The sequence below is a fragment of the Aethalodelphis obliquidens genome, unplaced genomic scaffold (genome assembly GCF_003676395.1).
Source record: "Aethalodelphis obliquidens isolate GAN/ISIS:26980383/991018 unplaced genomic scaffold, ASM367639v1 scaffold69, whole genome shotgun sequence".
Classification (NCBI taxonomy): domain Eukaryota; kingdom Metazoa; phylum Chordata; class Mammalia; order Artiodactyla; family Delphinidae; genus Aethalodelphis; species Aethalodelphis obliquidens.
In genome coordinates this window covers 6203684-6272585 of record NW_020838013.1, presented here as the reverse complement: position 1 = coordinate 6272585, position 68902 = coordinate 6203684, and the positions used below count along the sequence as shown (strand labels likewise).

General features: G+C 53.6%; 3 protein-coding genes across 5 annotated transcripts in view; 2 read left to right on the top strand and 1 right to left on the bottom strand.

Annotated features, from left to right (window-relative positions):
- The window catches only part of FGF19 (fibroblast growth factor 19), a 4306-nt gene extending 2511 nt beyond the window's left edge, over positions 1-1795 (top strand). Inside the window, exon 3 of the mRNA XM_027089888.1 lies at positions 1307-1795. Coding sequence (XP_026945689.1) covers positions 1307-1621 — 315 coding nt within the window. The 3' untranslated portion in view covers positions 1622-1795. The remainder of the gene's footprint in view (positions 1-1306) is intronic.
- Positions 1796-20525: 18730 nt separating this feature from the next.
- On the top strand, positions 20526-29103 carry LTO1 (LTO1 maturation factor of ABCE1). Of its 2 annotated transcripts, XM_027090277.1 has the most exons (6): positions 20526-20654; positions 22032-22137; positions 23223-23293; positions 26249-26366; positions 26647-26755; positions 28297-29103. In XM_027090277.1, exons 1-5 carry the CDS (start codon positions 20605-20607, stop codon positions 26713-26715), a joined length of 414 nt encoding a protein of 137 aa, XP_026946078.1. In that variant the 5' UTR covers positions 20526-20604; the 3' UTR covers positions 26716-26755; positions 28297-29103. The 2 variants fall into 2 exon arrangements, with proteins under 2 accessions (XP_026946078.1, XP_026946077.1); XM_027090276.1 differs by lacking the exon at positions 28297-29103 and having other exon boundaries at positions 26647-26802.
- Positions 29104-38655: 9552 nt separating this feature from the next.
- CCND1 (cyclin D1) lies at positions 38656-49904 on the bottom strand. Of its 2 annotated transcripts, none has more exons than XM_027090274.1 (5): positions 49474-49904; positions 47701-48009; positions 47014-47173; positions 42984-43132; positions 38656-40386 (listed from the first exon to the last, which is right to left on the bottom strand). In XM_027090274.1, the coding sequence occupies exons 1-5, from the start codon at positions 49669-49671 to the stop codon at positions 40222-40224; spliced, it is 981 nt and encodes a 326-aa protein (XP_026946075.1). In that variant the 5' UTR covers positions 49672-49904; the 3' UTR covers positions 38656-40221. The 2 variants fall into 2 exon arrangements, with proteins under 2 accessions (XP_026946075.1, XP_026946076.1); XM_027090275.1 differs by having other exon boundaries at positions 40064-40386; positions 47701-47916; positions 49474-49804.
- Between the last annotated feature and the right edge of the window lie 18998 nt (positions 49905-68902).

The window sequence follows — 68902 nt, the reverse complement described above, 5'->3', positions numbered from 1 at the left end:
CCTGGAGGGCCCCAGCTACTGAATAAAGGAGCCAGAGGGGCTGAGGTTTCTCTTACCAGGGCACCAGACAAAAAGGCTCAGAACCGCAGTCATTTGGGCCTAAATGGGGAATAGGTTCTTTCATCTGGGCCCCGGATTGGATTACTCCTGATTCTTAATTAAAAGACTGATCCAAAAAGGATAACCTAGCTTAGCAATGTCTCCCAACGTGCCAGTGGAATACAAGGGACTTTTTCATGGCAATAATTATATAGTCAACGTAAGGGGAAGGGAAGCATGTGTGCCTATCGTGGCTGTGATTTTATGGGTGTTGCTCAGAACAAGACTAAGTTTAAACAGTGACATGAGTTAGTGAAAAATATAAAGGATCTATGTAAGGTATATATAGATATTGAGAATATACATAAAACACATGAAGTGTGTGTGGAGAGTTGAAGGTTACAAAGTATAAAGGTATATAAGGTACATATATATGTATAATATATGTTTAGTATATAGGTTTAATGTTATATTTAACATGTATTTAATATGATATAATTTATTAAATATTTACCTATTGGGCTTCCCTGGTGGCGCAGTGGTTGAGAGTCCGCCTGCCGATGCAGGGGACGTGGGTTCATGCCCTGGTCCGGGAGGATCCCACATGCCGCAGAGCGGCTGGCCCCGTGAGTCATGGCCACTGAGCCTGCGCGTCCGGAGCCTGTGCTCCACAACGGGAGAGGCCACAACAGTGAGAGGCCCGCGTACAGCAAAAAAAACAAAAACAAACAAAAAAAAGTTTACCTATTAATACAATGTGATGTATGTTTAATGAGTATATTAATATAACAAAAAGGTTTCTACTTCGTATATGTTATATAACATTATACTGAATATACATAAGTACCTATATATTTATATATAAAGTATATGTTTAGTATATATGTTTAGTGTTATATTAACATGCGCTTAATATTATATAATTATATTTATATATTAATAAAAGTAATATGGTTAATGAGTATATTAATATAACACATGCTCTATACTTTATATAAGTATATATACATTATACTAAATACATATAAGCATATATATATATAAATATGTGCTTTATACACCTTCATAGTTTATAACCTTTATATAACCTTTAACTCTGTACACACACACACACACACACGCGCGCGCACGCGCGGCTCATGGTGTGGACCCAAGTGGCGGTATGTAGCACACACGCTCACCTGGCTCTGGTCTCTCTACTGCTTCTGCCGGTGTCGCACCTGGTGGGCACCCACTGACGCTCACAAGCTGCCTCTTTGCTCTGCAGAGTCAGTACTCGGCTGAGGACTGTGCCTTTGAGGAGGAAATCCGTCCGGACGGCTACAACGTGTACTGGTCCAAGAAACACCACCTCCCGGTGTCCCTGAGCAGCGCCAGGCAGAGGCAGCTGTTCAAAGGCAGGGGTTTCCTGCCGCTGTCTCACTTCCTTCCCATGCTGTCCACCATCCCCACAGAGCCCGATGAAATCCAGGACCACTTGAAGCCCGATTTGTTTGCTTTGCCCCTGAAAACAGATAGCATGGACCCATTTGGGCTCGCCACCAAACTGGGAGTGGTGAAGAGTCCCAGCTTCTATAAGTAACTAGAGGCTCTGTCCTCTTCCCACCCCCAGCTCCTGGAGACCAGGACCCAGGCCTGTGGTGCTGGCGGACTGGGTTTTCTACAAGTAGGATCCTGAGTCCAGGTTCTATTTAGCTTTAGGAAGAAACATTTAGAACTTGTACATAGACAAAAGTTTTACATTGGCTGTGCCAGTTTCTAGTGGATAGACTTGTATGATCATAAAATTGTAAGCCTTCCATCCTACCCGTCCAGCCGCTACCTACCCCAGCCCCCCAACCCTGCTGAACAAGTCACTGTGCTGCCCTGGTTCTGCTTGAATACCTCCTCTGGTGGGGAGCTCACTACCTTCGGCAGCGTTCTTATGCCAAGCTGGCATTCTCTGCAGTTCTCTCCCATCCTTTCTAGCAGGGGCAGCCAGAGGAAAAGCAGTCATTTTTAACTCATGTACAGGTGATCACCTTGGTGAAACCTCAGGTAAATTTGACTCTACTGCATGTGAAAATTGTTCCAGATCCCAACTCCAAGGAGGCCCACTGGCCCTCCTCAAGCCCCTCCGGCTGAGAAGTAACTGGATGCAGGCCCTGCCCACCAGGCTTCAAGAGCAGGGAGAGCGCAGAGGCCCCCTCCAGCCTGGGTGTAAATCTTGAGAACTCCCTGCTATGGCTGGTTCTGGGATGGGTAATCTCCACGGGACCCCTTTGCAACCTGCCCAGGGCAGATAAGGCAGTCTACCCACCTCCTTCCCTACCCCCTGAGGTGCCAGTCCGCCCGTCCCTGTCACAGCCGCTGGGGTTTCCAGGGAATGGGATCTCTGGTTGTGTGGATTTCACTTGAGGCCCCCTAGAGATGGAACCCCACTGCCCCCCGCCACTCCTCGCTCTCACCTCACTTTGGGGGCTGACTCCCTCCTTACGCGCTGGGATGTTGGCCTGAAAAGGGCAAAACGCTGTCTTCTGGCAGCCGCTTCCCTTTTTCCAGCCCGTGGTCCCTGGTGTGGGGTCATTCTGTGAATTGGGACTTGGCGGCCTCCCACCTTAGGTAAACCCAAACATTTCATCTCAAAGCCAGAAAAAGGAAGATCTGAAAGCCCCCCGCTCTCTCCAGTAACTTGTAAAAGCCACGTGGAGATCAGGTCCTTTCCCCAGCACTTGGTTTCCACTGTGATATTTATGAGTAATTTATTTTGTTTGATATGTACATCTCTTTATTTTCTTACTTTATTTATACCCCCAAATGGTATTTATGTATGTACACGAGGGTTTTTTTCTACATTAAAGCAGACTTTGTATCAAACATTGTTCGGAATATTTGTGGAACTGGGATATTTGGGCGGAAGCCGGGGAGGCGAGGAGGTACTTGCTGTGTGTTTGCTGTGTCTGGGACTCTGATATTTGGGGGCACGTGTTCCTGAATGTTCTAGGGTGATGAGCAGTATCCCCATCCTCTACTCAAAAACACATCAGGGGCTTCCCTGGTGGAGCAGTGGTTGAGAGTCCGCCTGCCGATGCAGGGGACGCGGGTTCGTGCCCCGGTCCGGGAAGATCCCACATGCCGCAGAGCAGCTGGGCCCGTGAGCCATGGCCGCTGGGCCTGCGCGTCCGGAGCCTGTGCTCCGCAACGGGAGAGGCCCGCGTACCGCAAAAAAACAAAACAAAACAAAACAAAACACATCAGTAACCTCCCCTACCCCCCATCGTGACAACCAGAAATGTCCAAAGGTTGCTGCGTGTCCTTGGGGGACAAAATCACCCCTTGATTGGGAACCACTGGCCTACACATACAGGGTTTCTTTTGTCCAGTAACAAAGCAGGTGGTGATGTCTATTCACGGCCCAGCAATAACCCAGGCTGTTTTCTGTGACCCTCATGGTGTCTCTGTCATGTGGCTTTGTGGTCTCAGCATGGCGGTGTGCCTTCAGCTGAAACTTTTGTCTGTTCTCCAGCCTGGGACAAGGACTCATGGCTGCCTTGGCCTCTCATCTGCAAAGCCAAAGCTGTCTTAGAAATTTCCAGCAGACTCCACTTACATCCCAGGGCCACCCCCAGCTGCAGGGCAGGCTGGGAAAGCAGGTGTTAGGTGGGGCACACTGCCATTCTGATCAAACGGGGTGGGGGGGGTCTGTTAGCAAGGAAGAAGGGGGGTGGGGGACGGTCTCCATGGGGCGGCTAATTCAGGACCTACCCCCTAAATGCAAGTACAGATACATGGATTCGGCAGCTGAAAGGTGCGTTAAAGGTCAAGACTGACGGGCTGCCAGGGGTTAGGGGTGGTGTGAACGTGAAGGTGGTGCTGGGACAGCTCTGCATCTCCCTGTCTCCCTGATGGTGTGGCCTCAAATCTACACGTGTGATAAAATGCCAGAAGGACGCTCACCTTTGACTGACCTCAATTCCCTGCTTTTGACGTAGCACCAAGGTTACTTAAGATGCAACCGTTGGGGGAAGCTGGGCAATGGGGACACGGGACCTCTTTGTACCGACTTTGCAGCTTATGGTGAATCTATAATTATTTCAAAAGAAAAAATAAAGCCCCGTCCTGCCAAGCAAAAACAACCTGTTCTCTGACAACATAAAAACCACACACGTTTGCTCTTCAAGCTGTCCGGGTCACAGATGCAGCATGGGTAAGTTTGAAGGCTGGGCAATGTTTGCTCTTCAAGCTGTCCGGGTCACAGATGCAGCATGGGTAAGTTTGAAGGCTGGGCCACAGACTGCTGGGGGACAGACGCTGGCTGTCCGTTCTTAGCTGAGCCTCAATTTCCTCATCTGTAAAATGGGCCGAGGGTGGGATGAGACTGGAGCTGCAGCACACTGCCTGGAGTGGGCAAGTGTCTTCTTCACTCGCTCAGCAGGGGATTACTGGGTGCTTAGGTGGGGCCCTTACGATGATTGAGATCATTGTTAAAGTCTATGAAAACCATTTCACCGGGCACCTCCCACCCCACCAGCAAGGGGGCCCCACCCTCTAAACCACCTTTCACACAGATGACACGCCCAAGGCGCTCAGAATTGACCCCTGCCTTTTGCACATCAAGAGGCCCCCTCACTGTTTAACGCCCCAGCCGTCCTGGGCAGGCAGAACTGCATGATGCTTGCTGACACAGCATCCTCTAGCCCTGTTTTACAGATGAGGAAGTGCAGGACCAGAGAGGGCAAGGCACTCATCCAAAGTTGCACAGCCCAGAGGCAGCCTGGCGGAAGGGCTATGGGGTCAGGCCAACGGAATCCTCAGGCCGTTAGTCTGCTGCGTGACCTTGAGTCAGTCCTGTAGCCTCTCTGAGTCTGCACCCTGGTGCGGACGGTGAGATGAACAATGTCTGCCTTGCAGAACTGTTGGGGAAATCCGATAAAATTTTGTCTGCAAGATCCCGTTACGTGGTGGGCTGCCAGCGACATCAGCCCTCACAAGGACTAGAATTCTCCACCCTGAACCATCATTTCCACTGGTTCTCAGATTTGGCTGTGCATGAAAAATGTCGTCTGCCATATCAGTAAACAAAGGATGTTGTGGCCATCAAGCCCTCAGACACTGCAGCCACCTCCGCTGGACTGTGCACCCTAAGGGGATTCAGGATAGAGGAAAGCGGGATGCTGGCCCTAGATAGCTAAGGTGCGTATCAAAGGAATGATTTCAATCAGCCCAGACTCTTCCATCTCCCCGTACAGAGAAATGGCGCACTAAATTCATTAACTTGAGATGTCTGGTTTTTCTTTAAGTAACAGTAATATTTTGATGTCTAAGGCTTTGATGTGACTACCTGTTTTTTGTTTTTTGGGGTTTTTTTTGGGGGGGGGTGTTGGGAGCAGTCCCTCAAAGCTATCTGAGAGTCTCAAGTCCTCAGAAAGGCCGCGGAATAAAACATAATTCTCAACTTTAAGGTAGTGCATTTTTCAGTTGACGGGATGCCTATTGGAATCCCCTGGGGTATAACTAGACCCCCCCCCCCCCCCCCCGGGGATCTTCGTTTTATTGGAATGAGTGTGGCCTGGACATAGGGGTTTTTTTTTTTTTAATTGAAGTATAGTTGATTTACCATGTTGTGTTAATTTCTGCTGTACAGCAAAGTGGAATTTTTAAAATATTCTTTTCCGTTATGGTTTACCGTAGGATACTGAACATAGTTCCCTGTGCTATACAGTAGGACCTTGTTGTTTATCCATCCTGTATATAATAGCTTACATCTGCTAACCCCAAACTCCCACCCCACCCCTCCCCCAAGCCCCTCCCCCTTGGCAACCACCAGACTGTTCTCATGGACAGAGGGATTTTTTAAAGCTCCCCTGTGGTTCTCCCCTGCAGCCCAGGTTGAGGACCACAGGGAAACAGGGAAAATGAAAAGCCTCCCTCCCTGGAACCTCCTCCCTACAGCATAGCTGGCAATGAGTAAATGCACAACATTGTGAACTAATTCGCACTGGAGTGTTGATGGTTGATAGGTTTTCCCTCCAGGTCCCATTGTCACTTGACCTGGTGGCCAAAGAGTCATGATGACTGTGTCTATGGCTGATGTGGGCACGCTGGCAGGAGATAGGGAAGAATATTTTTTTGAGTCGGTCTCTTAGCATCCACCCACCTGTCCTACCTCCTAGGAAGGTAGCCTTGCCCTCTTGCTGTCTTTCCCTTCCTGCCTTAGATAGTTTGTCAAATGTAGCAAATAAAATTCAGCGTGCCCAGATACATTTGAATCTCAGATAAGCAACGCTTTGGTTTTTTTAGTATAAGGATGTCCCGTGCAATATTTGAGACATACTAAAAAATTATTCATTGTTCATCTGAAATTCACATATGACTGGTGTCCTGTTTTTTATCTGGCAGCCCTTGCTTTCGCTCCACACCATTGACATGGGGGTCAAATAAGGAGACAGGACCAGGGGCAGAAAATGGCTCATTTGGACAAGTCTGTCCAGTGGTCAGAGCCCAGAAGCAGAATTCGAAAGACCCCAGGGGCAGGGAAGCCTTGGGAGAATCCCATTCTTTCTTTGGGTTGGTTCCTGTCTGTAAAGTGAGAATCCTTACACCCCCTCAAGGGCTGTGGCACGCTAAGTGTGGGCCCAGACACAGCTCAGCGTCTCTGTGAGTCTCTGTCTCTGTTTCCAGGCGCGTCTCTGTACGTCTCTGTCTCAGTTTCCAGGCACTTTCCTGTTCGTGATGACAAGACGGTCCCCAGCAGCTTCAGGTTCTCTTCTGTCCTCCTGCAGCCTCGGCAGGGGTGACACACAATTCTCTCCTACCAACAGCTCCAGCAGGAGTCCCAGAATCAGGTCTGGCGGACCCTTATCATGTCCCATCTTCATCCCGCACCAGGTCTCCACAGCCGGGGCCAGGATGCTCTGACTGGTCAGCTCCATGTCACTTCCTCCAGCACCTGGAAGAGTCAGCCCCGAAAAGCTCTGGGATGGAGGGGGGTTGGTTCCCTAGGGGAAAACCCAGGGGGAGAAGAATTCCCTCTAAATGCCTACATTCACCATTTAGGGCTAGATTGGGTGAGCTTCCCTCTTCTGGATCAGGACATGCCACCTAGAAAGGATCCAAAAGACAGGGAGGTCTAAGGGGTGGGTGAGTACAGGGCCACCCAGGATGCAGAAACCGCTCACCCAGTTCGTTACAGATACAGAGGACGGGACAACCTACCTGCGCTATCAGACTGCCCTCCCCCACTATCAAGGCACCAGAAAGGAGGCTCAACTCCGGGAATGGGGAGGGGAGGTGTATCTTTTGCAAGTGGGGGGAGAGACAAAGACAGAGAAAGGTGGAGAGAAACCGAGAAGGGGAGGGAGAGGTGGGGGAGGGGAGAGAGAGAGGGGAGGGAGGGGGACTGGGGGACAGAGAGTTTTCTTAGCGGCTGTGCTCTGGGTGTCCCAACACACACACACAGGTCCTCACTGCCTACTGATACCAGACCCTTAACACTCTGAGTGGAGGGGAGGAACCTTCCTTTGACTTCCATCTTTTGCTCCCCCACCCACTTTCCAAGTAACATCGTCTTAAGTCTTCCCTCTGCAAACGTTGAGTCCCACGTCAGATGTTACTGTTTTTGATTCACCAAACAGGATCTTAAAAAACGCATGATAAAGTTAATCTCCTGTATTTAGCCCTGGTGTGACCAGTCCGACGCGCTTTCCTCTCTGAAGTTCCAAGCCTTCTTCTAATTTCTTTCTCTTCCTTCAGCCATTCTTCATTGGCAGGGCTGCTGTCAACAAATTCTCTTAGTTTTCCTTCCTCTGAGAATGTCTATTTCTCCCTCATTCTAGAGCCACCTGGTCTGTGAAATTCTGTTATAGGGCAGCCCTGCTAGACTAAGGCAGAACTCAATCTTTCCTCTTCCTTCCTTCCTTCCTTCCATCTGTCCATCCATCCATCCAAACTTCCTTCCCTCCTTCCTTCCATCCCCCCTCTTAACTTCCTTAATAACTTTAAGTTTCTTGTTTGCTTTCTCTTCCTCCCATCTAGAGTTTAAGGCAAATGTCACCAACTGCCATCCTTCCCAGAGGCTTATGTGTGCAGGGACACCTCTGAAAGGAAGTGCAGGGAGCACATAACTGTAGGATATGTATATCCTGTACATATATCTGTGTGTGTTACGGACTGAATTGCATTCCCCCAAATCAGATGTTGACACCCTAACCCCCAGTATATCTCAGAATGTGACTGTATTTGGGCATAGCGTCTTTCAAGAGGTGAATCCAGTTAAAATGAGGTCATTAGGGTGGGTCCTTCATCCAACATGACTGGTGTCCTTAAAAGAAGAGGAAGAGACATGAAGGACGTTTGTGCACACAGAGAAAATGCCACACGCGGAAATGGGAGACGCCGCCTGCCAGCCACGGAGAGAGCCCTCAGGAGGAACCAAACCTCGGACCTGAAGCCTCCAGAACCGAGACAACTGGTTTCTGTTGTTTAAGCCTCCCAACTGGGGCTTTTAAAATTTTTATTGAAACATAGTTGATTTACAATGTTGTGCTAGTTCCAGGCGTACAGCAAAGTGATTCAGTTATACATACGTATATAGCTATCTGTTCATTTTTAGATTCTTTTCCATTATAGGTTATTACAAGACGTTGAGTATAGTTCCCTGTGCTACACAGTAGGTCCTTGTTGTTCACCTGTTTTATATATAATAGTCTGTGTATGTTAATCCTGAACTCCTAATTAATCCTCCCTTTCCCCTCTGGTAATCATAAGTTTGTTTTCTATGTCCGTGAGACTATTTCTGGTTTGTAAAGTTCATTTGTATCATATTTTAGATTCCAGATATAAGTGATATCATATGGTATTTGGCTTTTTCTTTCTGACTTACTTTGCTTAGTATGAAAATCTCTAGGTCCACCCATGTTGCTGCAAATGGCATGGTTTCATTTTTTTATGGCCAAATATAAAATATTCCATCATTATATATATATCACATCTTTATCCACTCATCTGTCGATGGACACTTAGATTGCGTCCATGTCCTGGCTATTGTGAGTAGCGCTGCTGTGAACATTGGGGTGCATGGATCTTTTCAAATTAGAGTTTTCTCCAGTTATATGCCCAGGAGGGGGATCGCTGGGATCATTTTATTACGGCATACTTAGCAAACTAATAAATATCTCCACATATGTTGCTGAGAATGAAGTCCAGATGAGAGAAGTTAACCTGGACTCAGCCCATTTTCTTAGTACCTAAGCCCCATGAGGCAGGTTTTAATGTTCATTTCCCGCTGTACCCACAGCCCCAGGACACCCACAGACTCACTGATATGATGTCAGCCTGCATCACTCACAGAACCACAGGCTATGGACCAGGAGCTCCTGGGGAGGCAGGATCCGGGTCTCACCCAGCATCTTGCGTCCTGGAGGCACTTGTTCGTGGGTGATGGAGGGAAAACCTAGGTGAGGAGGGGTCCTTTTGGCCAAAGGAAGAAGTATAACTTGGAGGGTGAGTCACGGGGGGGGGGGCGCGATTCAGAGCCCTGGGGTCCTGCAGGTCCCTGGGAAGCTCCATCTGCCTTGGGGTGCAGAAGAGAATGCGGGGGACATCATTGCAGGAGTGCTGTCCATCAAACACGCACCCCCTCCAGGCCAGGTGGGTGGGGGGCTGATGGACAACTGGGGGAGTGGGGAGCCTGGAGAGGAGTCCTCACTGGCCGCAGCTATGACACCAGCAGCAGAGCTTGGTCCTTTCTGGGCCTCCACCTTCCCATCTGTAAAATGGGGGATCAGACTTGGGTCCCTGGATTCCACATGAGATTCCTTTTAAAAAGGTGTGTATTTAACTACACTAATAAAGATGCATGAGTTATTCTTGTGAAAAAGCAAATTCTATGGGCAAAGAAGAAGTCTATCTTCCTCCCCAGTCCCCCCACCCTGGCTCACTCTCCCACCCATCCAGGGCTGTGTGCATTGCTACATCCGTTGTTGGTACCACCGCGGTCCCAAGCCCTGTAATCCCCTGCAGCACTGCTCTCCTCTCCCTGCCCTCACCTCCCCCCTCTCTCCATCCCACTCCATCCCTCTACCAGCCTCTCTGGCCTCCTGACGGCTCCTCCAACCTGACCACTCACCCTTAAGCTCTGCCTGGAGTGACTGCGCCCTGTCACTTTACTGCAGACCTTCCTGACCATGACAACTAAACTAGCCTGCTTCGTCCTACACAGGATTCCGTCCTACGCGTGGACCGCTCTCAGCACCGTGGGCTGTGGAGGCACACGGATGCTGAGATGCTTTCCTATTACCAGCAGTGCTCTAGAAACATCCTTGAACATGTCTCTCCGTGCTCATCAGCAAGCCTTTTCCAGGGTGCTGTTCATGTCCTAGAGCTGCCGTAACAAATGACCACAAGCCGGGAGATTAAAACAATACAGATTTGTCCTCTCCCGGTTCTGGAGGCCAGAGGTCTGAGATCAAGGTGCCGGCAGGGCCCCCCTTCCTCCTGAGCTCTGGGGGAGGATCCTTCTTGCTTCTTCCAGCTTCTGGGGGCTTCAGGTGTCCCTGGGCTTGTGGTCGCATCCCTCCAGCCTCTGCCTCATCTTCTCCTCTGTGTGTCTCCTCTTCTGTGTCACAGTATAACACTTGTCATTGCATTTAGGGCCATGTGGGTAATCCAGGGTGTTCTCACCTCAAGATTCTTATACCTGCAATGACACTTTTTCCAACTAAGGTCACATTCACAAGTTCTGGGGTTCGCACTTAAACATATCTTCTTGGGGCCATCATTCAACCCACGACAGATGGACAGACACACGTGGAATTGCATGAAAGGGCATGCACGTTACAAACGTTTCCAGAGGCTGCCGGACTGCATTCTCAATGTATCTACCCAGGGGCAATTTTAACACACACTTGGGCACAGACTCATCAGCACCTCCGACCTCAATTTACTTCAGGGGAGACTGAGAACGGGTGGTGACGGTGCCACGCCCACAGCGGGGCGGACACCAGCCAGCCTGGGCTTCCCCAAACACGAGGGCTGGAGGGGGTCACCTCTTTGTCAGCTGTTCTGCCCACAGCCCCTGGGCCCCAGGTGGAGTGACTGATGTTGAAGCCTGGACCCCAACACCAGCCCCCCATGAGGAGTCGGAGACCTCGGCGGGTAGCTGGGCCCAGACTCAAGCCGCCTGTAGGGGCAAAGCTCCGGGACATGGGTGCTCCCCTGGGGGACCTGGAAGGCGGGGCTCCGTAACCCCACTCCTCCCATCAGAACTGGGTAACCTGTCACTTGGCCCACATTTTCTCCCATATGTGATCTGAGGGCTCCGAGCCGACAGGGGCGGTGGACCCAGGGTCCCTGATCAGTCCCTGGTGGGGGATGCGTAGGCAGGGGCTGAGTCGGGGTGTAACAGAGGTGTCTACCCGGGGAACAGGCTGTGACATTTGCCTCTTAGAAGCCGCGTACCCTTCCAGAGCCTCTGTGAGTTATGCTGATAAAGTCCATCTCCAAGGCTGCTTTTAAGAATGACAGTGATGGGCTTCCCTGGTGGCACAGTGGTTGAGAGTCCGCCTGCCGATGCAGGGGACACGGGTTCGTGCCCCGGTCCGGGAGGATCCCACGTGCCGCGGAGCGGCTGGGCCCGTGAGCCATGGCTGCTGAGCCTGCGCGTCCGGAGCCTGTGCTCCGCAACGGGAGAGGCCACGACAGTGAGAGGCCCGCGTACAGCAAAAAAAAAAAAAAAAAAAGAAAGAATGACGGTGATGACCTACGAAGAGGCTCTGACACACAGTGGGTCCTTATCGTCGTTATGGTGTCCCGCCTGGGGAAATGTAAGCTCCGGAGAAGAATGTTCCAGAACTCGTAGGAGGGCAGAGAGGAGGGGGTGCCTGAGCCCTGGCTGCGGGGCGGCGGCGGCCCGAGTGGGGCGGGAGCTGGTCCGAAGCGCAATGGCGCCCCCCGGTGGCGGGTGTGCTAATTGCCCCGCGCGAGCTTGAGACCTGGAGGAGCGCGTTCGGGGCTCCCGTGCGCCCATCCTCTGTCTCACCCTGTGGTTGGTTGATCAGCAGCCGCCCGCCCATCTCTTTCGCAGACAACCCCCGTGGGAGGCGGGAGAACCTCGGATCGTGGACCCGGGGAGAGTGCGAAAGGAGAGGAAGGCTCCATCCCTTCTGCAGCCCGACATTTTAAAAGTATTATAGTTATAATATTTATGAATTTATTCTATTGCCCGTCTGCCAGATACTCATCTTCTTATCAACACTGCGAGGTGGGTATCAGTATTCCTCCCATTTTACAGATGGGCAAACTGAGGCATGGCCAGGGGAATTCCACTAATGCCCAGTGGGTGAGACCGCATTTCAGATGCCGCAAAAGCTGGTTTCCTGGACCAGAACCAGCCACCAAGCAAAGGAGGGAAGGGAAGGCTGTTGAGGGGACTGCCCACCTTTTGTTGCCCAAGACCGCACTCTGGGCCTGACTGGGGTTCTTCCGGATGCCGCCCTCCAGCTGGGGAGGAATGGGGGGCGGTGCGTGGAGGGGGAAGGGCTGCTGGCACAGTAGAGGAAAAGTCCAGAGAGGGGTCCCCAGCCAGGGGGGACCACAGCCCTTGGAGGCAGACACTGGAGGCTCAGAGCTGAGGCCCCTTTGAAGAAAGGAAGGGGTGTCAGCCCTGTGGAGACCTTCGAGAGCCTCCACAGGGGTGTCATGTATCTTTTTCTTTGTTTTTGAATTTTATTTATTTTTTATACAGCAGGTTCTTATTAGTTATCCATTTTATACATATTAGTGTATATATGTCAATCCCAATCTCCCAATTCATCACACCACTACCACACTCGCCGCTTTCCCACCTTGGTGTCCATACGTTTGTTCTCTACATCTGTGTCTCTATTTCTGCCCTGCAAACCGGTTCATCTGTACCATTTTTCTAGGTTCCACATATATGCATTAATATACGATATTTGTTTTTCTCTTTCTGACTTACTTCACTCTGTATGACAACCTCTAGATCCATCCACGTCTCTACAAATGAGGGGGTGGTCATGAGTCTTACACACCCCCTACGCTAGGGGACGGAGCAGAGCTGGCTTGTGCCTTCGCCCATCACGTGGCCTCGGCAGGACCTCCCCCTCTCTGGAAGACCATGCCAGGCCTGGACCAGTCATGGCTTGGTCTGGGGCTCTACTTCCTCAGCCACAGGTGTAGTATAGCTCTGAAGGGCTGGCTCCCATCCTGTTAAAAGATCTTTGAGCTCTGATAAAGAAAACCCTTTCTCTCTTTCGGGATGACCCTGCAGGCCATGGACAAACACAGCCATGGTGGCCTCTGGCCCCTCCTCCCTCCAAAGCTGGAGGGGGGGGTTACCTCTCAGCCGCCCGCGTCCTCTCACTTACTTATTCAACAGCCATCTGTTGGGCATCTACTCTGTACTAGACCCTGTGCAAAGTAAGCTCGCAGTTTTGGTATCTGCTAACACCCAAGCGTTCATATTGTCTTTTCAAACTTTACTTACTTTGAACATCCCGGTTTCGGAGAAACCGCTGCCTGGCCCATACTGGAGTCTGCGTAAGTGGGAAATAACCCCTCCCAGGTTAAGCCACAGCAACCGCAGGGTTTCTTTGTTTGCGCAGCCCAGCCTAGCCCAGCCTGACTAACGCAAGGGTTAAGAGTGGAAAGTAAGTCTCCTCTTAGACTTCCGCGCCCCCCTCGCTGGAGGGCTTGTTGCCGCATCTTTGTGCTACTTGCCTCAAATCTCTCTGCTTCTCTATCAGCATGTGACTCCCCGGAGACTGGCCCGGGGTTTAAGGAGGCAGGGAGTCTGGCCCTGCCTGCTCGGAGGACTCTCCTTTCAAGAAAGGAAGTGGCGGCCACCACTGTTTCTCCTTCTTGCGTTGGGAAGCGATGGCTCTGTCCCTGTGGATCCCAGAGCCGAGCCAGAAAGATGGGTGATTAGGAGCTGGGGGGCTGGGGTCACACAGTATGGCCCGCATCTCAGAGCTTGTCGTGCACAGCACTGGCCTATGCCATTCAGCCACCCAGGGGTCCCTGCTCCCTGCCTTGCGCAGAGGCTCACCCCTGCTGGCCAGGGCCCTTCTGTAGCAAGAGGGTGTTCAGGGGACCCCTGCTCATGGTCACTGGTCACAGCTCAGGCCCCCACCCCTACCCCAGGTCTTCTGCTTTGTGGCTGCTGAGGGTTCCTGGGGAGGCAGGTGGAAAATGGCCCTTGCAGGCAGGCTCCAGAGTGCCTCCTGCAGGGAAGGAGCAGAAGAGAATCCAACAGAAAGCCTGCAAGGGACTCAACCCTTGGATTCTCTGCTCCCTGCCCCAGGGGGTCAAACTTGAACGAAAGCCTGAAGCACTCCTCTTTTTCCAACTGCGTTTTCACTTACGTATGATGAATAGAGAACAAGACGCAGGTTTGTTTCCTGGAAGTGAGTTGTCATTTAATGACTTCCTTTTAAGAAACTGAAATCCTTTTTTTCCCTTGATTATGAAAAGCGATATTACTCTGTGATAAAAAAAAACCTCATAAAAACATATAAAGGAGAAAATAAAGATTACTTATAATCTCATCAATCCTATCCCCCAGAGAGGGGCTCTGTAACTCTAGGACTTGGATAGAGTTAATCTACACTAGGAAAGGGACCCTGTTCCTGCAGATTATTATTATTTTTTAAAGTAGTTCTTAATTTATTTTCCTTACTTATTTTTTGCCCCGGCGAGGCATGCAGGATCTTAGTTCTCCGATCAGGGATCCAACCTGTGCCCCCTGCAGTGGACGTACAGAGTCCTAACCACTGGACCACCAGGGAAGTCCCTCCTGCAGATTAGTTTTGAACATATAATAAAACCAGTCAGTATGCTTGCAGGGGACTTCCCTGGTGGCGCAGTGGTTAAGAATCCGTCTGCCAATGCAGGGGACATGGGTTTGAGTCCTGGTCCGGGAAGATCCCACATGCTAGGGAGCAACTAAGCCCATGCGCCACAACTACTGAGCCTGTGTGCCTAGAACCCGTGCTCTGCAACAAGAGAAGCCATCGCAATGAGCCCGCACACCGCAACGAAGAGCAACCTCCACTCGCCGAAAGTAGAGAAAGCCCGCGCACAGCAACGAAGACCCAACACAGCCAAAAAAAAATAAATAAATTTATATTAAAAAAATATGCTTGCAGGTTTCTTCTTCAACCAACATAGGAGCAAATGACGCATTTTGTTTTCAACTTGCTTTTTTTGTCCTAATAAAATGGATGTGTTTCCAGGTTAACCACTGTACAGCTATAAATCAATTTTTCTTTGGTTAGTTTTGAGGCTGCCTAGTATTTCATGTGAATATAAAATTAAAAAAAAAATCAATTCCAGTAAGTCAGCACTTTCCAATAAGCTTTGATGAAGTTTGTTTTTCATTTTAGTTTTATATCCACCTGGTTCTCTTTTTTTTTAATTAATTAATCTATTTTTGGCTGTGTTGGGTCTTCGTTTCTGTGCGAGGGCTTTCTCTAGTTGCGGCGAGCGGGGGCCACTCTTCATCCCGGTGCACGGGCCTCTCACTAACGCGGCCTCTCTTGTTGTGGAGCACAGGCTCCAGACGCGCAGGCTCAGTAGTTGTGGCTCACGGGCCTAGCTGCTCCGCGGCATGTGGGATCTTCCCAGACCAGGGCTCGAACCCGTGTCCCCTGCATTGGCAGACGGATTCTCAACCACTGTGCCACCAGGGAAGCCTCACCGTCCCACCCGGTTCTCTTTGAACTTGAACAAGAATATGCAAATATTTCTATTTTTAAAAAAAATTTATTGAAGTATAGTTGATTTACAATATTGTGTTAATTTCTTCTGTACAGCAAAGTGACTCAGTTATACATATGTATGTATTTTTCATATTTTTCTCCATTAAAAACATTTCTATTTTTTAAAAATTAATTAATTAATTTTGGGCTGTGTTGGGTCCAAATTAACACAATATTATAAATCAACTATACTTCAATAAATTTTTTTTAAAAAAGAAATGTTTGCATATTCTTGTTCAAGTTCAAAGAGAACCAGGTGGATATAACTAAAATGAAAAACAAACTTCATCAAAGCTTATTGGAAAGTGCTGACTTACTGGAATTGATTTTTTTAAAAATTTTATATTCACATGAAATACTGGGCAGCCTCCAAAACTAACCAAACAAAAATTGATTTATAGCTGTACAGTGGTTAACCTGGAAACACATCCATTTTATTAGGACGAAAAAAGCAAGTTTAAAAAAAAATGCGTCATTTGCTCCTATGTTGGTTGAAGAAGAAACCTGCAAGCATATTTTTTTAATATAAATTTATTTATTTATTTTTGGCTGTGTTGGGTCTTCATTGCTGTGCACGGGCTTTCTCTAGTTTCGGTGAGCGGGGGCTACTCTTCGTTGCGGTGTGCGGGCTTCTCATTGCGATGGCTTCTCTTGTTGCAGAGCACGGGCTCTAGGCGCACAGGCTTCAGTAGCTGTGGTGCGTGGGCTCAGTAGTTGTGGCTCGTGGGATCTAGAGCTCAGACTCAGTAGTTGTGGCGCACGGGCTTAGTTGCTCCGCGGCATGTGGGATCTTCCGGGACCAGGGCTCGAACCCGTGCCCCCTGCATTGGCAGGCGGATTCTTAACCACTGTGCCACCAGGGAAGCCCAAAACATTTGTATGTTTTAAAGTGTGTTTTATTTGTTAATATGGTAGATCCCTGGGAGTTGGTTATACCATCTCCTTTATACCTTTTGTTATAAATTAAGTATTTAATATTAGTGTTTTGAAACCACTAGAATAAGTGCAATCCAGGCAGCTTTTGGAGGGAACTAAAAATGGAAGTTTAGAAAGCTCTATACCTTTGAAAACCTTTTTAGATAGTCTTCATTGAACCCATCCAAATCATTTCTTATTCCATTCAATTAGGTGGAGAAATTTCAGTTCCTAAGATAAACACAAGGAAATATCACAACGTTTTCTCAAAAACTAACATAACAAGGAGAGAGTTTAATTCAGATTTTTCCTGCCTACTTTTTATTTATTATTATTATTATTATTTTTGCGGTACGCAGGCCTCTCACGGCTGTGGCCTCTCCCTTTGCGGAGCACAGGCTCCAGACGCGGACGCCCAGGCTCAGCGGCCGTGGCTGACGGACCCAGCCACTCTGTGGCATGTGGGATCTTCGCGGACCGGGGCACGAACCCGCGTCCCCTGCATCGGCAGGCGGACTCTCAACCACTGCGCCACCAGGGAAGCCCTGTTTGCTTTCTTGTTTTGCTCTTTTTCCTACATCCCAAATGTCTTGTGATTTCATTTGCTCACGGGAAAAAAAAAAAAAAGCTAAAAATGAAAAGACATTTAAAGGACAAATAATACAAAGTCTATTTCATTTCATCTTCCCAAAATATAGTTTTTGAACGTTTTTATTCTTATAGAAGTCACTCGTGTTCACTGTGCGAACATGGAGTACTTAGAAAAGAATAAAAGGAAATTTAAAAATTACTGTAATTCCAAAATCTAGATATAATCACCGTTAACATTTTGGTGTGCTTACTTTAGTCTTTTTAAAAGCATAATTGTTTAATGTCGATGGAATTGGAGTATATGTAGAGTTTTTTCTTTTTTTCCCCTTTTGTTTCTATTTTTTAAGTTTAATTTTTTTATTGAAGTATCGTTGATTTACAGTATCGTGTTAGTTTCAGGTGTACTAGAGCTTTTTTCTCTTTCCTTAAACATCACGCGCATTCTCTGTGACATTACTCTTGTTTCAAATATTATTTTTGGTGGTTGGTTAAGAGTCTTCCGTATGAATATCCTACCATATACGTATCATCATCCTCCCTTTTGTCATCATAAGCTGGTTTCTCTTTCTGGCTTTTACAGATCATGCTATCATGCTGCAATGGACAGCGCTGTACAAAAAAGTTTCACTTTTCTCTGTGTATTTCCTTGAGCTGAAGTTCTAGAAGTGAAATTAGTAGGTGGAAGGGTAAAAAACATTTTAAATGCCCTTCCTATCTTTTCAAACTGCTGGACCAAAAGGTAGCTTTAACTTAGTCATCCATGGGCATTGAGAGTATCTTCATTCTAAAAAAGATGATTTTTTTTTTTTTTTACAATTTTAAGAAGGTAAAAAATTCAACTTTTTCTTTTGATTCTCATTCTTTTACTACTAGTAAGTCTGTCTTTGCTATACTTTTGTTTGCCAGTCAGCTGTTGTTCTTTTCTGTGAATTATATATTCAAGTCCTTGGCCCATTTTTTCCCGTTAAGATGCATTTATTTCTTATGCATTTGAATAAGTTCTTTATAAACCAGAAATGTTATTCCTTTAGTTATAAAATTTATGACCAATATATCCCCAGATTGTTCTTTAGTTTTTAATTTTGTTCATTACCACATTTGCATTGGTTTTTCCTTCATGATGTCCTCCGTGGCTTTTCATGTGTTAAAAATGCATCTCCAGGGACTTCCCTGGTGGTGCAGTGGATAAGGCTCCATGCCCCCAATGTAGGGGGCCCGGGTTTGGTCCCTGGTCGGGGAACTAGATCCCACATGCGTGCCACAACTAAGGAGCCCACCTGCTGCAACTAAGACCCGGCACAACCAAATAAATAAATAAATATTTTTTAAAAAATGCATCTCCACGCTTACCTGAATGTTCCACCTAAATTTTTAAATGTCTTTTTAAAAAAGTCTTTAATTCATTTGGAACTATTTTGATGAATGGTATGAGATATAAATGGAACTTGACTTTTCCCAAACCACAAATTTTCCCATTTTAGTGATTGATGCATATCCCCTTTCCTCATTCATTTGTGGTGCTTTTTATCATGTGAAAGGTTTTACATTTCCTAGAGTCTCCTTCCAGGCCATTCCATCTTTATTTCATTCATCTGTCTGTTCTTGAACCAATATGCTACAATATTTTTATGGAGACTTCTATCTTTTCAAACCTGGTATGGCAAGTCCTCTATATCATTCTCTCTTTCAAAAACATCTTAGTTATTCTTATCAATTTATTCATCCAGATGAAATTTAGAATTTGACACATTCTCCCCAGATCATGTGGAAACTGATTGGTATTGCATTTCTTCCCATCCAGGGGGGTGGTATAGCTGTAGTTTTCTTTGTATAGGTCCTGCTCAAATCTTGTTATTTCTAAGAAGTTTACTGTGACCTTGGTATAGTGGATTTCCCCAGTCATCCCTGCTCAGGCTACTACCAATTAGTGTTAGAATAATAGAAAGCAAGTGATTTTTTCTGGCGATTCTCCATGTATATAGCTACTTGCTGAACTCTATTACGAATTCTGAGAGTGTCTTAAATGCTTATTCGGGGATTTCTAGATGGACCATCACACCTACAAATAACAGTAATTTGTTGGGTTGTTTTTTTTTGATAGACTTTTTGCTCAATTTTATTGTGTTGGTTATGCCTCCTAGATGCGTTCAGTGGGCACGTGATAAAGGCACTCTTGTTTTACTCCCGATTTTAATGGGAATTCTTTTGGTATTTCATATCTATGTTCTATTGTGGCTGATAGTTTGAAGTACTTTTCAAAAATCGTGTTCAGGAAGTATCTGTCATGGCAATGACACATGGGAGGACTAAAGCCAGAAGCTATTTTTTCAAGAGGCAGGGATGCCTCCAGCTGGAGTGAGGGCACAGGTGGCTCTTAATCATGAACCCTTCTGTGCCGATTCTTGACCCTCTACGTGAATTATGAATTACTCTGCTTTTGCTTTACAATCAAACAACTGCAAGAATAAAAACACAAAAACTTTTATTTCCAGTTTTCAAAAAACTATAGAGTTTCAATCAAGTTTCAACATGTATAATGCCTTTCGCAGCGAGTGTTAAGACGACCAGGCTGTTTCCCTGTCACCTGCTGCCGTTTCACTTTCCCTGGGGTCGGATCAGCCCTGCGTTTCTTGGACAAAGGCCTGCAGTCCCTGGATTACTGTTAACATGGATTTAATGGCATTGCAGGCGGGGTCTCAAGTCTGACGTCGTCCTGGAGGGTGGCCCCTGGCTTTGGGTCGGGGTCGGTGGGCGACTGGGCCACTCTCCTCTGGGTCGTGCCTCCACCCCGGGAATTGCCCTTCCTGGAATTTTTCCCCCCAAAACCCCACTGGCAGAGCCTCCGGAGGCGTTGGTTCTTTGGTAACTTTTCCATTTTTTTCCCCTGATTCCTTCCAAGCCGCTTTTGGCAGTTCGGTTGCATCTGCCTGGTTTCTTGACGGTGAGGTCACGGGTCACACCCCCCCCAACCCCCACCCCCGCAGCCAGGTGGATGCTCCAGGCGGGTAGCAGCTGACCCCTGGCGGGAGCCGCGGAGCGAGGCGAAGAGGCCTCGGGGCGGGGCCGCGTCCCGGCCCAGCCCCGCCCAGCGCCGCCGCCGCGCACGCGGCTTGGCCCCGCGCCGGCGCGTGCTGAGCCCTCCCGCGTGCCGTCCTTACCCGGCCTGCGCCGCGCGGCCGTCCCCGGAAGTGGACTTCGCCTCCTCAGAAGCGGTGCGTCTGTGCCCTAGGCTCGTGGGTCTGCGGCCGCAGCGCTTGGCACCGGAGCCCGAGGGGCGGGGGTTGGGGGCGGGCCAGCTGCCGCCATGGCCGGGAGTCAGGACATGTTCGACGCCGTCGTGATGGCGGATGATAGGTGGGTAGGGGGCTGGGCCGGGCCCCCACCCGAGCAGGTCTGCTCTCAGCCGCTGGGCTGCGGCGGCCGCCGGGGCCCTGGGGGAACGCGCTGTGGCTCAGAAGGCGGCTGGCGCGGGAGGGCCCGAGATGCTTCTGCTTCTCCTTTGCTCATCGGCCTCTCGGGCGAGCGCCACGTGCCCAGCTGTTCCTCTAGATCCGCCTCCCCCGTCCGGGGCTGCTTCACGCATCTGCTCGGTCTGGTGACTGTCTCCCTCCAGGGACGCTCCTTCCTCGGGTGGGACGGACCTTTGCCATCTGGGCGCTGCCCCTTTTTCTTGTTCCTCAGTGGTAGGACATAAGGCAGCATTCACGGACATGCTCTTAAATGTGTCAGGCGTCCTCCTTTTCCCTCTTGAGCCCCCGGGGAGCGCCTAGGGCTGTGACGGGGGAGCTGCTGGTTGCTTTGTGGCTGTCTTCCAGTGCCCTGCCCACTTGAGACATCAGTAGATGTCAGTTAAGAAAGAGAGTGAACAGTAAACAGTCGCTGACGTTTATTTGGAGTTTGCTGTGAATTGGACGCTGAGCTAAGCGTTGTATCCAGTTATTTATTTTAGCTCTCCTTGTGAAGGGGATCCTATCCTTCACCCTGTCTTTCAGATGAGGAGGCAAGGTCACTCCCAGGGCCACACAGCCAGTAAGTGGGAGCTATCCCCTCGGCCTCACTGGGCGCTCCAGCACACCCCTTTCACTTCGGCGACTGCAAGTTATGCTGGTGCCAATTACACTGCTGGGCCTTCAGAGTCAGAGCCTTCATGCTACTGCAGGCGCCACGGTCACGGTACATTTTGTGATCATCTGATGGCGTTTCTCCTTGCTAGCCTCCTGAGATGTGATGGAAAGCCCGGTACACGTTGCAGAGTTTTGGGGTTTTTTTGAAGCACTTGACCAAGCAGTCTAGCTTACAGACCCAGAATTGGGTGGGGCTCGATGACCTGGCTGCAGACGAGTTACCGGGGAGATTTTGCAAAGCGGATTCCTGGGCCTTCCTCCAGACTTACTGAATACGAGGGGTGAGGCCCCTGAATTGGTATCGTTGACAATTTCCTGTGTGTCTCCGATATTCTGCCAGGTTTGGGAATCACCGATTTAGCCCACCTTCCTCTTTGTAGAAGAGGTAAATTGGGCTTCCAGAATTACAGTGACTTGCCAGACGCAGAGGCCTGGGGAGGGGTGGAGCTGAGACTGGAACTGACGTTTTCCGACTTACATTTTGTTCTTTTTCTACAGTGCTCGGTCTTGTCTTGCTAGGTCTGGGTAATGTGGAAGAGGAAAGTTTTTGCAGGAAGAATGCTCTTTCTCCTGTTTATTTGCTCACGCTTCCTCTTCTCTGTTGCAGGTTTCACGGGGAAGGTTATCAGGAAGGCTACGAAGAAGGAAGTAGTTTGGGTATGATTGAAGGAAGACGGTATGGCACGTTACATGGAGCTAAAATCGGATCTGAGGTGAGTGGGACCCCCCACTTGGAAAGGAGTCCTTTTCTCTTACCATTGACCGTTTGCCTTGATCGGTGTGGTGGAGCTGCCACTTCAGGCCTCTTCACATGGCAGTAGGCTAGATAGAACGTTGACGGAGAAGTCGTCTCAGAACAGAGCCCGCAGAGGGTGTTGCTGTGTGGAGATGATGGAGTCAGGTGGGCCGGAGAAAGAGAAGACAAGTCCCCCCTCACTTCAGTCGACGTCGAGTGTCACGGTGCCGCCCTGTGTCTTAAGGCAGCTGAATCCTCCCCCAGAGAGTGAGCACCCTGTGTCTTGCGAAGACATGCCATTTATATTTCTGTTGAAATTCCATAAAATCCCTGATTTCCCTTTTCTCCTGCCCTTCGACCTAGATTGGCCCTCACTTATGGGGATAACTGGCCCTAAACACTAACGTCTGAGGCCGTGAGGACTGTATTAGGTGTCTGTTGCTGCAGAACGAATCAGCACAAGACACGGGGGCTTAAGACAACCAGTGTTTATTATCTCACACGGATTCTGAGGGGCTGTGGTCCAGGAGCCGCTGAGCCGGCTGGTTCCGGCTCGGGGTCTCTGGATGCTGGAGTTACGAGTCAGCCAGCCTGCAGTCAGCTTGCTGGGGTCTCACCCAGATTCTGAGGGTCTGTGGTCCTCACCGCGTGGCCCTCTCCACAGGGCTGCTGGAGTGTCCTCGAGACACTGCGGGTGACCCACGTCTGCAGGGCAGAGGTGACATTGTCAGTGCCTAGATTCAGAGGTCACATGCTGCCTCTTCCTGTGTGTTCTGCTCATCAAGGTCACCCTGATCCGGTCAGGGGACCGCACAGGGCAGGAATACCAGGGGGTGGGGAGGTGGGGTCCAGTAGGGCCACCTTGGAGGCTGGCTGCCCCGCTGGTGACTTGACCTCCAACTTCTGTAGCCTGGTGCCCAGTGGGTGCTTCCAGAACGGCAAGAGAAGAAGCACCGCTGCCCCCTGGGCCCCCGCCCCCTTTCTGTTTTGAGAGCTTGATATTTAGATCAAGGAGAGCTGTTGGTTAGTCACTTCACTCTTGAATGTTTCGTAAATTCACAGATCGGGTGCTACCAAGGTTTTGCTCTTGCCTGGAGATGTCTCCTGCACGGCTGCAGCACTGAGAAAGACAGGTAAAGCTGAGCCTTCTTTCTTCTTCGGTGTCTGGACGGGAAGTTCCGGTTTCATAGCTCACTCTGACCCTGGGCGGTTAGTCTCCTCACCTGTAAAATGGAGAAATAACCAGGCCGAACCTGAAACGTTGTCATGAGGTTTACAGGAAATAGTAACTAGAAAGCGCCGGGCGCATTTCTGGTGTTGGGTGAACATCCCTTGTTATTACTTCCCAAGGGTCCTCGGATCCCCCTGCCTTTTCCCTGGAGACACATTTCATGTGTTTCACAGGTGTCAGGTAAATGGAAGCACTAAGTAACCATGAGCTGTTATTTGTAGTGTTTGTAGCCTTTTTTTTGTTTATTTTTTTTTATTTTTGGCTGCGTTGGGTCTTCGTTGCTGCACGCGGGCTTTCTCTAGTTGCGGCGAGCGGGGGCTCCTCTTCGTCGCAGTGTGCAGGCTTCTCATTGCGGTGGCCTCTCCCAGGCGCACAGGCTTCAGCAGTTGTGGCACACGGGCTCAGCAGTTGTGGCTTGCAGGCTCCAGAGCGCAGGCTCAGCTGCTGCGGAACACGGGCTTAGTTGCTCTGCGGCATGTGGGATCTTCCCGGACCAGGGCTCGAACCAGTGTCCCCTGCATTGGCAGGCGGATTTTCACCCACTGCGCCACCAGGGAAGCCCGTCTGTAGCCTTTGGAGCGTGCTCGTGCTGGTTGCTGCTTCCTGAAGCCCCGAGACCCTGTCCCCACCCCCGGTCTTCATTCTTAAGCTGGAAACGCACCCTTATGTGAAAGGCCGTCCTGCCGCCCGTGGGAGCCGACACGGGGCTTCGGCGGCTGCGCCGCATCATCTCGCTGTCTGGTGGCTTTGCCTGGCCTGGGAGGGGTGCCAGGAGAGTGGGTAACAAGCAGGGAAGCTGGCATTCCCCCGTCCACGTGACCTGTCATCTTATTTGGAATATTTTGAATTTCTAGAACTTGGGCCACAGCCATATGGAAATGTCAGAGCAGGGATGCTCAAGACAGTGTGGGTGACTGTGGGGTCGCCTGCCCTCTGACCTGTCCCGTCATGGAGCGCGTGGGAGTTGACCGGATTCGTCCATCATCAGCCGAGGGCCGTCTTGGGGAGATTTTCCTCTGAAGATTCAGTGGGAGTGGGCGGGTAGCTGGCGGTCAGGTTGGGACAGGGGTTGGCAGCCCCGGGCGCCACTGGGCGGCTGTCGGAGCGGAGCGTGGCTCCCCACTCCCGGTCCAGGAAGGCGGGGTGGAGCGCACGGACTTGGAATGCTCCAGCAGCCTCCCCTTCTCCCCGCCCCGGGATCTGCGGCTCACGGAGGAACCTGCACTGGGTGGGAAGGGTCTCGCACCTGGGGGCTGCCCATCCGCACCCCAGGGCAGGGGTTCCCTCCCCTCCTAAAGCCGTGCGCCCGGTCTGTCCATCAGAGGGCCCGGGGCCCGCCGCCCCGCCATCCCCACCCCACTGGCAGAGCCTAAAACCCTTCATCTTAGAGCAATGGTGTTTGGATTTTCTAAGTCTACAGTTTTCCTAAAAATGGTAGAAGGCGGGCAGAGGATCTGCTTCTTTATGTTTCAAGTAAGGATGTTAAAAGAGAAACACCTGCCATGTGTGTTATCCTTCAGTGAGCTAAGGGAATTGTCACACCAGAGAAGCTGTGTGGAGAGCCATATCTCAGCCTGAAGGATGGCGACCTTTCCATCAGGTGACCATAGCTTTCTGACCCACCCTGAGACGCTCCTCTGCCCCTTCCGCAGTCGGGTGAAGGCTTTTTCCCTTACACCAGCCGTGAGCAGGTCACACCCTCCTGACACGCACTGGCTTTGACCGTGCGACGGGCTGGGTGTGCCTGGAGTAGCTTCACTGACCGGGGAGGGCAGGAATGACCCGTCGCTGCTTGCAGAGCTGGGAGTGGGTGGTAGTCATTGTTTCGTGGCCGGTTCAGCCGTTTCCCGCGTGTTGGCATCTGCCTTGCAACTCCCTGGAAACCAAGTGCTTTGTTGCTTTACTTAACTCGCTCTGGCCTTTTGCAGTTCTGTGTTTTCTCCAAGAGGTGGCCATCATAGTTCTTCTAAACTGGTTTAAAAGCCGCAGATGTGAGCAGGCCCTGGTCACTCTGACTGGCTGTTGCTTCATCCTAAGGATGAGTCCTTCAGGATTCCCAGGGATCAGATATCTGGCACGCTCCTGACACCCTGGGGATCAGATGTGGTGAGGGGAAGGTGGCTCGGCAGGGTCGCTTACCTGTGACCCAGAGGGCACCCACCCGCCCAGATGAAGCGAGGAGACTGACGTTTATCGAGCCCCTACTCTGTAGCACGTTCTGGGCTTTATCGTCCTGAGAGCCTGGGAGGTGGCCGTTAAGGCCCCATTTTACAGATGAGGACACTGAGGCTCAGAGATGTGAAACACCTGAGTGCCTCGGGGCGGTTGCGCTCCAGGCCGCCCACCAGCTGAGCTCCTCGTCTTCCTGGGAAAGGGAGCCGGAGCCGATCTCAAACACCGGCCACTGGTTTCTGCCCTATGGATGGAGGGGGCTTGCCGGTTTACCTGCTGTTAAACTCCCAGAGGCCGTGAGCGTGAAGATTGCAGATCCTGGAAAATCCCCAAGTCCAGAGCAGGCAAGGCTGTGCCCGGCACTCTTTCCCGTCTGCTTCTGTCCGCTCTGGGGTCAGACCTGGGGACCGGTGGTCGGTGTGCTTGTCGGTGTTGCCTTGGCCGCTGGGTCCGGATGGAGCCGTCCCTGTAAGGTCAGTTCGCTCTTGACGTCCAGATGCGGGTGCGGGCGGGCTCACATTGGCAGGTGAGTAAAGGTTGTTTCGTGTGATGACAAAGTTAGTCACCAGCCCTGAGGCCAGGCACGCTCGGCACCAGCACTTTAAAGCCGTCGAGCGGCATCTGTTACGTAAGCTGAGCCTGTTGTGTGCAAAGGACCAAAAGTCTTTATTTCTGTGTTTTACAGCAAAAAGATGAAGGTCTTAGAATCGCTGCTTGGAATGATTCAGAAATTCCCTTATGATGACCCTACTTATGATAAACTTCATGAAGACCTAGACAGAATTAGAGGGAAGTTTAAGCAGGTTTGTGTCCTGTGTGTTTCTTTTTGGTCGGGGTGCCTTTCTCAGATGCGGCTGGGGCAGCCCTGGGGGCTCATTTCGCTAATGGTTTAGGGGCCAGCGGTAACATACAAATGGTCAGGAAAGCAAATCCTTGTGTGTGTCGATGTAAGGAGACCGAGGACCATGTAGGGAACAGGTGTGGGAACTTCTTGAAGGGAGGTGACCTAGGCAAGTAGAGCTCCAGCTAGAGAGACTTCTGCTCTAATTTAAAAAAACATTTTTTTCTTTTGTGTTTTTTCAGCTTTGTTCATTACTAAACGTCCAGCCCGACTTTAAAATTAGTGCAGAAGGTTCCGGACTTTCATTTTGAGGATGACAGACGCACAAAGACGAAACATCAGGGAACAGATGTTCGTATGTTAAGTGTTTAAAAATGTGATTAAAGGCAAAACAATGATGGGGGATTCATTGTTTTGCAGGGAGGGTTCCAGCTTGGCCACTGAAAGGGCTTCCTTCCCCCGAGGTCTGCCGGGTGGCCTCCGTTCCCCCCACGGGGCCCCTCCACATAGGCCCGTCCTTTGTTGGGCCCTGTCTGCTCTGCAGCGTGAACGCGGCCCTGGCAGAGCCCTAACCGGGCTGCTCTTCTCTGGTCCAGCCAGGGTCCAGGCCCCTGGCTCACGGGTTCTCGTCACCTGGCAGGCCTGGCTGGATCTAGACTCGGGTTGGCTCTGGATAGGATAAACCTCCCCTTTACTCCCCGGGCTTTGGTCAGCGCTCAGAGGGACAGTTTTTTAAAAAATGAGAGCCACAGGGTTGACATGAAGCAGGTTAATGGGAAGGAGTGATGGGTACTGGGACATTTATTGACCCCTGAGATGGGCCAGTGCTGTGACCTGCTTCTCATGTTTTATTTAGTCCCTTCAGGAGCCCATGAGGCAGGCGTTATTCCCATTTTATAGACTAGGAAACAGGCCCAAGAGACTGCCTGGTCCAAGGGCAGTGGGCGGCAGAGCTGGGACTTCAGCCCTGTCTCCTGGTGCCCGCTCTGGAATGCACAGTCGCACCCACGGTCTCGGGGGTCCCTGCCCACAGGTCCCCGCTGTGCCCCGTGGAGCCCTGGGGCTTCTCATGTGGCCATGGACGTGGGCGTCTGGCTGAGAGGAGCAGAGGCCAGCCCTGTCCCCAGGAAGCTGGGACGTGCTCTTCCTGTGTCCCCGGGTGGGTGGGGCTCTGCAGCCTCAAAAATGGTCAAGGGGAGGAGCCTTTAAGGCCACCGTTCTGTGTGCAGAAACTTTGGAGCCTTACTGCAGCCTTCCTTCTAGTGTGAGTTCTTCTGTTTTCTGCCCGGACTTAAAAGGCACCATCTGTACGCGGTGCACGGCCTCAGGTGCATCTCGGTCACAGACACCAGCAGCGCGTATCTCGGGCTGGTGGGATGGAGGGGCTTTTGTTGTCGTTTTTCTGGGTGGATTTTTTTTTTTGCGGTACGCGGGCCTCTCACGCTGTGACCTCTCCCGTCGCGGAGCACAGGCTCCGGACACGCAGGCTCAGCGGCCATGGCTCGCGGGCCCAGCCGCTCCGCGGCATGTGGGATCCTACCGGACCGGGGCACGAACCCGTGTCCCCTGCATCGGCAGGCAGACTCCCAACCACTGCACCACCAGGGAAGCCCTGGGACCATTTTTGATGCGACATCTAGCGAATTCATTCCTTTCTCCATGATATCTGGGGTTGAGGTACCAGGGTCGCACCGAACAGCCTTCTGTTGTGTTTGTGTCTGCATGTTTCATTAACACGCATGGAGGCAGCTACCACGACAGGACGGCGCCCCGTGATGTTCAGGAAAGGGTCGGGTCCTGCTGCCCCTGGCCAGCCACCGCGTGCATTTATCACTGACCTCTCCTGCCCCAAACCTCACTCCCCCCGACCCCTTCCGTCTCTCTCCGCTCAGCCTCTCCCATGCCAGGTGTCAGCCAGAGCAGCCGGCAGCCACTTCCTTTCCCCCGTCCCGCGGGGCCGAGCTGCCTCATCCGTCATCTTCAGGGGCCCTGGACACCGGACTTGACCTGTGCCAGCCTGGCTCCTTCTTGGAGGATGAGACCCAGTTTCCAGGACCCCTTGGTCACCCAAGACAGGTGTTCTGGATTACAGTACAGACAGAGCCCCTGTTCGCGTCACAACCACTCTGTCCCTGTGATGCCACCTCCAGCGATGGGGCCCGGGGAGCTTGCTCTTCTGGCTGATGAGACGGTGGAGGACACCCGAGGGCTTCTGGGAAAGGTCACATCACTCTTGAGAGAGATGGTATCTCTTTTGGAAGTTGTCCTGTGGGGATGCGACACCTGGAATTATGACAGGCAGCTTGCAAGCAGCTGTGGATGAAGCCAGACCTGGGCATGGCAGAGCCCAGCCAGCGAGGACCCAGCCCGAGGACATTGCCGAGCAGCTGTGCTGACTGACCCCCGAGAGGCGCTGTGCTTGCCAGCCTCGGTTATAGGAGCTGATGAATGCCCTAGTTCAAGGCCACTTTGGTAGGGCTTCCATTGTTTGCAGGCAAAGGTATCCTGCTTGCCCTGTCCCCCAGCCCATCCCATCCCATCCCTTCCTGTCCACCTGCACCTGGTCCTGGTGGATAGTAACCTTGTTGGGTCTCCCCCTTTCCGGGGCTCGTAGAGTTCCCACCGCTCTGGCCTGCTTGCTCTTCCCTGTCGGAAACTCCCAGCATACTTTGTGCCACATTATTAGTCAGCTGGGGCTGCCATAGCGAATGCCGCACAGTGGGTGCCTTAAACAACAGGCATTCACTGTCTCCCAGTCCTGGAGGCTGGAATCTGAGATCCCGGTGTGGGCAGGGCCGGTTCCTCCTGAGGCCTCTCCTTGGTGTGTAGACGGCTATCTTCTCCCTGTGTCCTCACACAGTCGTCCCTGTGTGTGTGTTGGTGTTGCTTTAAGGACTCCAGCCCTGTTGGATTGGGGCCCACCTTGATGACCTCCTTAAAGGCCCCATCTCCAAATATAGTCACATTCTAGGTTCTGAGGGGCAAGACTCCAACGTGAATTTTTGTGGGGACATAATTCAGCCATAGGGTGAATACAGGGTGGCCTGTAATAGCCACCCTGTCTGGCTGCCTGGACAGACTTAACTTGGGAGAGAAGAAGACCATTTCACTTAAAAGTTGAAGTTACTTTGGGACTTCCCTCGTGGCGCAGTGGTTAAGAATCTGCCTGCCAATGCAGGGGACACGGGTTCCAGCCCTGGTCCGGGAAGATCCCACATGCCGCGGAGCAACGAAGCCGTGCGCCACAACTACTGAAGCCCGTGCACCTAGAGCCCGTGCTCCGCAACAAGAGAAGCCACCGCAAAGAGAAGCCTGTGCACCGCAACGAAGACCCAACGCAGCCAAAAATAAATAGGTAAATAAATAAATTTTATTAAAAAAAAAAGTTGAAGTTACTTCATTTTATTTTCTAGAACATCAGTAATTGGGAATAAGCAGGCTAATCAGTCCACCTGAACTTACCACGTTGGAACTATACTCTCAGAGGCACCGCGGTGGGTGGTGGGAAACACCCACCCACAGGCCAGAGCCCAGTCCCGGACGCTTGCTTTACTTCACATTCAGCTTGTTGTTTTTCTCTACCCAGTGGTGAGAAAAGAATGAAGTGATTTGGAGGGAGGGATAAGAAGTCTTATTTACTGAGTGGCTGCTCGTGGCCGCCTTGACCTTCCTTGGGTCACTGAAGTGTCCACAAAGCCCATGAGGTGGGGTCGCTGCCTGCCCCCCTCACCCCGGCAGATGGGGGCCTGGGGCTCCCAGCCGAGCTGAGTGATGTACCAGCGGTCGCAGTAAGTGGCTGACCTCAGGCCTGAGCACGGCGGGGGTCAGGGGCCTTGCTTAAGTTATTCTTAGCCAGGCGCAGTCTCACTTTCCTGATGATTCACAGCCTGTCTGTGTGACCGGTCCTGCACCTAGCTGACCGCGGCAGAGACGGTCGGCGTTATGGGAAGGGACCCGTGCTGGCCGCAGCAGGGGAGGCGTGGACCGCGTGGGCCATCGGCTGCCCTCGACCCTCTGAGCACGGCTCACTGAGGGATGGATGGGGAGGCGGGGTGGGGGGGGCGTTCAGCTCTGCCTGGGGGGTAAGGGAGTGGGAAGGTGGGCAGGAAGGCTTCTTGGAGGAGGTGACCTTGGCATGACTCACTTTGTGAGCTCTCGTTTGAGCTCAGCACCGTGGAGAACGTCTCTTCCACCCTACCTGGAAACACCATGTAATTTGGAGAGATCAAAACCTGTAAGTAACTGGTGAGGTCGTCCCAACTCCACAGTTATTCCATTCCTTGGTGAGTGAAGTGAGGAACCGGTCTGCGGCCCAGGAAACGTGTCCCCAAGCGAGTATGATCCCTCAGAGAAAAGCGGGCGCTGCGTTCAGTTCTCACAGGACACGAGAGCCGTGCAGGTGCTGGGCCAGGCCCCCAGAGGGACGGGCCTATCCAAGCCACCAGGACTTAGGGGCTCACTTCAGTGTCCCTAGAAGGACAGTCGCTCCTTGCCTGTGAACTTCTCCATAGCTCTGATGGCTGATTAAACTCACCTGACATGGAGGCCCTGGCTGGTGTGTCCCTTGGGGGCCCCTGTGGAGACAGCGCTTCGGCCCCATCTCCCTGGTGCCCTTTACCAGATCAGCTGGGCCTTGGGTCCCTAGGGTTGGAGCGATATCTGAGTATGATCCTGTTTCTGCCCACTCAGGAGTGTGATGGGCCAGGGGACGCCATGCCCCAAGTAAACGGCCATGGAACTGAAGACTTAGTGGCGGGCTGTCTCCATCCTTTCAGCAAGGATTTATTGAACTTCCATTATTTTTGGTGGGCATGCGCCCCTGAAATCCCAGGGTGCTCCACGAGCAGGTTCCCTAGCTCTGAGAGCTCAGACACATCTGTTGAGTTGAACCATATCCCCTAAAAGATGTGATGAAGTCCCAGCCCCTGGTACCTGGGAATGTGACCTTTGGAAATAGGGTTCTTGCAGCTGTGACTCGTGTAGGTTATGGTGGGTTGTACTAGAGTAGGGGGCCCTACATCTCCCGTGACCGTGTCCTTGAAGAGGAGAATGCCATGTAAAGAGAGACATGGAGGAGAGACAGCCGTGCGAGAGCAGAGGCTGAGAACGGAGTGAGGCGTCTGTAAGCCCAGGGACGCCGGGCGTTTCCAGCAGCCATGAGACCTGGGGCAGGGAGCACGGCCCCGGCCTCCATGAGACCTGGGGCAGGGAGCACGGCCCCGACCTCCAGGACGGTGAGAGGATAAATTCCTGTTGATGTGGCCACACACTCTGTGATGGCTTGTTCCAGCAGCCCCAGGACACTGATAACGAGGTCTGGGCTGCCGTTCAGCCATCTGCTGAGTGAAGAGGCAGGACGCGGTGATGTCCAGACCCTTCTTCCTGGCCTGACGTGTGGCGAGCTTCCTTCTTAAGGCATTTGCTTCAGCTCCCTACTCAGCTGCTCTGAGGGGCAGGTGGTACCTACACCCCAGAAAGACGCTGTTGTCTCAAGGCACGGGAGCCCCCTGGCTCCCTCCCCTGAGAGGCTGCTGCCTTTGGGGGGCCCCGCTGGCTCTGTACAGGGGCCGAGACAGGGTCTGCCAGTGAAGGCTGGCTCGAAGCTCTCCCCTGGTCTCAGCCCCTGTTTATATCAATAATACATGTTACATCTAGAAAAGGTAGAAAACACACATACAGTGTGATAGTTAAGAAGCTTTGAAAATGCTAGGAAACTCATCAAATGGACTCAAACAGTAAGGGGCAGTGATGGGCAGCTCCAGCAGCTCGTCTGGAGACCTGGTCCCACTCTTGCTCTCCCGCATGACCGGCTTCACGCTCGGGACCCATCCTGGGGCCGCAGCACCACGGACGCCCCTATCGGGGCAGAAGGGCTGTGCCCGCCCCCAGGAGGCCTAAGGAACAGAGTGGAGTGCCCTCTCCTCCAGAAGCTCCAGACAATGTCTCCCTGAGTCTCGCTGGCTGTTACATTTCACATCCGCCCTTGAACCTGCCACTGGTCCGGGGGGGCAGATGTGCTGTTGGCTTTGAGCCCATTGGCGCCTGTCCCGGAGCTGGGGATGGGGTCGGTCCCACCTGAGCCACAGAGCTGAGAACGGTGGTTCCCACCGAGTGAAATCTGGGTGCTGTCAACACAAGGTGGGAGGCTCAGTGTGGGCACAAAGACCAAGAACTGCTAGAGGAGGGAAATAAGGATGGCCTCGACCACCCCCCGGGGACCAGCGGGGCCTCCTTGCACACCTGGACGATGCATGGGATGGTGGTGGTCACACTGACAGTGTGGTGACGTTTACTGAGTGATGCCTGTGCACCAGGCACTGTGCTCAATGCTTCATGGACGTCGAGCCATTGGTCCTCGCGTCACCCCAGGAGGCGGTCACTGAACAGATTGACTGAGCCCCGCTTTCGTGCTGGGTGTGTCACAGATGCTAGGGTGCCCTCTCGGAGCCGCCCTTCTTACAGACGTGACTGTCCCCATTTTATGCGTGAGAAAGTTGAGGCCCAGAAGGCGAAGCCGCACAGCCTGAAAGTTGCAGAGCTGAGATCCAACTCCTGGGTCTTTTCCTCTAAAATGTGCTCACGTGTGAGAGTGTTTTTCAAACAACGACTGGCCACGTCAGACGACACTGCCAGCACGCCTGGCCGCCCTTCTCCAGGCCGGCTGACCGAGACACTGCCCTGGCCGCAGGGGCCGCTGACTTCAAGTCTTGGACGTGGGTGGACCTGACCTCGACCCCTGGGCCTCCTGGCAAAGCAGGGCCGCCCCGAGTGCACGCACTGACCGTCGGGTGAAAAATACTCAAATGAAGACTTCGTGCGTTTTCTTCGAGCCCATTTTTGAAGACCTCGTTCTCGGCAAGGCAACCAAGCTGACTGCCGGGGGCCCAGGCCCCAGAGACACAAACTCGGCCACTGGCCTGGCTTGGTCAGCTCCCCGCCATGTGATCCTGGCTCAGTTACTTCACCTCTCTGGGCCCCGGTTTACTCGTCCCCAGCAGGAGTCGGCTCACTCCCACCCTCAGCCCAGATCCTGCCTGGCTGTGCTCGTTGCCGTACTGTCCTCCGTGGCTGCCTGCTCCGTGCAGTGGAGTAGAGGAGCTGGATGGAGACCATGGCCAGCAAAGCCCCAAACACTCCCTATCTGGCCCTTTGTGGAGAAGCCTGCCCACCCTTGACCTGGAAGATGGGAATACTTGTACCTGCGAGAGGAACGTGGGCTCCACAGGGCCCCCTCACCAGTGTGTCCCCTGCCTGTCACCAACCCCTGGGGGCTGTTTCAAGATTTAGGGAGAGGACTTCCCCGGCCGTCCAGTGGTTAAGACTCTGCACTCCCAATGCAGGGGGCACGGGTTAGATCCCTGGTCAGGGAACTAAGATTCCGTATGCCCTGCGGCACGGCCGTAAAAACAAAACAACAACAACAAAAAGATGTGGGAGAAATGGTGTGTTTGGCCCTTAGCACAGTGCCCAGCCCCCAGTACGTGCTGAGTGACCTTAAGCTACTGTCCTCCTGCGATGGGACCAGGCAAGGAACACTGCCCGGCGTGCTCGGCGGGCTTGGGGTCCAGAATGTGGGTAGACCCTCTAGCTAGACGGGTCTGCTCTAGAGGGACCGCCCTGGGGAGGCTGTCTCGCTGCTAGTTGAAACTTGAAAGGATTAACAGACGCTGCCGTCTCTGATAGGCTCTGGGCCGATGGCAGCCCTTGAGCCAAGAGCTTCCCCATCCTCCTGTGCGCCCTGTGAGTGGCGGTGACAATGCCCCCGGATGCGGGCCTCCGGCCCTCGTCCCTGGTGCTGCCCGCCCACCAGCCGTGGCTATTGTCTGCTGGGCCGAGGTGTGGCTCAGGGCAGGGGCCGGCGGGCAGGGGGACTGTGGGAACGGATTAGAGGCCAGGGGCTTGCGTCCCCTCTGCATAAACTCCTGATCAAAGACATTCCTGGGCTGACAGAGCCCTGTGCATGGCGGAGGCCAGCCCAGCGTGCGGGACACATGCCTCATGCAGCCGCCCCCCGGAGTTGGGATTGGCCTCGTGGTGGGACAGCCGAGCCCTGCTGCTGCCGGGCTTCCAGGAGGGACGGGCTCAGAGGGAAGGTGGGGAGCCTGGCGCCCAGGGTCCCAGCAGTACCCACCTCTGCAAACACGCCTGCCCTGGGGCCCCTCGAATCTGGGGCCCTGGCAGGGAACTGACTCGCCTTAGTGCCCAGGCTGTGTCCCGGGGCTTATCGGGCCTCGTCAGGGCGATGAGGTGCTCCCGGCCGCTGGGGAGCCCCCCGGCCCCCGAGTCCGCACCGCACCCAGGTCAGGCAGGGCCCAGCCCTCGGCAGCTCACAAAGCCCGCAGCCCGCACGTGGCCCTACTGCTCAGCGCCGCTGCGTGCAGGCGGGGTGCAGGGCGTGGGCAGAGAAGGACCAGCCGGACAGCTGTCCCCAAGGGCTCACAGCCCAGAGGGGAAACACCACGTGTAATGGCTCCTGGACCACCAGAGCCACCTGGCTGGGGCAGGGTGGAGAACACCGCAGAGTCTTACATGAGCCTGGGGGAGAGCAGGGGGTGGGCACTCCAGCACAAAACTGGAGGCCGGAAGTAGTCTGGTGTGTCCTGCAGTCCCCTGGGCAGAAACTTCGGGGAATGAGGAGTCTGAGGCTGGGGGAGACGGGGGGTGAGGCTGGAGAGATGGGCCAGGTCCCAGGACCCCAGATGGAGCCGGAAGGAGCTAGAAGCCCCACGGGGTTCTGGCAGAGGGTGGTGGGCCCGCCTGGGGCAGGGAGACTGGCTGGGAGGCAGGGAGGCCCCAGGTGAGTGGCTGTGGGCCCGAGTGAGAGCAGGCGTTCGGGCTTCCGGGAGGGGCAGTGGAGTGGACACGGAAGGCTTTGTCTCCAAAGGCCAGTTTTTGTTTTCCTGATATGCACAGGGCAGCCAGACCCCCATGGGGGGGGTCCCCATGAGAGGATGCCCGAGCTGACGTGGGCGGTTGGAGAGGTCTGGGCCCGTGGCATAACTGAGAGAAAAGCCTGCTGCCCCTCCTCCGGGGGCCTCACGGCCGGGGAGACGGCCCTGGGGGGCTCCGGGCCCCTCCTCACTCGGCCCAAACCCTCTGTGTACTTTGGGTCCCATCTGCGCCCCTGCCCCTGCCTCCCCCCGCCTCCCCCTGTGCCTCACAGGCCACCTCCCCGTCACGCCCTCTTCCTTTCCACTGTCCGACCTGTCAGCCCACAAACAGATTTTCCACCTGCAACATTAGAAACCATCAAACAGCCCCGCAGGTCTGGCGTCCTGTGCGTCCAGCTGCCAGTGCAGTGCAGGCCGGCCCCCCGGCCTCCGCTGCCCAGATTCTCACTGGAACTTAATGCAGTCAGAGTGTTGGCCCTGCTCCTCAAGATAGCCCGAGGCCCTTGTGGCGTCGCAGCCTCGCTTGGGCCCCTCTGTACGCCCATGGTCATCGATGTCATCGGGCCCTGGTGCTGGCACAGACTAGCGGGTCCCCGGGGCTGAGCCACCGCGGTGGTGCAGAGCAGGCCCTGGGCTTCAGGGCACCTCCCGAGGCTCTGACCATCGCTCGGTCCCCTTTCAGAGCACCCTGTAGGCCCCGGGGGCAGGGGCCTTGCCCCACGTCCCCACCCAGCCGGCGAGGGACTGGGGCAGGGAGGCAGCAGTTCTGGCGCCTGCACACCCCACCTCCTCCCAGAAACTCCAGGCCCCACCGACCCTGCGGGCACCCCCTGGGCAGGCTGGCCCACGGCACGCGCTTCGTTAGGGCTGCGGCGAACTGACCTGGCAGCCAGTGCCATCCTTGGCGCGTGACCCAGGCCTCCTCCGGGCTCTGGAGCGCTCGCTGAATGCTCAGCTGGGGGGTGAGGGCACCTTGGGGAGCTCCCGGCTCTGGGAAGAGGCCCCGGCCCCGCAGAGCTGGGACCAAAATTCATTTCCCACCTCCACCGGCTTTGGGAACGCGGCCAGTTCGCAGGCATCTGGAGCCCAAAGGTGGACGTCACAGGTGTCCACCAGGCCTCCCAGGTCGCCGGGTCCATGTGAAAGGCCACTGGACCGCTGCCCGGACACTGGCGTCGTTCCCCCCTGCCCCGAGCTCAGGGCACCTTGGGGCCATGATTCACCCAGAGCAAACAGCACTTTGTGCCAGAAGAGGGTTAGCGCATTCATTTACTTTCCTATCTGCAAATAACCTGGGAGGGCGAACTGGCCAGACGTGGGCTGGGAGGCGGCTGATCGACGGGGCTCACGTCACCCGGGCCAGAGCCGTAGTCTGAGGTGGTCGGGGCCGCCTGCGAGCCGTCCTCAAACTCTGGAGGGGGTCCACGCGGCCCTCTCCCACTACTGACCTCTGGTCCGGATTTCCTCCTGGCTGGGAGGGAATCACACCCTCCTTCTGCATCACCAGGGGACCGCTGGCCACGTCTGGAGGGATTTTTGTGGTCACGACCGGGGTCGGTCCTGTCATCTAGCGGGTGGAGGCCGGGGATGCAGCCCAACAGCCCACGGTGCCCAGGGCAGCCCCCCATGACAGAGGATGGCCTGGCCCCGGCGTCCGCAGGGCCGAGGCGGGCCCCCTACCCGCCTGCCACCCCCATCCAAGGAACTTGGGGCGCATGGCCCTGGCTCCCTGCCCGCCCCAGGAAACAGACAAGCGGACACTGCACTGGGGTTTTACCAATTTTATTTCTAGACTTTTCACGTTTGTCTTGTTTCCTGCTGGAAACGTGCCGGTTACATGTCTGTGCTGGGAAACACCGTGGTGTGCAACCAGAAACACGCACAGACCCCCAGGTGCCTGCCCGCCCGGACCCTCAGACTTGCTGGTCACGGGACAGACCTCCTGTGCTCCCGGACCTGCCACTGGCCTTTGGCCTTAGAGCACACACATCTCACCCCCCCACCACGGACAGACCGTCCCTCACGGACCCCGTTTGGTTCAGACAGAGACGCCGCAGCCAGAATGGTTGAGGTAAGCGGAAGCAGTGTTCCTGCAGGGGTGGGGTGGGGCGGGGCGGGTTTGCACCTGCCAATGGCCTTGAAGCGCACGGGCTGCCCCGCCTGGGGCCGCCGCGGACGGTGCAAATCCAAATCCTTTTGGTTCGGCAGCGTGTCAGGCGGCTCTCGGGCACACAGCACTGTTGGCTGGCTTCGTTAAGATCTGAAGTCTCTTTAAAGGAGCATTTGCTATAATGACCAGAACAACAAACAGAACACTAATAACAGATACAACGCACCCCGAACTGTGACACAGGCCAGAAGCGATTCCACTCATGCCAAATGACCGACTCCTACAGCACAGCACCACAGTGGCACATGAAGACATACTTGTTACAATAATAATAATAATAATAATAATGCAACTTTCATAGCTATACGCAAAGAACGATACGGGCTGTAAAAACTACGATGATGGTAAATCCCAGGTCAGATGGGGAGTCCAGCATAACAGGCGCAGGGCAAAGGAAACGGACATGGCCTGTCTCCAGAGACGCCCGGGGGGGTCCTCGTGAACGCGGCCCGGCGGGGTGGGGATCCCCCACCAGGTCCTTTTTGGGATCTCGTCCGCGTGTCTGTCTGCCGAAGCAGCAGACAGAGCCTGACCACCTGGTCTGCAAAATGGCTAAGTGAAGCTTGAGGTAATTGTGAAACAGGAACCTTTTTGGAATAGAGCAGTAATCACATTAAGTCAAAATTGATCACATAAAAAAAAAAAAAAAAAAAACAACAACAACAACGCTACCAAAAACAAAAGGCATCCGTAATACATTTTTTCTATGAGAAAATTCAAACTAGAACATGGCAGTATATGACATTGTAAAACAAAAAAAAACTGATTCTCCAATAGCAGCAAAACAATGTGAAAGATAAGAGAAGCGATATGCATCTGTTTCCAAACTGTACTGGGAAGTCATCGGTAGCAGCGAATAAAGAAAAATGGAGCCGCAGCCTGTCCCTCGCGTGGTCCCCGCCCACCTCCCCTCCACACACTTCCTCCCTCACCTCCTCGCTCCCTTCAACACTCCCTACAGAATAATTACAAAAACGAACATAGCCAAGATGTGCAAATTATCTAGCGGTCGCTAAATTTCTTTTTTGAAAGGAGGGTTCGGGGATGAGATCGTATTGGAACTGAACTCGGAACTGAACTTGTTTCCAGCATCCTAATTGTGCTTATAACTCTGACACCTGTCCAGTTGGATCCCTCTGCGAAAAGCCAATCGGGCCAAATTAGCCAAATCCACGTCTTTGTGTTTTTTCCTCGGGATTTTTTTCCCTCTCTTATAAAAGGACCTAACTTGAACAAACTGTCCTACACCTGCAACATCTAACGCAGAAAAGTGTGTGTGTGTGTGTGTGTGTGTGTGTGTGTATCAGGGGAGACTGCATTACTTTATAAATCATACTGGCCTTACGAACATCCTCTGCAATAAATATTCTTTTTAGCCTTAACTATAAATTATATATTTTAGTGTTTAAAAACCTTCCGTGGCAAAACATCTGAAGAGAACTCTGAAACTGCTGGTTCTCTAGGTAAACCTTTAAGGCCCCTACTTTCAAACACCAGTTGGCACGGAAGGATTCCTAAACTTCAACTTCTCTACAGAAAAGGAAAGGAACACATCATCCTGGCAGTGTGAGAATGAATGCACGTTTTCTTCTCCTTGACCGGAACCCAGCCCTCCAAAACATCATCTCCCTTTCGCTAACACCATATCAACAAGCACCTGCCTCGCCGTCCTGTCTGCACCCAAGTACTGGAATATTCCCAAACCATTCCATTAAGAAACCGTTCTCCGCCCCCTCCACACACAACATACACAGAGATGTCACCTAGAGACTGAAAGTGCTTTGAAATGGAATGGTTTTGGAATATTGAGAAGGAACAAAAAACAAAAACCAAAAAACGAAAAAAAAACAGCTGTAGACTTCACCTGGATGTGAGCAGGCTGCAGATCTGTTGGGTGAAAAACCAGCACCTCATAAACAGGTAACTACAAAAATATGAAGATTATAAAAATAGAATATATTAGGTCACTATTGCGGTCTCTCTTTCTAGTAGCGGACGCTAGGAGTCGGAGGTGGCCTTCCGTCACCGAGGCGCAGGCTGGCGCCCGCAAACCCCTCAGGTGGTTGGTCCACAGGCAGAAAGAGGATCAGGCCTTGAAAATGCCGAACTCTACGCTACCCTAGCCGAGAGGTTACATCAGCCATCGACAAGGTGAAGGTTACATGCCTACCTATGAAATAAAATAAACAAATGACTTATAAAGTGACTACATGCATAAGCGAGATACAGGATGCCTAGAACAGCCTTAAAGCTCTGCCCCTGGGAAAAGCACACGGGTAGAGTTCTATCTAAAACCCTCTTCTACTTTAAAAACGGGTTGTGGACTTCCTATTTTTTTTTTCAAACGTTTTTATGCTTTTTGTTTGTTTGAAACACATAAAGAATCAAATCTAATCCTCCCCTGCAGACTCGCTTCTTGTGTTAACGCCTATCCTTATAACACAGAGACACAAACACATGAATATAAAAACTAGTTGATTACGGGGTATACAATCTTCTATTTTTGTAGCACAACCCTCCTCCCCCTCCAGCTCAGGGTTATGCAAATTCTATTTTTTCCTCTCCTTTTTTTTTTTTTTTTCTTAAAGATAGGTTTTCGGGGACGTTTCTTTTCTTTTGCTTAACTCAGAGACAGAAGGGAGAAAGAGCAAAGGAAAACACCAAGACACTGAGGGGCGGGCTGCCTTCCGACGGCGACTGGGCCTGAGCGGCTCCGTCCGCCGAGCCCGGCCGGCCCCGCTCCCGCCGCGGTGCCCTCAAATGTCCACGTCGCGCACGTCGGTGGGCGTGCAGGCCAGGTCCGCCTCGTCCTCCTCCTCCCCCTCCTCCGCGGCCTTGGGGTCCAAGTTCTGCTGCTGGGCCTGGCGCAGGCTGGACTCCAGGAGGGCCTCGATCTGCTCCTGGCAGGCGCGGAGGCAGTCCTGCACGAGACAGGTCCTCAGGAGGCGGCCCGCGGCGAGGGGCCCCTTCCCAATGCTCACCGAAAACGCCGCCTCCCCCAAACCCAGGAAGCCGCCGCCCAGACCCCAGGATCGACAGTGGGGACCCTGTTTGCCCACCAGCTGCCCTCCCGGCCTGAAAAGCCCACGTCAACCAGGCCACGGTGAGCCCACTCGGGACCCAAGGGCTCTGGTGGACACAGACGCTCCTGCCCACCTGCCCCGAATCCCCTGCCTGCCCGGCCGCTCGCTGGAACTCCTCGCCGGGGCTCTCATCTCTGGGCCCAGGTCCCCACCAGCCCCACTGCTGCCCTCCGCGAATTCAGCGCCATCTGATCCAGGATGGGGAGGCCCTCTGAGGCCCACTTTTCGGACTTAACCTCTGCCGTGTCAGCCCTCGCAGTGAACCCAGCATTCCGTGATGAATGGCCGTCAAAAGCGTTAGGCCGTGCTTGACCGAGGATGAATGCTGGGTGGCCCCGGGGCCTTTATCCCCTGTCCTCTCCCGTTCGGGCCTGCGTCCTGGGAGACGCTCTGGCCGCGCACAGCTCCCGGCAGCGACCACCCCGCGTGTTCAATGGAGAGGAGGAACCCCGGAGGCCGGGGGCCTCTCCTGGTCCCACCACGGGCACATCTCCCAGCAGCTCGAAGGTGCCGCCCACAGCCGGGCAGTCGCGGCTCCCGGATCTGAACAGAGAGGCTGCCCCAACTCCTGGGATGCCACACGGGGCTTCTGTTCTAGAGCCAGGGAAAGGCTCCAGGGCAGCCTGGGAAACAGACCCATGCCTTTCCCACAGGAACGAGGTTCAGCACGGAGAAGGCACTGCTAACTTCCTCCTAGATGGGGCTGGAAACGGTGCGCCCCGCCCCAAAGAAGTAAAGCCAGGCCAGGAGGGCTTCTGAATGAATCCCTGGAGATCTCCCAAGGGGACAGGGCTTATGGGGCCGGGGGGCTTTCCTACCCACCCTTTCAGTATTCGTCACGGCAAAGGAGGAGGCAGGGTAGGTGCCAAAGGCCCCATTTTACAGAGGAGGAAACTGAGGCCCAAGGCTCCTGACGGCCTCCTCAGGCTCTGATCCAAACACCCACCACGGCCTACTGAGGCCCGAGAGCCTCCACCCACCCACTGAAGGCAGCCCCCCAGAGGTGGCTCCCTGGCCCCTGTAACCTGGGGGGCCGCGCTGTGGAGCGGAGAGCAGAGGCGTACAGGAGGGGCCTCCCCTCTGCAGGTCCCGGCGCATCCTCCAGCTCCACGGCCCATGCTTCCTCCTCCCAGCAGCCCGCTTGGTACTGCAGCCTCACCCCGTGAAGAGCAGACTGTGACCACGGGGCCAGCTCTAGGGATGGGCAGACGCGGCCACGCCCCGGGGCCTCCACAGCCCAGAATTTGCTCATCTGAGCTCAGCGACATTTGTCACCCGGTCACCAGACTGACGAATTTCAGCCTCAACTGATTCCTCCCACCATTCCTCAGCCGTAGGGCATTTTGCTTCAGATCTAATTAAAATAATCTCTATTCAGATAAGGGATCACACAGCGATTTCCTACCACTGTCTGTAGACAGCGCTGTTTGTGGCATTTCTAGCTGGGGGACGGCGCTGGCCCTGGCAGCCAGGCGAGGATGCCTCCCCCTCCCAGGGGGCCACCGAGCTGCCCGTGCCTACAAACAAGAAGGCATCCTCCTCTGGGGGTCACGCAGGCTGGTGGCCAAGCACCGCTGGCAGAGAACAGGCAGGCATCCGTCTCACACCAGCTTTCCTCCCCGAGCCTCCTGGGCGCTCGAGGGTGGACCGCCAGACGCGGCTGGAGCCGGACCCGGACCGGGGATCGGGGTCAAGGTGGTCACTGGCTCCTACTCGGGACACTAGTGGGGCCTGGCAGTGACCCCCGCCACCAACCTCGCTGGTCTAATTTGGTGAAGCCCCAAACCCTTGTAATTGTTATTTTAATTCTTTGAGCAAAGAAAAGAAAAGAATGGGGAATAAGACAGTGGCATTTTTAAGTAAAAAGATACAATGGACTCCAGCTTCCAAAGCAGCAGCCTCTCAAAGGGGGTCATAAAAACAAGTTGTCTGTACCAGGCCCATTGTGGATGGGAGACCTCACAGGGGCCCCTGTAAAGCGGCCATTTGTCGGGAGTCCACGCTGTCGCCCAGACAAAGCTCGACGGGGCCTCACCCCACACACCATTAGGGCACGGATCATTGACCCGGCCTGCCGTGTGGCCCCTCTTCCTGACGGCCCCCCGCCACGACCCCAGGAGGGGTTAAGGCTCCTGGGCGCCCCTGGGGCCACCAGAAGCCTGGGAGGACCCTCCCGCCCATCGCAGGTTCTGGGAGGTGTTTCTCCTCCCCCAGGAGCCCCCCAGGAGACGGGGTGGAGTGGCCCCCGGGCAGCGTGTGCCAGGGCCACGGCCAGGTCCTGTGCCTCTGGACGCAGGTGGCTGCCTGTCCCCCACGTGGCCCCAGCCTCTGCCACTTTCCACCGGACGACTGCAGCTTGGGCCTCCCAGGCCCTGGATGCTTCTAGTACCCGGTGCCGGACAGGCCCCCCAGCCAGCGCCGGAGCGGTTACTTACCGGGTCACACCTGATCACTTTGGAGAGGAACCGCGTCAGGCGGTGATAGGACAGGAAGCTGTTGGCGCTTCCCAGGTGCAGGCCTTGCACCGCGGCCACCACGCTCCCGGCAGCCACCATGGAGGGCGGGTTGGAAATGAACTTCACATCTGCGGAGAGCGAGGGAGGCAAAGGGGTTGTGAGTGGGGACGCAGCAGGACCCCTGTGACCCGGACCCCCCTGAGGCCCTGTCCCGCAGATGGCTGGTCTTGAGGGGGTGGTCAGGAAGTGGGCGCCAGCAGGGGCAGAAGCCGGGCCGGACTCTCTGACCACGAGCTTGTGATGCTCATTTAACAACAGCAGAGGGACTTGCCTGGTGGCGCAGTGGTTAAGCCTCCGCGCTCCCAGCGCAGGGGGCCTGGGTTGGATCCCTGGTCAGGGAACTAGATCCCACAGGCATGCTGCAACTAAGAGTTTGCGTGCCACAACTAAGGAGCCCGAGTACTGCAACTAAGACCCAGTGCAACCAAATAAATAATGGTAAAAAAACAAAAAACCTCCCCATCCCCTTCCCCACCCCCCGCCGCAAACAGCAGAAATGCTAAGCAAGAGAACAGCTGCTGGAAGAGACAACGGGGGGGTGGGTGGGGGAGGAGGCACAGTGGCCTCTGCAGAGGGGTCATCGCTCACTCCCTTCTCTTAGCACGTGAGCCTGTGAATGTATCACTTATTCACAAAAGCCCGACGAAAAGAAAACCCGCAAGGAAGCAGACGCGTCCCCTACAACACTAACCCCAAGTACCTGCGCTGCCAGGTCCCAGGGGGAGTGGCCGTCTTGCACATGGGAAGATGGGCCCAGGGAAGCCCCCACTGCCCTCAGATGCTTATCCCCACTTCATCTGCCTCCAGGGACACGGCAGGGCTACAGCGTTACTTCATCTGCCCGTCCTCAGCAGCTCTCCGCAAACTGCTGGGAAACCCTGCACCTCTGGGCAGGTGGGCTCCAGGGTCACCTCCTGGCAGCTCTCCGCAAACTGCTGGGAAACCCTGCACCTCGGGGCAGGTGGGCTCCAGGGTCACCTCCTGACAGCTCACTGACATGGGAACTTCTGGTTTCCCTCCTGGCAGCACACTCGTCACGGACGTGAGGACACCTAAGAGGTGACCCAGCGCCTGTGGGCCGCCTTTCTGTTGCTCCCAACGAGAAACTCCTGGCAGGGAAGGCCACCGATTTCAGCATCTGAACCAGGGGGCCTCTCAGTGTGGAGCCGGGCCCTAGAAGGTCAGCCCCTACCCCCTCATCCTGTGCCCAGGAACTGGACGGTGAGCTGAGTGGGAGGGCACTGGGCACAAAGGGAGTGTGCGGCCCCCGGGGGCTGGGGGCCCCCCCGCCCCTCCCACTGGCCTGAGAATAAACAGCCAGGGCCTCTCATTCAGCGGAGCGGGAGCCAGCAGAGGGGTGGGAAGAAGAAAGGCAGCCAGGCGGCCACACTGACGGGGCGACAAAGCTGCTGCTGGGCGCTCCGACCACTTGAAAAAGCAAGTCCCTCACAAGGCGCGCCCTCTCTCCCCTTTAAACGGGACCAGTTCCACCCGGGCTGGGAGCCAGGAGCCCGGGATGAGAGGTTTTCATTGAGGCTAACCAGGACTGCACAGAAATCGCTGTGGCCAGAGCGCAGGTTCTGAGGCCGCAGCTCGAGACCCGGTCCGACAGGGAAGGAATAACTAAACGCAGGCTGTGTGTGTGTGTGTGCGCGCACGTGTGCGCGTGCCTTGGCGCGTTTATGGGCTTAGATTGAGAAGCCCGCAGGTTTCAACTCGGAAGCTCCAACAGCTGTTCCTATTCACTGCCCGGCTGCAAAGAGCCCAGCGGGCCACGGCCAGGGTGGGCATTGGAGCTGCACCGCTCCACTGACCCTGCTCAGGCCCATTCATTCAGCTCAGTTACGTGCCAACCTCAGAGGTACCTCACCGGCCGCAGCAACGCTCTACTGCGTGCATACATCCGTACACAGGTTAAAAGCAGGGCAAAACCCAACTCTGTGCATGGGGGACGTGCCCCCTCCCGCCCCCATGCACACCCGGGAACCCAGGTCTGCAGGGCGCACGGACCAGGGAGAGCAGAGGCCACCCTTCCCCCGCCGGCCCCCTGCACCGTTAAAAGGGACCCTTGCTACACGCAGAGCAAATCATCTCCCGGGACTTTCACTCAAGCCTCCACTTCACAAAATCTGTTTGCTTTTAGGCTGTAATAAGTCGATCTCATCTCGAGAGGCCCCCTTGTGACTAAGGACACTGCTGTGTGCCAGTTAGGTTCCAACGGACCAGGACCCGGTCGTGGTGGGGTGCCGCTCCCCTCCCTCCCCTGGCCTGCCTGTCCCCCACCGGGGCCCACCGAAGCTAACGCATGTGAAAAGCTGGGTCACCCCTGGCCATCCCTCCGCCTTCACCCGAGGTGTGCCCAGGCCGGGGGTGCTGGACAATCTCAGTAGCTGGACAGCCAGCACCAAGCACATTCACGGCCTCTGCGCCCGGCTTCTGCGCTGCCAGCACCCCACACGGGCTACACACCCCGCCTCCTGGGGTCCTGGGACAGGGGGAGGTCCAGGCTGCCCCAGCCACCCTGGGGGGAGGGCACGCAGGAAGTGTTCTCTGCATTATCTGCCGGAGACTTTGCCGTTTCTCTGAACCACTTTCAGCTCCATAAAAGGCTGCCGAGAAGTCCCTGGAGGCTTCTCTTCTCAGAGGCGTCCCAGCCGGAGAATGCCTCCTGCCTGCTTGCTGGGCAGGCCTGGAGGCTGAGGGGACGCGCGTGAGAGCCTCCCCCTCCCCGCCCAAGGCCGGGTGCTGCGGGGCAGGAATGCCTGGCGAGGCGGCGCCCTGACCCCTCAGATTCATCCGGGCCTCTGGTCTGCCCCCACCCCGTGGCTCGCTTGGAAGGACTCAGAAAGAGGGGTTCACGCCTTGAGCGGGCAAAAGAGGGTGGGGAGGCCAGCAGAATCTTCCCAGCTCTCCTGACCCAGACGTCAGGAGGGTGACACGAGGTGGCAGGCTGGGGGGGCTCCACCCCTTCCGGGGAGGGGGTGAAGGATGCCAGCTCCCCCCTTTGGTGCCCTGTCGCCCTCAGGTCGCACCAAGTGAGCCCCAGGCAGCTTTGACGGCTGAGGCCTGGCCAGCGGCAGAGGTGGCCCACGGCAGAGCTGGGCAGGATGGGGGCAAGGGTCCTCCGATCAGGGTCTCCGGAGGTCCTGGGCCAGCTCATGGGAGTGGAGAGGGGGAAGAGGTCGCAGGGGCTCAGGGGCAGGGCTGGGACGAGCAGGAGGCAGCACCGTGTGTCTCACTGGGTTCTGAGTGACTGGCCGTCTGGGGGCTGGGGAGAGGGCTGTGCCGGGGAGGGGCCCCCAGGGATGGTCCAGAGCGGTGCCGGGGGAAGGACGGAGGGCCTGCTGCTGCCGCCAACCACAGCAGCCCAAGCCCAGGCCGCTAGGAAGCCACTCCCAGGGCAGTGAGCTGAGCCGCCCTGCGGCGCCCCTGGCGGGGCCTCAGGCGGCCAAGCGCCTCTGTTGGCCGCCCCCGCACGAGGGCCGCTGCTGGCCGCCCAGAGCACGTGGTCCAGGCACTGCCGGCCGGCGCTCCCCACCCCTGTAGGCGCCCCTGGCAGGTGGCCCAGCCCGGGAGAGGCCAGGAGGGGGCCCCCGCAGCTCAGGCTCCTTGAGGACACGGGAAGGACTGGGGTGGGGGGAGGAGGCAGGCTAGACTGCCAAAGACAACCCCGTTCAGCATGTAGTGACCCCCGCCTGGCGTGGGGAGCAGAAGCCACATCAGCTGGACACAGGCAGGCTGCCGCCCAGCCTCAGCGGCCCGGGCCCAGGAGCCCACACCCCCTCCCTGGAGCCCCAACAAGAAGCCCAGCCCTCTGTTCCCCGGAACAGGGAAAGAGGAGAGCTTCCGAGAGCGGAGGAGCCTGGGGACCACATCCTTGGACGGGGAAACCGAGGCAGAGGGCAAGAAGCTCCTCCAGGGGCACCCAGAGGCCCGGCCGGCACCCTACCTGTGGCACAGAGGGCAACGAAGGTCTGCGCGTGTTTGCGGATGACCTGTTTGCTCTCCTCGACCACCGGCATTTTGGAGAGGAAGTGTTCAATGAAGTCGTGCGGGGTCGTGGCAGCCAAGTTCCACTTGAGTTTGTTCACCAAAACCAGCTCCATTTGCTGCGGAAATGGAGGGACACGTGCGTGAAGAGAGGCGCAGGCGCGGACCCCAGTGCAACAGGGGGCGAGGAGAAGGAATGGGGCGTGTTGGAGGGTCCGGGAAGTTGGGGGGACAACGCGCAACCCCACATCCAAACAGAGAAGGTGCCGCTCGCAAAGGCTCCCGTTCTCGATCAAGCCCACCCTCCGCGGGTGGAGACCAGAAGCCCGCGACACCTGGAACGCGAGGTCTGGTTGTTCGCGCGGGCCCCTCGCCGCCACCACCGCTAGAGGGCGCACGCCGCCCACTTTTCGCGGCGCTAGGGGCGCCGAGGCGGTGGGAGTCGGAGGGAGAGAAAGTGTGAGTGAGGTGGGGCGGCGGGGGACCCGTCAGCTCCTCGAGAGGGGCCCCACCGGTGTGGCCGCCCTCCCTGGGGGCAGAGGGTCTCTCAGCGGCCCGCGGGGGCCCCTGGCTCTCCGCACCTCCCCCACCCCCGGGGTCCCACGGCTAACGGGGCATCCGGGGGCGGTGGGGGTCCCAGGGTTACCAGCAGCTCGTCGGGCCGGATGGAGTTGTCAGTATAGATGCACAGCTTCTCGGCCGTCAGGGGGATGGTCTCCTTCATCTTCGAGGCGACGAACATGCAGGTGGCCCCCAGCAGCTGCAGGCGGCTCTTTTTCACGGGCTCCAGCGACAGGAAGCGGTCCAGGTAGTTCATGGCCAGCGGGAAGACCTCCTCCTCGCACTTCTGCTCCTCGCAGACCTGCCGGGGCACCGGGGGCCGTGACCGCCGCCACCGGGAGCGCCCGGCCCCCTCTGCGGAGACCTCGCGCCCCCCACCCGGCTCGCGCCAGGGCTGCGGGGCCCCGAGCGCGAGGAGGGTCAGGGCAGGGGGCGGCAGGAGCTGCCGCCGCCGCGCCCCCTTCCCCGAGAGTCCCCCAAACCCACCCACCCGAAACTGAAAGGGAAAGTCCCGGCAAGGCTGGCACAGTGGGGGCGGGAGTTGGCACGGCTGGCCGGCGTGTGCCGCGCGCGGGCGGCGGACCCCGGCCCGCGTGGGTGCTTCGGGACCCTCCAGGCCTGGGGTCGGCACCAAATGGGGTGCAGGGCCGTGGGGCGGGCCGCGGGGATGGGCGCCGCGCTCGCAGCGCCTGCGAGACACAAAGGTGGCGTCCCAGGCCGCCGCGCCGCATTTCCCCAGACGTCATCTTTTCAAAAAATATTTAAAAATATTAAAAAATTAACTGGGTATATAAAAAACCCCTGAAAATGACCCTCAGGCGGTCCTTTACCCAGGCCGGGGGTCGGGAGCTCGTTGCAGGCTCCAGGGAGAGCCCCAGGAATTCAAACTCGGGGGCCCCCCTTCCCCCTGGGCGCGGGCGCTGTTTCCCCTCTCGCAAGGGCACCACGCCGCACTTTTAAAAATTATTTTAAAATACTTGCGGTGCACTCAGGAGCCCACTGAAGGCCTGAAAACGTGCCCCTGGACCCCGGCTCGCTCCGGACTGGTCCCCCAAGCTGAGACCCCTGCAGAGGAGGGTCAATCCCCAGCGTCTCGGGGGCCACGCGACCTTGCAGCCCGGCGTGCTCTCCGGCCCAAGCTGGCCGTGCGGGGCGCCCCGGGACTCACTGCTTGAACAAAGGGGCCCCCTCTCCCGAGCGGGGTCCCCTCACAGCTGCCCGAGCTCTGGCCCCTCGCCCCTCCCGCCGGCTCCCGGTGGCCGCACGGCCCCTCGCGGCGGCCCCAAGCGCCTCGCCGGCCGCTCCCCACCCCCACCCTGCCCCCAATTATTAATAAACACTTTTGCTTTGCAATAAAAGAACAAAGATGGCGCATAATACTGGCACGAGCGTCCCTTGCATACGTGTCCATGGATATTAATTTAAAAATCAAATCTATGCCCCCTCCCCCTGGAGCTGGCGGCTCAGCGGCCGCGCGGCCGGGAGAAGAGGCGCAGCGGGGCTCTGGCGCAGGCGGGGACTGAGCAGTGGCGGTCCAGGCGGGGGCCGCAAAGGGCGCCCAGCCTGCGGGCCCCAACCCTGAAGCAAACTGGGGTGCCCCGGTCGTGGTTTTCGCCCAAGGTACCCCTCCTCGACCGCTGCCCCCCAAGGGAATATCCAATAACCCCACCCCCACCCCCTCCTTGTTCAAAAAATACCCAGAATATCTATATATTTCGGAACTACGATTCCTATCAACACTCTGGCAAACTTCAAAAGTTGGGGTGGGAGGGAAGGGAGGGCGATGAGTGGCAAAGAAAAGTGGGTTTGCGCAACAAGTCGCAGGAAAGTGCTAAGAGAGCCGCCCGGAGCCCCGCACCTCCAGCATCCAGGTGGCTACGATCTTCCGCATGGACGGCAGGATCTCCTTCTGCACACACTTGAAGTAGGACACCGAGGGCGCGCAGGTCTCCTCCGCCTTGAGCATGGCCCGCAGCACCCGGTCGTTGAGGAGGTTGGCATCGGGGTACGCCCGGCGGATGGTCTCCATCTCGCAGCACAGGAGCTGGTGTGCCATGGCAGGGGCTCTGCTAGGCGGCCTGGGGCGGCGGTGGGTCCGGGGCTGGGTCCGCGCTCGGCTCTAGCTCCTGCTGCCCCTCGCCGGAGCGCGCGGACGCTGCTGCTAGCTGCTACTGCGCCGACAGCCCTCTGGAGGCTCTAGGACTTTGCAACTTCCAACAAAACTCCCCTGTAGTCCGTGTGACGTTACTGTTGTTAAGCAGAGATCAAAGCCGGGCAGAGAATGGGAGCGGGAAGGGGGGGGCGGGCGCAGGGGGAGGGGGCGCGGGCGCCGAGCGCCGGGGAGCGGCGAGGGGCAGAGCCCAAAAGCCATCCCGGAGGCGCCGCGCCGGCACCGCGCGGTGTTGCCCCCGAAGCCGGGTTTTCATAGAAATGCAAATCGTCCCGAGTCTGCCTTTCTCCCCGCCGGGGAAGAGGGGTGCAGGGGGGCCTGTCGTCCCCGAGTGGGTCCCTCAGGATTTGGGGGGTTGGGTGAAGGTGGCTCTGCAGAGGGGGACAGCCAGGAGGGCGGGCAGGCCACACGCAGCCTGGGGAGACCGCATGGAGGGGGGACTCTGGAGTTCGGTGACACCCTATATCTGAGCCGGGAGAATGGGCGCATTTCCGAGAACGCCACGAGGGCACCCACGGGCGGAGAGGCAGCCTAGGAATCTTAGCGTCTACATCTTCTTTCATTTTCATTAACACGTGTAAATTTCAGGAACCATTTAACATTCAGGGACTCAGGGCAGAGCCGGCAACACTGGTGGAGGCTTCATTCCCGCACACGGGGGGGGGGGGTCGTTGCAAATGCCCAAGGGGGTAACCCTAAATGTTAAAGGACTTTCAGCCTAGCATGCGCTCGCTCAAAAAATAAAATAAAATAAAATAAATGCCCGAAAATTCCAGCAGCAGCCCAAGATGGTGGCCAGCATTTCCTTCATCCTGTCCTCCTCGCCTGGGGGAATCTGCGGGCTGTCTTCCTACCTTAGCCAGTCCATTCTTGCGGGGGTCCCCAATCCCCCCCACCCCCGCCCTGTCCCGGCAGCTAGAAAAACACCCTGAAAGGAAGGCTGCAAAATAGTGGTCTCTGTCCTGTCTCATTTTTTAAAATTAAAAATTAAGTTAAATCGCTGGAAATATTAGTCGCCTCTCCGCCTGGGACAAGACCACCGGAAGCTTCCTAATTGGTTTTGCTGGGGGTGTGGACGTCTCTTCACCTTTAGAACTTGCCCTGGGGCTGCATTCGTGAGCCTGAGGGGGATGGCGGGGGCTGGCAACAATCAGAGCAATTACAAGTTAAAGAAATGGGTGTATTGATCTGATGATTTTAAACAAAACCTATATATGTTCGTGGCTATAAGAGAGTCCCCAATATTATCGCAAACTGGTACGACATATAAAAATATATAAAGCTTCTTTTCGAATTAAAGATTCAGTCTCTTTGGTGCTTATTTTAAAAATAAAAGGACATTTTGCTCAGTCTTAACATACTTTTTTTTACAGTTTTTACTCTACCTGCCCCAAATTAAGAAAACTGTTCATTAACTTCCCTCTGAATATAGTTTAGTGTCATCAAACCACCATATACCCTAATGTTAAAGGCTCAAAGAAAACGGATTAAAAAGCCCCCTTCCCTTCGCAAGGGCGCACGCCACAGGACAAGGACCTCCCCCCCCCCCTTTTCGGGGCTGAGTCTTCCCGCGCCCCCTCCCCCGCCGAGATTTAGGGTTACTAATATTCCGGGTCCAGGAGGGTAATTACCCCCGGCTCACGCCTCGGGAGCAGAGGGTGGCCCGACCAGGGAGCACCCACCGCCGTGTCCCCCTCCCCGGGCACCCACGCTCGCGTTGGCCCCCGGCACGCCGGAGCCTCGGAGCATCAGCCCGCGCACGAGGGCAGCCGGGCTGCTTTTTCATTCATAAAATCCCGACCGGGCGGCCGCCCGGATGATTTATGGGGCTGCGTGCTACCACCGGGCTGCTTCTGTCCCGGGGGGTTAGGGGACCCGAGCCCCGCGTGCGCCCGGGCCCGGCCCGAGGCAGGCTGGCGACGGCGAGGGGCATCGGGTCATAAAGAACATCGCCCACTCCGGCAGAACGGGTTCTGGGTCCAGGAGGGAGCTTCCCCCTAACCCGGGAGAAAGACAGAGGAAACTGGAATTAGCATGAGCCAATGGGGGCGCGGCGCTGTTACTAGGCGGACCGGGCAGATCTCGACGAGGAACTCCGTTGATTTCCCCGCTCAGGGACGGGCGCAAAAGTGCAAGCCCGGCCGGCGAGCGTGAAGAGCCGTCCAGGAACCCGCGGGGGAGGCGCTGGAATCTGGGGCCCGGCGGGGAGCGCTAGCCGCCCAGCCCCCACCCCAGGGAGCCCAGATATGCGTTCACCGGAGACTCAGAGCGGGCCAACAGCCTCGGGACCCTTGAGAGCGGCTGCTTCCAGGAGAGCGGGGAAAGAGTTTTGATTTTAATTATTTTTTTCAGAGAGAAAAGCAACTTTTAAAAACTTTACTGTTTAAGTTTTAATTTTGCAAGGCCTTTAAAATACCCACCGCGAAGCAGGAACTGCACGTTCTGGGCTCATTTAAAGTGCTCTGCGCTATTTCTTGGGGACCCTGTGGAACAAAGGGCCAGTGGCCCAATGGGAAAGGAGACCACTCTGGTTGGAAAGAAAATCCAAAAGTAACTTATATCACCTTCCCACTTTCCTCGCCCCCTGGTCCCCCGCCGAGGTGACCGCGGCCGGGGAGGATCGCCGGCCCCGAGAGGGCGAATTCCGCGGCAGGAGCGTTTGCCACCGTCCCTGGCTGTGGGAACCTTCATTCAAGGCGGGGGAAGGGAGCGCGTTCATTCAGGAACCCGCGCGCCGCGGCGCCGACCTCGGGACGCACCGCGGCTGCGCGCCGCCCGGCCGGGGGCTTTGGGGAGGGGGTGCGGGGCCCAGTGGAGACCTTCCACGGGCTTCGACCTCCGGCACCCGCCCTCCTCCGAGAGGACTGGGCGGCGGGCGGGCGCGCGCATGCAGGTGGGGTCACCTGCAGCCGCATACCTGGCGGCGACTTGAAAGGACTTGGCTCCAGCTCTGCGAGTTTTCCATTGTTAAGCCCTTAAGTCGTTCTGGAAAACGCTTCCGAATGCGGACCGCGGGGTTCCGGGGGCGCTCGGGCTCCACTTCCCCCACACTGCTCGCTTTCGGGGGGCGTGTGGCGGTCCACGTACTGAGGTAGCTCCGCCCCGGCTACCCGGCGCGGATCCCCGGCCCCCCAAAGCTGCGGAACGAGCCCGAGCAAACTCTGGCCCCGGGCCCACCCGGGACACTCACACGTTGGGAACAGGGGCAGCCGCATCTCCCACCGCCCCAAACCCCGGACGTGCGTTTCCGCCTCTGATCAATTAATTTCAGCCACACACAGACCCCTGCGCACCAGTCTTGGGTCGGGCAGGTTGCGAGGGTGGGACACCCATCCCCCAGCTCTTAAGGCCGTGGGCTAGGTGTGCGCGGGAGATGAAAGCAAACCCCAACAGGTGTGTGTGCGGGGGTGGGCGGGGGAGGGTGCTGGCTCCCGCAACGCCGCTGGAATCCCAAGGGAGAAGGTGCACTCTTGGGGATGAAAGAAGATTCTAACTCCTTGACCTCCGCCCCTCAGAACGCATCGCCTGCTGCCCTGAGCAATATGAAAGTCCACTAGGAATTGCCTGGCCTCTTGGCCCAGGCCCCTGCGCGGTCTCTAACTAAGGGTCGCGGAGTGGGCGCCCAGGCTCATTAGATAACCACCTCCAGTCAAGGCGAAGGAATCGGGCGGGAGGTGGGGATAATGACCTAGGAGGCCATACCCCTCCCGCGTCTCCCGTGGCCAAGCCTACCAGTGGCTGAGCAGATCCCCCGCCCCCCCCCCCCCGCCTCTGCCCCGGGAGCGGGGCGCCGCTGCGGAGGCCCGCGGGCCTCGGAAACCTTCCGCGAGGAGGACCCTCGCTAAGACCCTCGTTGGGTCCCGCTGCACCCGCTCCGTCGCCTCCAGGACTTGTCACTGCCCCCCCCCGCAGCCCCCATCCTCGCCCTTTTCCGGAGAGTGCCTGCGGGGAGGACCCCGAGTCCTCGTGCGTTCCAGCCCGCTTCTTTGCGCCTTTGAAATGCCCGAAAACGTTTCCATCCTTCGAATTGGCCTTGGGGATGGGTGCGGGGACGACCGGGGTCTTAGTTGCGGGCAGTCTATGAGTTACAGGGTTCTCGACTCTTGCCGTGGGGGTCGGGGTAAGGTTCCAGGTGCGTGGAAAGGGGTTGCGTACTTAACGCCCTGCACGCCTTCCCTTGGGTCCCTCGGCCTCGCGCTGTCAGGGCTGGTGGCGGGACACGGGTTTGGACCCGCTGGGTAGTTCTGGGCGTGCGGGGTGCTAGGGGCCCGATAGGCCGCGCTCTGTCCCCACGCCCCGCCAGGGTGCTCGAGCTAGGATCGCCTGCCCTGGGAGTCCGAGGACACGGGGCTGGGTACTGGGGTGCGGCCCCGCTGGGGAGAGTGGGGAGGCGAGAGCGCGCGCGCCGCGGGAACCTGAGCCTCGGCTCGGGAGCCGCGCCGCGCATTCCGCGCATTCCCGCCCGGCCTGGGTTCAGCCGCCACGTGGTCGCTCTGCGCGCCGCGCTTACCGTAAAGCTCAGAGGAGACGAGCACTCCCCAGCTTCGGAGCGCGTGCGGACCTCCCAGGGTGCGCCGGACCTGCCCACTCCTGGTGCGCAGATAGAGATTGCTCTTTTACGTAATAAGTAGAAGTACTGCTGGAGTAATGACACACTCATTTGTAAAGACAGGCAGGAAGGATGCTCAGGCCCCGCTGGTATCTCAGTAGGGCGACTGTCCATCTCAGGAACGTGACCGAAACGGACCGATGACCATTCTGCCTTCCCAGCAGTGACAGCGAAAAGGAGGAGCTGCAGCCGGCTGATGGCTTTCTTCTCCTTTTTCTGATTATTCCACATCAGTAGGTGGCTCAGTGCAATACCCTGTGAAACTGGGAAACAGAATCCATGACGTCCTTAGCGCATAGGAAACGTCCATAAAGCTGCCTATACTATTTTTTTAAATCCTGAGGTGTCTTTTTCTGAGGATCAGGATAATAATCTACTTTTCAAGGATTCATGCAAAACCAAACCACTTTTCAAGATGCCAGGAAGTTTGCAAGCGTATTTGTGAGGATGCACAAGAGTATCACACACAGACCTACATCTGCCAGTAGGGCAATCAAAAGCTTCTGTAACTGCCATGCAACCTTGGACAAATCTCTCTCCCATCTGGAAAAGCGGGTATGACTGTGTGTCTTCTAAGGCTGTGGAGACGAGTAATTACGGTAATGTGTGTGAAGCGTTATTCGTGTATTTGTTCTTGTGCGGAAAGAAGGCCGTGTGATGCATGCTGTATGTGGAATTAATTAAACATTTCAGTTTATATTCAGAAAGAGGATTTAAAAATGGCTTTATAGTCTATAAATTCACTTTTATTTGGTGACTTCTCCTGAGCTGTCTGTGGACGTGAGGTTTAAATCCTAGAACACGCATTAAAAAAAAAAAAGTTTAACCACGTTCATCTTCCCTTCTTCCTTCTCAACATGCAAACGGAGTAAAAAGGTTGATTCAAAAAGGAAGAGCATTAATTAAGGGCACAAGTGTCAAGGCAAGGATGAGGGTCAGAAACAAAAGGAAGGATTTCTGGGGCGTCAAGGGAAGGGGACAGCCTGAGGCCCTGCCCAGGTCTCTGGATGGCGGGGGGGGGGGGTGGTGGTGGTGGTGCAGGGCCTGTTGCCCTGTTCACAAAAGGGGGAGGCGATCACAAGTGAAACTGACCAAACGTGCGGGTCAGTGACACTGGCAGAAGCAAAGAGGCAGAAGTGTCAAGAAGCCATGGACTGAAGCCGCTGACGGTGTCAGTCCATGGTCAGGGCACAGTCAGCCCTCAGGGTCCCTGCAAGGAGGGAAGGGCAGGGGGAGGCTGGTTTAAACATTTAGCTACAGCTGGAGATTGCTGGGGAGAGAGGGCTTCTGGACCACCAGTCTGGAGGGCATCCCGGTGCCCCCAGGACTGTGGTCATCCGTTCTCCTTTGCTCCTTTGGACCAAGTTGTCTAATCACCTTTCTAACCCAAAGAGGAAGCTGGAAGCATCCGCTGGGAGGCTTCCAGGCAAAACGCAACCTTAGTGCCGGCAGCTCAGCCAACAGGCAAAAAAATGTTCCATGAGCTCCTGTGGAGTGAGATGGGTGAGCTTCTCCCTCCAACATAAGCCTCAACCCTTCTTTGGCCTTTGGCGAGTCAGGTGGTGTATGAGTTTCCCAAGGCTGCTGTAACAGAGAACCACAAACTGGGGGGCTTAAGACAACAGAAAAGGATTCTCCCACAGTGCTGGAGGCCAGAGTCCAAGATCAAGATGTTGGCAGGGCTCTGCTCCCTCTGCAGCATCGTGGGGAGAACCCTTCCTGCCTCTTCCAGCTTCTGGGGCTCCCATGTCCCTTGACTTGTGGCCATATCACTCCAGTGTCTGCCCCCGTCTTCACAGGACCGTCTCTTCTCTGTGTGTCTTGTCCTCTTCTGTCTCTTATAAGGACACCCGTCATGCAATTTAGGGCGCACCTGGGTAATCCAAGAAGATCCTTAACTTGATTCCATCTGCAAAGAGCTTATTTCCAAATAAGGTCGAATTCACAGGCTCTGGCGGTCAGGAGGTGACCACGTCTCTTGGGGGCCACCATTCAGCTCACTACAGGTAGGAAGAGGGAGAAAGATGGTACAGGTCTTAAAGCTTAAACTAGGCAAACAAATAAGGTCTTGCTTTGTGTCAGGCCTTGTTAGATATTTCGGGGCAGGGAGACAGGGCCCAAATATGACTGAGTTATGGTCTCTGTCTTCTAGGGCTTTCCACTGGGGACCTGAGAAATAATGCCTGGAAATTTTTTTCTTTTTTAATGCAAGTTCATGGCCAAGTCGGCAGGTGCCTTCTGCAGGCAACCCCCATCCCTGTCCAGTTCACTCCTTTCCAGAGGTAGACAGGGAAAAATCACGAGCAGCACGATTGCAATTAGAATTTTAAGGAGGGGTAAAGAGAAAGGCTTCACCCGAGAATGAGGAAGGCAAAAAGGGAAGAGAGAATGTTCTAGATGTTTGAACAGTGTAAGCGAAACCCTGAAAGGAGGAGGTGCAGGATATGCACTTGGCTGAAAAGCAAAGAATCTCTGAACGCTTTAAAGCAGATTGGGGGGAAATGGAGATGCAGTCATCCTCAGTATCCATGGGGACCGGTTCCAGAACCCCCTCAGATGCCACAGTCCAAAGGTGCTCAAGTCCCTTATTTATAAAAGTGTAGCGTCTGCCTATAACCTACACACATCCTCCCGTATACTTTATTTTTTTAATTAATTATTTTTTTTTTTTTGCTGTACGCGGGCCTCTCACTGTTGTGGCCTCTCCCGTTGTGGAGCACAGGCTCCGGACGCACAGGCTCAGCGGCCATGGCTCATGGGCCCAGCCGCTCCGCGGCATGTGGGATCTTCCCGAACCGGGGCACGAACCCGTGTCCCCTGCATCGGCAGGCGGACTCTCAACCACTGCGCCACCAGGGAAGCCCCTCTCCCGTATACTTTAAATCATCTCTAGATTACGTATAATACCAACAACGCTGTCAGTGCTATGTAATAGTTGCCGTCTGGAGGCAAATTCAAGCTTTGCTTTTTGGAACTTTCTGGAATTTTAATTTTTGGGGAATATTTTTTGACCCATGGTTGATTGAATCCACGGTGGGGAACCCATGGATATGAGGGCTGGCTGTAAGGATAGTGCTTTTGTTTGTTTGTTTGTTTTTGTTTCGTTTTGTTTCTCGGCTTGCGGGATCTTAGTTCCCTGGCCAGGGATTGAACCCGCGTCCTCGGCAGTGAAAGCACGGAGTCCTAACCACTGGACCGCCAGGGAATTAATTCCCTGTAAGGATAGTGTTGACCTCACAGAGTTTTCACGGAGACTAAACGAGTTAGTGTGGGTAAATCCAGGCACCCAGGGAGTGAGGCCATTATTAGCCAAGACTCACAATAAGTCTGGAAACTGTAGGCATGAAAAGGAGCCCCTTCCTTAAGTCACAACCAACTCGTCTCCCCATGTTTTTCAATCAAAAGCTTCTGTAACCGCCAATGAGTTCAATCAACGTGAGATTAGCAAAGTTGTTATGCCGAGTTGATACCCTTCCAGACATAGAGGAAAATATCTGAGAGTTTCTTTTTATTGCTTTGTCCTGGGTGAATGTATGGCTTCCTCTGTGCTTTTAGAGGTATTGAAAACAATAGGTCTCGCGATCCTTTGTCGCTTCCCAGACTGGGATTACAACAGCAGGAAGGGAGCCACTGAGGGTCACAGAGGGCAGAGAGCAGGGTCGGGGGGCCACGAGGGTGAGGTCAGAGTAGCTCTCTGGGAAGAGGAATCTGGCCTCACCCACCCCTTCCTTCTGCCTTTCCCTTACTGGCTGATGAGGCCAAGCTCAGAATCCACCCACCAGCACATTCCCACACAAGTGTCAAGGTCATAGAAAGAGGCTGTTTGGAAAGAGGAGATGAAAGATAGGGATGGTGGCAAGGAAGGTGTGATTGCGAAGCACGGGAGTGGGGGAGGAGGGGGGAGCAGCAACCTGGAAGGTGGGAGCAGAAAGGAAAGTTAGGAACGCACCCCGCAGGCCTCTTCCTGTACAGCCGCACAGCATCTTTACAGAGAGCAACTAAGTCATTTTCACAGCAACCTCTGAGGACCGTCACTTCATCCCCATTTTACAGACGAGGAAATCGAGGCCCACAGCGTCATGAGCTCTGGCAGAACTGGGATACTTCCGGCTCTGACTCTAAAACCCAAGGGAAGAGGCGCATTATGAAGCCCCCAGAAATTGCAGCGTTCACCTATTTTTAAAACAGGTTTATTGAGATATAATTTACACATCATGAAGTTCACCCACTTAAAGTGTGTAAGTCAGTGATTTTCAGTATATTTGCAGAGTTGTGCAACCATCACCACTGTTTAATTTTAGAACATTTTCATCACCCCCAGAGAAACCCCAAACCCGTTAACAGACACTCCCTTTTCTTCTCCCCCTCACGCCCTTCCCCAGCCCCAGGAACCCAGTAATCTGTTCTCTGTGTCTCTGGATTTGCCACTTTGGATGTTTCCTGTAGATGGAATCCTCCGATATGGGTTCTTTCGTGTCTTCTTTCATTTAGCACGATGTTTCCAAGGTTCATCTGTGTTTTGTAGCACACATCAGTACTTCGTTCCTTTTTGTGGCTGAGTGATAAATTACTGCGTGGACGTGCCACATTTGATGTATCCATCTGGGTTGCTTCCGTGTTTGGACTGTGAGAAGAATGCTGTTCTGAACATTTATGTTTCCGTTTCTCTGTGTGGCAGGGATCATCTTTACTATGCAATCAGGTGGAGGGTCAGTCTTGGGGGTTTTTGCTCTCTGGGACCCAGGAAGAGACCTGGATGTGTCCGAGGGTTTCTCAGTGGTTTCAAACCCCCTGCCTTACCCTTCTTTCTCTTGCCCTCTCTCTTTCACCTTGTCTCCTACAGCGTCCACAGGGAGGTCCTAAAGCATGGAACCATAAGCAAATATGCACCAGAAATGCTTTTTTTGCCTGACGTTAAGAAACTCAATAGGATGGATACGAGCCCTAATTAGGCATGCGCAGTAAAGAGCAGGGTGAGGGAGGGGCGGTCCTCGAGACCCCGGGAAAGGCAGCCAGGGTGTGTCAGCTCTGACTTTTACCCAATAAACCCGTACCTTTAACATCCCATGAGTAACCCAAGGGGTTCAACCTGTCAAAAGAGCTTCCAGACTTGAGAGGGAGGAAGGGGAGAAGTCTTGAAGCATGTCCAAGATTCTTCTCTCTTTTGACCGGTAGGTCTGGGCCTGCAGAGCCCCCAGGGCAGCTGACTCACCTTGGAACAGAAGGCTTATCACCGCACCCCGCGTGGTGAGGGAGTTGGAGTGTTTCCACGCAGTGGCCCTTTGCTTTGTCTCCTCCGCCACAGAGGCGATAATGAGCTGAACTGGGGACTGGTGACGGTCAGAATCAGAAGAGGTAGAAAATCCCTTCTGTGGGACTGGCAGGGCATCGAGGCTCAGGGGTAGCAATGGCTGAGGTCACAGGGTCTGGTGACAGGGTCTGGGCTATGGCAGTCGTGCTGCAGGTCTGGTGTTGGGGACGGTATGGGCCCCTCCTGAGACAGGATCGGAGCACGGTCTGGTTGGGAGTCATGCTGCCTTACCTCCCTTGTTCCCGCCTGTTTTCTCCATCTGGTTTTCCTTTTCTGCTTAAATCCATCAGCATTGGTTTCGGTTGCGTTAGACCAAAAATGAGCATGAGGAGGGCACCTTGACTGAAGACATTTGCAGCTCTTGCACGAAGACCTATGACGTCCCTGCCAAATATGCAACTTAAAAGAGTCACCCTAGGAACAAGCTCATGTCCAATAAAAAGGGACAGTAGATCATTAAGGGATTATTAAGGACTAATTAATGGATTATTCACATCCCGATAATGAGGGACGGTATATTCAGAGAATGAAACAAAGCAAGATACAAACGTACAGTACTGCATTAGCTCAACTGGAGGACTTACGTAGCTGATTTGAAGGACATGTGACGAAATGGAAGGAGCTGAGCCTTGGGGAGGTGACAGGGATGATTTTTTTCTCCTTCCTTCTATAGTCTATCACGTGCTTTCCATATACTGTATCCTCTTATGAACAAATATTATCTTAAAACCAGAAAAAAGAATCCAACCAGAGACAACTCCAAAAGATACAAGGGCATTTTCCAGGCCCCCAGGTCCCCTGCTGTCCTTGGGACACCCGAGCCAGACCCCCTGTGTTTCATCAGGCAGTAGCCACATGGGGTCCTCCCCATCATGGAAGAGCGTCCCTGGTGCAAGTTCAGGAGGAGCCTCAACTCTCACATGACTCCAGCAGACAAAGCGGTGGGAGGCCGGTGTTTCAAGGCAGAGTTTAATGGGTCCCAGAGTAAACAGTGCTCGTAAACACATAGCCAGTGTGATCGTCACTGGGTAGTGACCATTTCGGAGTGGACGAGGCCCAGACTTTGCCTCCTAAGATGCAGGGCATCGGCTGAAAGCAGGAGGAAATGTAAAGGGGAACCGACAGATAGAGCCTAACGTGCACAATGATCTCTGCTCTGTGACCAGCAAGGCTGCGGCTGAGAGTATGAATGAGAAGCACTTGGGGCAGCTGTCTTCTCCTCAATGTGGACTTGGACCACATTATCTCTGAGAATTCTGTGGTCCTTGGGAGGCACATGTGTGTGTGCTGATCCAGCAGTTGCCTGCTGTCTACTAGGACAAATAAAGGCACCTTGAAGGGGGCTAGACCTAGAGTGTCCCACCCCTGGATTGTACACAAATAGACATTGTACAGACAGAATCACTCAAGGAGAGACTGCTGGGGGAGGAGGCTGTGGGGCACGTATCACTGTGTCCTCTGAGATCCATTCCCTACAGAAATGGAATTTTTAACTAGGCACCTACTATTCACCTAAAGACTACATTTCCCAGCCTCCCTTGCTGCTGTATGGCCATGTGACTAGTCCTAGCCAATAGGCTGTGAGTAAGAGTGATGAGTGAAACTTCCAGGTTGGGACATTAAAAGGTAAAGGCATATAGCAAGGTTGCAGGATACAAGGTTAATATACAAGAGTCAGTCGTGCCTACCTATGTACCAGCAATGAACAGAATTTGAAATTAGAAAAACAGTATTGTTTACATTAGCACTCCCCCTCCCCCGCAAATAACATACTTAGGTATAAAGCTAACAAAATTTGTACAAGATCTATCTGAGGAGAACTACAAAACTCTGATGAACAAAATCAAAGAGCAAAATAAATAAATTCCATGTTCACAGATAGGAAGACTCAATCTTGTCCAGATGTCAGTTCTTCCCAACTTGGTCTATAGAGTGCTATCTGATCAAAATCACAGCAAATTATTTTGTAGATTTTGACAAACGGATTCTAAATTTTATATGGAGAGGCAAATCCAACACGATATTAAAGATACCCTAGAAAACCATAATTCAAAAAGAGTCATGTACCAAAATGTTCATTGCAGCTCTATTTACAATAGCCCGGAGATGGAAACATCCTAAGTGCCCATCATAGGATGAATGGATAAAGAAGATGTGGCACATATATACAATGGAATATTACTCAGCCATAAAAAGAAATGAAATTGAGCTATTTGTAATGAGGTGGATGGACCTAGAGTCTGTCATACAGAGTGAAGTAAGTCAGAAAGAGAAAGACAAATACCGTATGCTAACACATATATACGGAATTTAAGAAAAAAAAATGTCATGAAGAACCTAGGGGTAAGACAGGAATAAAGACACAGACCTACTAGAGAATGGACTTGAGGATATGGGGAGGGGGAAGGGGGAGTTGTGACAAAGCCAGAGAGAGGCATGGACATATATACACTACCAAACGTAAGGTAGATAGTGGGAAGCAGCCGCACAGCACAGGGAGATCAGCTCAGTGCTTTGTGACCGCCTGGAGAGGTGGGATAGGGAGGGTGGGAGGGAGGGAGACGCAAGAGGGAAGAGATATGGGAACCTATGTATATGTATAACTGATTCACTTTGTTATAAAGCAGAAACTAGCACACCATTGTAAAGCAATTATACTCCAATAAAGATGTAAAAAAAATAAAATAAATAAAAATAAAAAATAAATAAAGGAGAACAAAGTTTGAGGACCGACAGTACCTGACTTCAAGGCTTACTGTAGAGCTGCATCGTTGAGTGGAACCACCATTGTGAATGAGATGCTCGTCGACACTGTAATCATCACCTGGCTTGAAGTTAGGACTCTTACCCTGCTCTGGATGTAACTGCTCCCCTTTCCCACTCACCTTGTGGGCCGCGCCTGAGGACTCTATCTCATGATGCCCCTCCAAACTCAAGTACTCTCAGTGGCTCCCCAGGGCCCCCTGAAGACATTCTCAAGTCACTAGCCTGGTATTCCAAGACCCTCTTTGCCCAAGTCAACTTCTCCCTTACCTCTCATTCCTCCTATAAAACCTTCACATGTGCACCACTCGCCTATTTCTGCCCTTGGCATTCAGCCTCCTTTGCAGTGGTGTCCCCCCTGCCCTAAGTGCATTACAGCTTGGCCTTCATGCAAGACCTAAATGCTGTGCAACCCCTTCACGAAGCCTGCTGTGTGGTCAACCGCATGGCTACCTCCGACCGTGGGCACTTCTCACGCAGAGCGGGCCGCCCACATTGCTGGGCTAAAGTGTTATTTCCTTTAGAGTCTATAACCATCCGTCGCATCCCACCACCATCCCGGACTTCCCAGGAGCTCAGGGGAAAAAGGGACCCCAGGTTGGCCTCCCAGGGAAGCCGTCTCTTTGAAAGTCTTGAGAGTTTGGAAATCTCACTTTGAGTTTTGATGCAGGGGTGGGATGCAGGAAGGGAGGGGGTCTGCCCGCAAAGGTAACTCTTTGGATGTCACGCAAACACCCAGAGCTCAAAGATTCAAGCGCCTCGTGATCGGAGGCGCAGACCGAGGCAACGAGGGACTCGTGAGCGCAGAGCTCGCAGGGGACCTCTTGGGATGGAGCTTGGGCTGGCGGCCCTCCAGGGTTCTCAGCTTGGCATTTTGCTGTTGCAGTTCTTGTTCTGTTTGCCGCCAGACTCTGGCTTGCCATGCACAAAACCTCCTCAAAAGAACACGAACGGGAAAATTAGAGGGAGACTGCCGAGGAGTCTTGCAAAGTTGGAAAAATGAGCGTCTCCTTGTTGCAGAGTGCCTAGCCCGTCCCCTAGGTCCTGATTAAGGGGAATTGGTGCTTGTGAGGGCCTTGAGCAAGAGGCCAATCAGAGGCCAAGCAAGAGGCCAATCCTCCAATCAGAGGATTGGAGACAATTTTGTGGCTTTGGCCTGTAATTTGGATTCGGGGGGTCAGACACAGTTAATGTGATAAACTCGCAAACCTCTGCTGGTGACCAGACGTGGAGTACGGCCCCCACGGGCAGCCATCAGGGCTGGTGGCACACGTACTCAGCTCCTGTGGCTGCGACAGGTCGGGAAGGCGGAGCCTCCACAGGCCGTGGAAACTGCTCCTTTCGTGGCTGCCTTTGGAAATCTGGAAATAAAAGTCATTGGTCTTGTTTGCCATGTTGCTCTAAACGCACGCTGATGGTGGGCTTGATTTTTGTGGGACGTGGGTCTTTGAGGTTCTCCATGTCCTAGACCGTGAACTTTTGAAGGCAGGAGGGGAAGCATAAAATGTACCCTGTCCTGGGGTCATGCACGCTGAGGGGCTTTGCACTGATGTGTTGGACCAAGGAATGAGGAATGAATGGGATAAAGGAGAAGAGATGTGTCTTTGGCTTGAAGAGTGATGGCCCTCGGGTCATTTCAGGTTGGGGTTTGCCCCAAGAGGTCTTCCTGATGACCAAGGTCATTTGAATGTCGCCAGAACACACGGGTCCTTTTTGGCTAATGACCACTTTGGTACCTTCCTCTTGCTTCCTGAATCCCCAAGATCAGGCTATTGAGAAGACAGATAAATTTTAAGTGTGTGTTTGTGTGTGTTAAATGTTGTGGGAAAATTGGGAGGCATGGGATGGAAGTGGTTGGATGGGGTGAGGGATGGATGGACGGGATGGGGAGATGGAGTGGGGGTTGGGGGTGGAGTGGAGGAATCACTAGCCACAGCCATGGGTCTCCACCCTCTCGGTCCCTGCAGGGCCCCTGGGCTGCATTCACCACCATTGCCTTGTGAACATATGTGATATGTGGGTGAGTCTTCCATGCTCTCGTTTTACACTTACATTTCTTTGGTTCAACCCCCCACCCCTGCCAGTGACCAAAGTAGGGTGAATTCCCTCTTTCCCTCCATGTGGTTGTTTTCAAACAGGAATGCTTCCTAGGAAACTGAAGACAAACAAATCAGCAGGATATGAGACCGAATAAGAGGTGAATGAGTTTATACAGTGTTAATTTCCGATCCTAACTCAAACAAAGATCTAATCAGGGGTCAGTTGGCTGAGCTGACACCACCGATGGGGAAGCAGGCTTCTGTTCCTTCCCCTTTCTGAAGGTTAACCAAGATACGGACACATCTAGTGCTAAGTATACCTTCCGGTTTGCCTGCGGCAGGACATGTGATTTTTGATAACATCTCTGGGCAAGATGATAATGGAGTCCGGTTGGTTTTCCCAATGAAACAGGGACTCCTGAGCAATGGCAACTGAGGAAATGGGGCTTTAGTGACAAGACACAGGGCTCTAGTCCTGTTCAACTCTTTCCCAATGAGTTCAATTAGGAGTTGTCTGCATGGCAGACAATAGGCAACTTCCACTCAAATGATTTCTTACTAACTACAGCTGAATGGGACAACATTTCCTATGCTGGAGTAAATTCAGGTTCTTTCAAAGTTTTCACTTTTATAAATAAAATCTTTATACAAAATACGTCTCTTATTTTCAGTCTGATTTCCAGTACCCTAGTGCTCTGTGGGATGTTAGTAAAGTTACCACAAGAAAGGTTCTGGGGACCTATTAATTGGGCAAATGCTACGTACTCTTGGAGATCCGTGGTGCACACTTGTGTGTAAAGGCACTGAAAAGGCCTGCAGTGTAGAAACATGCTCGTTTGGCAGGGTTCCAGAAATTTTCTTCAGAAACACTGCCTCAGAACATGTTTTCCAACGTGATATAAAAGGATATAAACAGGTGGTCTCCTTTACTCAATAAGACAAATAGCGCTGTCAGAATACTCGCCAGACACAACCAGATCATGGCAGGCAGGAGAAAGATACTCTTTTCCCTTAACTCCTCCAACACAGAGTCTTATCATTTTGGTTCTTTCGGCTGGATTCACAGGGGTATAATAATACTTTCGTATTGTTTAGAGTTTTATTTCTTTAATTGCTAGTGAAGAAGCTTTGCATTTTCCCACGTGACGATGTGTTACCTAAATTTTCTGGCATATAAATCTAATTTCTTTTTTTCTCTGATCACTTATTAAGTTGAAACTGAATATCCATCTTGTATATTTTATACCGATACCTTATATACGTGGAAGCTTAACTTTTTATTTGTTTATTACACATTTTCCCAATGCTGCTGCTCTTTTAAAAACTTTATCATGCATATGATTATGAGACGTTGAAATTGCTTGTTTGTTTTAACATATTCAAACCCTCCATCTTGTCTTCAATGAGATGTTTCCATTTCTTTAGTCAGAATTTGTTTCCTTTACATGGATGGGAAAAAATGCTATTCTATTTTCTTCTAGCTTGTTAAAACAAACCTGAAAAAAATTAAAATGTGTGTTTTCTCATCATACAAGCAATACATGTTATGGAAAATAAAAATAAACAAACATAAGAAAAATATAAGGACCTGCAATCTCACCACCCAGATAGCACTGATAATATTTTTTTGTAGCTCTTTTCGGACTTTTCTGTGTTTACATACAAGTTCAAAATTTTTTAACTTTAATTTTTTTCAAGTGTACATACCCTTGCCCATGCATGTATGTATATGCATACGTGTGCACAGGTGCACACACACTCTTCCACTGGAATTTTGGAATTTCACAATTTATCGCATGGCTAAGAGTACCAGTAAAAACCCTTTGACCTTTATCAAGTTTGATGGTGTGCAGGAAACCGGCTCTGTAGGAAGGAGAGCCCTGATTCGTGGCTCTTGCTGATTCCTGTGGTGTAAATACTCTCCGTGTGGCTGACGTGGCCGATTTCAAGCTCTCCAAGATTTGTCAGATGCCTTGTGAATTTCCCGAATATTTAATGTTTGGCTCCAGCCCACTAGCCCGTCCTCTTTGTTCTGTTTCTTCTTCCTCAAGAGCAGAATAAAGTTGCGCTTTTTTGCCTTCCTTTTTTTTCTCCTATTAGGGTCTTTTCATGTGTTTTGTAGTCCCAGGTAAATGGATACTCACTTATTTGATTTTTAAAATTGCTTTTGAAATCTCTTTCATCTTACATGCATTTTCTGGTTGCCTGATACTCATATAAGGCACAGTTGGTAAACCTTGTGTTCTTATGTAGCATAACTTCCAGAGTTAATTTACTAGCACTTCTGGTTGCTTTCCTAGGTTTATACTCATGACAGCTGATGCTTGTATGTCTTCTCTTCCTGTATGTGTACGTTATTTCTTTTCCTTATCAAAGAGCTTTCGCCAATATTTCTAGCTTTATTTTAAAATAGGATTGATGACTGGATGGGACGCATCACAGAATGATTATGATTTTTAATGCTCATGACTTATTACTTAAGTAATATTGGTTTTTGGATCCACAATTTTTGTTTAGTTATACGAATGTTTAGATAGTGAGTTTTTTCAAATGGCTCCTTGACATCTATTGAGGTAATGAAATCACATTTTACTGTTTCTTGTGCTAATATATGATAAATCATTTTCCTACTTTATCGCCACCAACTTATTCATGGGATAAACCCTACTTGGTTGCTGTAGACACTTTCTTCTTTGAAGTGCTGAGAGTCTCTGCTTGTATTTGGGCCTTTAAAAATACGCTTCTTATTTAGGAATAATTTAGATGGCAAGGGAGTTCCCGTATATCCCTCATGAAATGTCCCTGTTATTAACATCTTACATAACAAGGGCTGGTGCATCAAAGCCAGGAAACCGACATCTGGACACTGAGGTTAACTAAACTCCAGGCTTCACTGGATTTTGCTAGGTCTCCTTAGTGTTTGGATTTCTGGGTCTATGTTTATGACTGACGCTAGCCTATACATTTTCACTGTTCTTTTCCGTTTGATTCAAAACTCTATTTGTGTCATACTTATATAGTGTACCCCATATATATTTATTTTTTATTGAAGCATAGTTGATTTACAATGTTGTATTAGTTTCTGGTGTACAGCAGAGTGATTCAGTTTTATATAGAGAGAGTTTTTCATATTCTTTTCCATTATGGTTTATTTCAAGATATTGAATATAGCTCCCTGTGCTATGCAGTAGGACCTGTTTACCTGTTTTGTACACAGTAATTTGTATCTGCTAATCCTAAACTCCTAATTTATTCCCCACCCCATATATATATTTCTAATAGTCTATTGAATGGAAGAACTATTTATTCCTTGAAGGATATGAATTTTCCATGATTCAGGCAGGTGGACAAACGTATACGGGAGGTTAGTGTATTGTGATAACAATCTGTGTTCCTGCTGTTCTAGAAGAATCCAAAGGAACGAAAACTTTCCTTCCCTTCCCTACTTCTCCTTCCAGAGGGCAGGCAAGTCCTTGAGACAGGGAGATGGGGGCCTCTCCACCCACAGGGGAGGGTTGGTTTGCTCTGGTTTTAGAACAGTGTTGAATTGGCTCAAGGGCAGGGGGAGGCCAGGGTTTGCATCAGGGGCTGGAAACAGCAGCTAGAACTGCAGGCAGCTGGACCTGGTAGGCACGATGGGGTTGTATTTAAAGGGGGGGGGGTGCTTTCCAAGAGTGGGGAAGACCCTTGCCCTGTTCCCCACGGCATTCAGAAAAGTGGCAGCTCACCACCTGGCAGGGTGGCACCTGGGCGCCAGGGTGGGGGACGGAGGAGGGGGAGTTTGGGGGTATACTCGGGGCAAAGGATCCCAGTGCCCACACCTGGCTCGGCAGGGTGCAGCTCCATCTTCCAAGGGCCAATGAGGGCAGCTTGTCGGCGAACCAGATGGCCCAAGGACCAGTGGCCTCTCTCCCATCGCAGAACTGTGTAAACTTCCCAAACTCTCTTGCGTGACGCGGATAAAGCTAAGTTACATCTCTCTAGGGCTGCAACATATGAATTTCAGGGGGAGGTAAACGTTCAGTCCATAGCCCGCCTCTTAGTCTCAAGTGGCTTATTGCTACAGAAGCGTCTTTCCTCACTCCATCTTCTCATTTTTGCCTTAAGCATGGGGGAGAGATGTGGAGACCAGCCTCTGAGTAATCACAGCGCTCATAGCGTTAGGCCTCCCATCAGAGGCCTTCCGGGGCCCGTGGGAACGGGCTTATTGTTAAATGCCTTCTGCAGACTCACATTAAGGAATCTTAGAGTTGAATTGCCGCAGCTGCCCTTTGGGAAACTGGCCTGCCCATCTGTAAATTCGGAGACGGAGCCTCCCCAGGCACAGGGAAAAATCGCGGTTCAAGAATTGAAAATAATGTGGTTAACAGTAATTTAGAAGGCTTTTCACTGAGC

Excerpts from the sequence above, each read along its gene's own strand:
- CCND1 (XM_027090274.1), bottom strand. The coding sequence starts at position 49,671 with ATGGCACACCAGCTCCTGTGCTGCGAGATGGAGACCATCCGCCGGGCG. Across the intron at positions 48,010-49,473 it reads TAGCCACCTGGATGCTGGAG|CCCTGGCGCGAGCCGGGTGG; the intron begins GTGCGGGGCTCC and ends GGGGCCCCGCAG. Across the intron at positions 43,133-47,013 it reads CGTTGCCCTCTGTGCCACAG|ATGTGAAGTTCATTTCCAAC; the intron begins GTAGGGTGCCGG and ends CGCTCTCCGCAG.
- LTO1 (XM_027090277.1), top strand. The coding sequence starts at position 20,605 with ATGGCCGGGAGTCAGGACATGTTCGACGCCGTCGTGATGGCGGATGAT. Across the intron at positions 20,655-22,031 it reads GTCGTGATGGCGGATGATAG|GTTTCACGGGGAAGGTTATC; the intron begins GTGGGTAGGGGG and ends TCTCTGTTGCAG. Across the intron at positions 22,138-23,222 it reads GAGCTAAAATCGGATCTGAG|ATCGGGTGCTACCAAGGTTT; the intron begins GTGAGTGGGACC and ends GTAAATTCACAG.